This window comes from Littorina saxatilis, linkage group LG5, assembly GCF_037325665.1.
Source record: "Littorina saxatilis isolate snail1 linkage group LG5, US_GU_Lsax_2.0, whole genome shotgun sequence".
NCBI lineage: Eukaryota > Metazoa > Mollusca > Gastropoda > Littorinimorpha > Littorinidae > Littorina > Littorina saxatilis.
The window spans coordinates 18,059,701-18,119,063 of record NC_090249.1 but is presented as its reverse complement, the minus strand read 5'-3'; the positions used below and the strand labels follow the sequence as shown (position 1 = coordinate 18,119,063).

General features: G+C 42.0%; 4 protein-coding genes and 1 long non-coding RNA gene across 7 annotated transcripts in view; 2 read left to right on the top strand and 3 right to left on the bottom strand.

Annotated features, from left to right (window-relative positions):
- The window catches only part of LOC138966457 (protein FAM135A-like), a gene marked incomplete in the record, with an annotated part of 27,362 nt that extends 14,542 nt beyond the window's left edge, over positions 1-12,820 (bottom strand). The window contains 5 exon segments of the mRNA XM_070338707.1: positions 40-110; positions 666-808; positions 1,187-1,281; positions 4,266-4,347; positions 12,655-12,820. Of these exon segments, the coding sequence (XP_070194808.1) occupies positions 40-110; positions 666-808; positions 1,187-1,281; positions 4,266-4,342 (386 nt within the window).
- Positions 12,821-17,062: 4,242 nt separating this feature from the next.
- LOC138965832 (acireductone dioxygenase-like) lies at positions 17,063-21,729 on the top strand. Its single transcript, XM_070337927.1, has 5 exons — positions 17,063-17,481; positions 17,940-18,098; positions 19,387-19,497; positions 20,549-20,728; positions 21,132-21,729. The coding sequence occupies exons 2-5, from the start codon at positions 17,967-17,969 to the stop codon at positions 21,267-21,269; spliced, it is 561 nt and encodes a 186-aa protein (XP_070194028.1). The 5' UTR covers positions 17,063-17,481; positions 17,940-17,966; the 3' UTR covers positions 21,270-21,729.
- A 6,902-nt stretch (positions 21,730-28,631) lies between these two features.
- LOC138966456 (acireductone dioxygenase-like) lies at positions 28,632-38,798 on the top strand. 3 transcript variants are annotated; one of them, XM_070338704.1, is made up of 5 exons: positions 28,632-28,783; positions 32,685-32,861; positions 34,805-34,915; positions 35,738-35,917; positions 36,472-38,798. In XM_070338704.1, the coding sequence occupies exons 2-5, from the start codon at positions 32,730-32,732 to the stop codon at positions 36,604-36,606; spliced, it is 558 nt and encodes a 185-aa protein (XP_070194805.1). In that variant the 5' UTR covers positions 28,632-28,783; positions 32,685-32,729; the 3' UTR covers positions 36,607-38,798. The 3 variants fall into 3 exon arrangements, with proteins under 3 accessions (XP_070194805.1, XP_070194806.1, XP_070194807.1); XM_070338705.1 differs by having other exon boundaries at positions 28,633-28,716; XM_070338706.1 differs by lacking the exon at positions 28,632-28,783 and adding an exon at positions 28,848-28,975.
- An 8,237-nt stretch (positions 38,799-47,035) lies between these two features.
- LOC138966455 (uncharacterized) lies at positions 47,036-49,718 on the bottom strand. Its single transcript, XR_011455694.1, has 2 exons — positions 48,490-49,718; positions 47,036-47,642 (listed from the first exon to the last, which is right to left on the bottom strand). It is a non-coding gene; the product is annotated as an uncharacterized lncRNA (long non-coding RNA).
- Positions 49,719-51,513: 1,795 nt separating this feature from the next.
- Positions 51,514-55,374, bottom strand: LOC138965929 (cilia- and flagella-associated protein 45-like). The gene is made up of 2 exons (XM_070338009.1): positions 55,158-55,374; positions 51,514-54,310 (listed from the first exon to the last, which is right to left on the bottom strand). The coding sequence occupies exon 2, from the start codon at positions 53,005-53,007 to the stop codon at positions 51,514-51,516; it is 1,494 nt and encodes a 497-aa protein (XP_070194110.1). The 5' UTR covers positions 53,008-54,310; positions 55,158-55,374.
- Positions 55,375-59,363: the final 3,989 nt, after the last annotated feature.

The following is a 59,363-nucleotide window of genomic DNA, read 5'->3' as shown; positions in this document are numbered from 1 at the left end:
GGGGGTTCCACTGTATTGCTGTATACTGAGGACACTTACCCTTCATCCTCTTCGCTGAACCAGAGTTCTATCCCCAGCTGAAAATCCAGGCTCTCCAAACTCTCTTCAAGCTGAAACAAAAAACAAACATTGTGGACACAACCTCTTTTACACTCCGGGGTCATGCTCATTACAAAATACTGCAATATTTGGGTACCCGGTGCATTTTAGCCATATCGCCATGCAAAAAAGGCCTTGTTTAGTGTCAACCTACACAAATCTCACTGACAGCCCGCATGACTCCCGACACTAAATCTTTAGTTCAAACAAAACGTGAACATTGCTCAAGATGTTGGCACTGGTCATTGATGCTAGACTAAGAATTTAGGGCAGCATTTTATGAGAGTGAGTAGAGTGGCTTGATTCATGCAAATGAACATAATTAAAATGCAAACTAAACATAATCAACATGCCGAAAATTCCTGCAGCAGTCAGTGTGAATAGCTGTAGAGATCATTTTGAATAAAGTGGACTACCTATATTTTAATATAAAATTGTACACTTTGCTCAGTAGCTGATCACTTTGTGATGTCCCAACAAGCAATCGAGTTCACACTAAAGGTCTAAATTTAGCCGAATATTTCCACACTTGAGTGAGTCAGAACAACAAAGCCATCACCACTTACTCGACTACTATCCACCAGAGTGTGAATACGGTAGAGAATGGAATCGTTGATGTTGAGGTCTTCGTTGCGATAGAGTATCTGGAAGTTTCGGCTGAAGGCTACGTTGTTCACGATAGTGGCTGATGCTACAGCTTGGGTTTTTCCTGTTGATACAATAATTATTCAGAGGGTTAGACATATTCACGTTGACTTCATGCTAAATCTAGGAAAGAATAATATTGACATTGTTGAAAGCAAACACAGGCACAAACGCAAGGACGCACACATGAGCAGACACACACACACACACAGAGCGTGCACACACATGCACACATGCAGTCACATGCACGCACACATGCAGACGCACACAAACACATACCATATTTTGGTTTTGTTGGACAAGGCCGTGAATTTGTTTTCTATACATGTATTTTGTAAAGATTTTAATTCTGAGAGGATTTTATAGATTTTGAAATCCTGTAAATATATATATATGCCAAACGTCTACTGACAATGTAGTATATAATAGAGATTCTACTTACGAGTTTGCCCTGGTCGTGACGGTTTGTTGAGGCTGGTTTCGATCCTGACAGGCCATTTTGGTGGTGTTTTGAGGGAGGTTCTGATCTGATAATACCTGAAATCAAACATTATAGCACATAAACGTCATGTTCAATGAAGGTTTATAACTCACGCATGAACAGCCACGATGTGCAAATTCCCATGATATAACTGGCATCCATAAATGTGACACACAGACTGCAATGAACACACAGCACAGACATATACGACATGTCAGACAGGCAGAGAGACCTGTAGACACACACATAATTATATACACACACACACACACACTTACACAAGCACTCAAGTTGAACAATGACTGTGGTCACACACACACACACACACACACACACACACACACACACACACACACACACACACACACACACACACTGTATACACGTGGTCAACAAGAGGCGAAGCCTTCAAGGCTCACGTAAGAAATCGACAAACAGTAACACAAACTCAATCACTCCGTCACACATACACACACACACACACACACACACACACACACACACACACACACACACACACACACACACACACACACACACACACAGTAAGCATAGGTGAAACTGTGCAAGAAAGCGAGACCCTGGATCTGCCAAGTAGTCTCGGCCCGCTCACAATAACAATGACCGAGACTTTCAGTAATTCCTTTGCGTGACGTCTAACCCTCTTACGTCATAATGTGACGTCTTCAAATAGTTTCTATCACACACGTCAAACACTTTTGACCGAGACTGACGTAATCCATAGACTCGGAAATGTTAAAGTTTCTATCACACACACACACACACACACACACACACACGCACGCACAGACAGACAAAGTTTATCATCGCATAGGCTACACTTACGTGAGCCAAAAATTAGTCCAGTATTAGAATCACTTCAACAAAGAACATTCATGCTTATAAAAGATCCCCCCTTGAGAGTGAGGGGCGAAAGCATGAGGCAGATAAGGTCCTAATTATGAACCATTAAGATCAAGCTGCCCAATCAATAAATCTCCTTCGTAACATAGTTGTGCTGTACTATTTGCCGACTGGGTAAACAATCGTGGCGCAGTCCCAGCAGGCAAACATTTTGTCGTGATCAGCAAAAAAAGCGTCGGCAACATCAGTAATCATGGTGATGATCACACTGGCTGCAGCTTCCCACTTCATCATCTTAATCAATGTAATGGTCTGCTGATCGAGCTTGCTGTACGTGCCAGATTCACACAGCCAGTAGCGCCTTAATGTTGTGCACTTATAATAGGACAGTGCAGGGAGGTTACACGTACCCCCATCCCCTGGATGAAAACTTCGCCCTTCTATACGACTGGTTACTTTGATTTTATGTTCATGTTGCCATTGTATTCACCTCTATTCTAAGACTCCCTCTCTGTAATGATCTGTCCCCCCCCCCCCCCCCCCCCCTCTGATTTTTGTGGTTTTGAAAAAAGTGTCAGGGTGTACCCACAGTATCTAATTTCTACACGTTAACTTTAGAACAGCTACATGTAGTACCCTTGCCCAATTTGAGACTTTCCTGCCTTATGAATATATCCACAGCTGCCTCAGAAATTTCTGTTCATGATGTCTGTAAAATTATCTCCATCTTAAATTTTGAGGCTTGACTTAAAAAACACATTTATAACAAATGACAAATATAATTATATAAATATAAATTTGTGTGTGTGTGACACATATTTATTGACCTTCTCAGACTTTTTAAGGTCTCAAAAGGCGGTATGAATATAGAAGATGCTAAGGTTGCTGAACAGGGAAGCAAACCCCTATGTGTAGACTGTACAGATTTTTCCTCAGTTTACGTCGTTGCCTGTGCAAATAAATTAGGTCACTGAGTTGGTCATACTCATAGGAGTGGATCAGGGAGTGGAGCTAAATTCATTACTTTCAGGAACCTGTAAAGGCTTGGTCTGATTACTATTCTTTGATCTATTTGTTGTCTGATTTCAACATCTGCCTCAGGCATTGAGCATGATACTGAGTGACGCAACTTTTAAACATGTTTGTGTAAAATATGTGACCAGTTGACTTCATTATAAAGACAGAAAGCAATCACTAAATAGACACTGATTTCATTAAAAAAAATCCACACAAAAAAAACATAAGAAGGATTTAAAAGAACACTCCTGGTCTCCAGAAATCACAATCTAATCAACAAAATTGTTTCCCAGTTCAAGAAATGCTTTTGCCCAGACTCAGCTACAAAATTATAAAATAAAATTATAAAACACACTCAGCCATTCTGGACCAAAAACAAGTTAGTATTTCACATGCATGCATGTGTCAAACTGCACATTGTTTAAAGTTTCCATCATTATCAACGTTAAAGTGTCAATCATTTTTAGCTGGAACACTGAACATTTTTCTTTCTATCTCGTTTCTTAAGGTTGAAAGTGGATTCACTGAGACACTCAGGCAAATTAATTGCTGATGGTTTTATTCTTTATCTCTAAAAGTAAAACAAGGCTTTTACGCAACAGCAGGCTTTCACAACATTCAAAATGTCAATAATTTCTTTAAAATTCTGGAAAACAAAATAAAATGTCAGAGGGTATCAAACAAAACTGCACAGAAAACAGCTCATAACCAGTATATTACACTCATTGACCTATCCACATAAGCAAGATTGAAAGGGTTTATTTTACAACTTCTTAAATTTGAGCTGAAAATGATGCCATCCTCCCCCAGCCCTCCCCCCCCCCTCCCCCCCCCCCCCCCCCCTCTACCAAAACCAGTGACACACCCAGTGGGCCATGCAAAAATTAAATGTTGCTCTAAAAGAACAGAAAAGCTATTTCATCTAGTATCAAAGAATATTCTGTAATTGCAATAAGTTGTTGAATAAAACTACAATATGCTTCCTCTTTCAAAAGGAGCAAAGAGTGTTTTGCGTAAAAGAAACCCCCACCCCAAAAAATTAACAAAATCAATCAATCAATCAATCAAAATAAACACATAAATAAATAGATCAATAGAAATAACAAAATAAGCAAAACATTAACGAATAAATAAATGAATTATTAGAAATTTCACCGACCCACGCTGAAAGAGGTCGACGTTGTAGAACTTGTTGAGTTCCACTGCCAGCTCTATGGTTGCCTGCAGCTCCGACATGGCATCTGCAAAGAAAACTTCCAGTCAGCTGCATTCACCATATACAGTGCAACCTGTTTCATTCACATCTTAGCACCTTATTTATCCCTCCCCCAATAGATGAATTCCAAAAATAAACTCTGTCAAGTTCGTATGGGTATAAAAGAGTGATCGAGTACCCTTGCATTTGCACAGACAAACATTGCAATGTGCTTAAATCTGCACATGTGTTTGAGACATGTACGCCATCTCCTTAGTGACTGCAGCCGGTAATGTCACATGGGAAAGTTTCCCCATGTGACATGTTATTTCCCACATGACATAAAAGACCAGTCACTTGTAAGAGGGTGTGTCTCAAACACGCGAACATGCAGGAAGCACATGGCAATGTTTGTCTGCCCATATGCAAGGGTTATATTCATCACTCTTTCACAACCCGTGCAAACCTTCCGAGTTATTTCCGAAAATCGTCTATTCTACACTAACACTGTGGGACCGGCACGGTTGGCCTGGTGGTAAGGCATCCGCCCCGTGATCGGGAGGTCGTGGGTTCGAACCCCGGCCGGGTCATACCTAAGACTTTAAAATTGGCAATCTAGTGGCTGCTCCGCCTGGCGTCTGGCACTATGGGGTTAGTGCTAGGACTGGTTGGTCCGGTGTCAGAATAATGTGACTGGGTGAGACATGAAGCCTGTGCTGCGACTTCTGTCTTGTGTGTGGCGCACGTTTTTTGTCAAAGCAGCTCCGCCCTGATATGGCCCTTCGTGGTCGGCTGGAAGTTAAGCAAACAAACAAACAAACAAACAAACTAACACCGTGACACACACACCAACTAAAACAAATATAAAACAACAACAATAACAACTCCCTAAAGTAAACCAGAACAGAAGAAAACTAAACAGAAAACAAACTTCTATATGTATACGACTTGTGTGTGTCTGTGTGTGTGTGTGTGTGTTCGCGATGCACGGCCAAAGTTCTCGATGGATCTGCTTCAAATTTGGTGGGCATATTCAGGTAGACCCCGGACACAACCTGGTCGATAAGAGCACGTGTTGAAAATGTTCATCGACCAGATTGTGTCCGGGGTCTACCTGAATATGCCCACCAAATTTGAAGCAGATCCATCGAGAACTTAGGCCGTGCATAGCGAACACACAGACAGACAGACACACACAAGCCGTATATAGATATAGAAGACAGAGACAGACAGCGTGGCGGTTCGCCGTCTTAGAGCACGTGTGAACATTTTCATCCACCAGTTTGTGCCCACTCAAAGGAAGGCAAGAACATACAGAGAGACAAAAGCCGCCAGACCCCATCACAAAAAGAACTCTACAATCCACAGGTGTTGCCTGGCGAGCTAGCTATAAATAGCTCACAACTTCTAAGGCGAACAACTCTGCAGAGTCTGCTGTGAAGGGCGACGGTAGTCTCCCTGTCACACTCGACCCCCTTTGAATGAACTTTGTCCCCAAAGTTCCGAACCATGGACCCGCCAAGCTTAGGTCCCTCCCAGGTTGGTGGAATGGGAACAGCACGAAAATGATTCAGTGGCGCGGCCTGAACATTTCATGTCGAGTCCCATCCCTGTCGACGACGCCAAATGTAACCGAGTGCCGAAACACCACAATCACCTTTGAAGGCGAAGTCCACTCAAACGGGATTGAGAATTTTAGAGCTTATTTCTAAGCCCTATAATAACTGTTATGGCTTCTCAAAGGAAGGCCCGAACATACAGACACACCAAAGCCGCCAGACCACATCACAAACAGAACTCTACAATCCACAGGTGTTGCCCACACACACACACACACACACACAGAGAAGCCGTATATATATATATATATATATGTATATCTATATCTATAAATATATAGAGATAGATGACAGTGTATTTTTCGCGTGGCTATAAATTGATTCGACCTTTGCACTTTTACAGTGAGGACAACTTACGGGTGCAAGGAAAGCGTTCTGGACAGTGCAGTGACATTCTAAAAATAGTAACGTAGTAACGGGAATATGGATTGACGCCACACGAAGGAAGGGAGATAAACGCAAAACACTGGAGAAGATAAGGAAGAGTTACTGGGAATGGATCTGGGAAGATGAACAGAACAAGAAGAGCAAACGCTCGATCGAGTCACTTTCGCAGTTCTGAATATTATATGAGGCATCAGATGGACAGGAAGAAATTGCTATTCACAACACAATGAGTCACGTTCACATAAAATTTGAGCCCGGTCACTTTTATAGTTTCCGAGAAAAGCCCAACGTTAAGTTGTGTGTTGCCGAACAGAAAAGGCTAGTTATCTCCCTTGTTTTTCTGATAACGTTCGTAAAAGGCTACAGATGTAAATACTTTGATGTAAAGAATAATCCTACAAAGTTTCAATCACATCCAATGAACTTTGTCAAAGATATAAAATGTCTAATTTTTCCTTTGACGCTGACCTGTGACCTTGAAAAAGGTCAAAGGTCAACGAAACCATCGTTAAAGTGTAGAGGTCATTGGAGGTCACGACTAAACAAAATATGAGCCCGATCGCTTTGATAGTTTCCGAGAAAAGTCCAACGTTAAGGTGGTGTCTACGGACGGCCGGCCGGACAGACTAACACTGACCGATTACATAGAGTCACTTTTTCTCAAGTGACTCAAAAACCAAAATCGGTTCAGCGCTGCACGCTGAGAGAACGTGTTGAAATATCTCATCGACCAGGTTGTGTCCGGGGTGTACCTGAATATGGCAACCAAATTTGAAACAGATCCATCGAGAACCTTGGCCGTGCATCGCGAACACACAGACACACACACACACAGACACAAGTCGTATATATATAGAAGATGATCAATTCATGAAGGTCGCCCAGTTATAAATACCTGTACGCAACCTTCCTGTAATGAGGAGGTTGATTGATCTTTAATCCTGTTCCCAGCTGTCTAGTTAATAGCTGAAATGGATTTCCTTTTTCCCATCATATTACCTCTATCCATCATTCATTTTCTGATGTCCTTTATGGGCCAGCCACAAACTAACATTTCAAACTCTCTCTCGATCTGATCTCTCTCCTCTCTCTCTCTCTCTCTCTCTCTCTCTCACACACACACACACACACACACACACACACACACACTGACACACTCACACCATACACAGTGAGATACAAATCACACCTGTCTAGCAATGAGATTAATTACACTACCCATTTAAAAACAACGCTTTTCTGAATGATTTAATGATTCCAGTCCTTCAAGTCTTTTATCCCCTCACAATTGTTAAGTATTTCCCTTTCAGCTTTCACTTGTGCTGACGGGATTCACACCATCAAGCTAAAGCCCTGACAAGGCCTGTCAACAGAAAGAAAGAGGCAAAGACCCAGACGCCTGATGCTGAAGTGGTTAAAACAAACATGCCATGTATTTCTACAAACAGCATTCTGACCTTAGAGAACAAGAAAAGCGAAGCTTTAATAGGCATGCAAAGGGAGGAAAAGGAGAGTCACCCTCAGTCACATAGGGCTGCAATTTTGCACTGCTGCTTTCGTACAGATATGGTCTCTCTACTACAATTAAGACATTAGTCTGCAGTCACACACCCCCCCCCCCCCCCCCCCCTTCCAATTCAAGACTGTGCTCTTTTAAAGACCAGATTTTCTCAGATTTTTTGTATAAAAAGTTCAGGAATGACCTCCTGAATTAGTGACATCACATTCTGAAAGAAAAGTGTACGTTTTAGGACTCGCCCAGTACTGTTAATAGGACAAACCTCATACAGGGCTTTAAAATTCACCAGAAGACTGCCTGGTCTACATTCACCTCTATTTTTAGACTCTTCCCTTGACCAATGATTTTCTCAGTATGTGGCAGTCTCAAGAAAGGGGTATAAAGAGGTGGGACAGAGGGGTGGTCGGCGGTCCACTGTACTACAGACAATAAGGCAAGAAGTCTGAGCCTGTCGATCTTCAAGGAGACAGAACAAGTTACGTGAAGCGAAACTAATACCGTAAAGTACCGAGTATAAGCCCATGACATTGCAAACGCCCATCCCCCACTTTGGAGCAAAATCCGTGCAAAAGGTGAAGTACCGAGTAAACGCCCACACGTACCCCTCACTTTTGCATGGCTAAAAAAAAATATTAAAGAAACAAGAAGAGCAAACGCTCGATCGAGTCACTTTCGCAGTTCTGAATATTATATGAGGCATCAGATGGACAGGAAGAAATTGCTATTCACAACACAATGAGTCACGTTCACATAAAATTTGAGCCCGGTCACTTTTATAGTTTCCGAGAAAAGCTCAACGTTAAGTTGTGTGTTGCCGAACAGAAAAGGCTAGTTATCTCCCTTGTTTTTCTGATAACGTTCGTAAAAGGCTACAGATGTAAATACTTTGATGTAAAGAATAATCCTACAAAGTTTCAATCACATCCGATGAACTTTGTCAAAGATATAAAATGTCTAATTTTTCCTTTGACGCTGACCTGTGACCTTGAAAAAGGTCAAAGGTCAACGAAACCATCGTTAAAGTGTAGAGGTCATTGGAGGTCACGACTAAACAAAATATGAGCCCGATCGCTTTGATAGTTTCCGAGAAAAGTCCAACGTTAAGGTGGTGTCTACGGACGGCCGGCCGGACGGCCGGCCGGCCGGACAGACTAACACTGACCGATTACATAGAGTCACTTTTTCTCAAGTGACTCAAAAATCGAGAACAGGGAGAGAAAAAAGGAATGCCGAAGAATGTCGTGTCAGAGTTGCTTCCCCTTGCTTTTGGCGCTTGTTTCTCTGTTGACGGCAGCAAACTCCCAGCGTTTCTGATCTTCAAAGAACGCACTGGAGAGATTCCTCGCCGTGTCCGCCAGATTCCAGCCAACGTCTGCGTCACAGCGACACGTCGGAATGGCTGGATGACACGGGACCAAGTTTTGTCCTGGACAGAGTGTGTGATTGGCCCCTCAGAGACTCGGCGCGCCTGCTTCTGCTGGACCACTACGCCGCTCACAGAGTAGCTGATGTTCGAGCAGCTCTCGACGAGCAGGACGTGGACCTTGTGCTCGTGCCTGCTGGTTGCACAGCCCTCGCCCAACCCATCGACATCGTCAAGCCTTTCAAGGTAAATGAGACTTTAAGTTTAATATGTGTGTGTGTGTGTGTGTGTGTGTGTGTGCGTGTGTGGTCATCTTTTTTGGAGTTGTGCAGTTGAATGACAACTCCGTTGCTCCATAATTTCTCTTTGACATTCAACGGAAGATCTGACGGCGGTTCCTGATTCTGATTGTGAAGGATCGGGTGCGCGACAGCTGGGTAACGTGGTTTATTTCCCTACTGAGATTTAATTATACAGTGAAACCCCCTTTCTAAGACCTTTAAAAATCTGAGAAAATCAGGTCTTAAAAAGGAGACGAACTTAAAATGGGGGTAAATTTACAGAGGTTCTGAACAGTAAGTCTTAAAAGGGGGGTTCCACTGTAGACAAATTGAACAAAATCATTTGTACATTGACCTAATGGTCTTTGTACTTGTAGTGTATGGAATACTATATCCAAGGAGACATTCTTATAAGGCCAAAAAAAAAAAAAGGTCTGTTTTCAGTAACATAGGCCAAAAAAATAGGGTCGGTAGGTCGGGATTTTTTTTCTTTTTTTTCTCTCCAAAAAACCATATTTTTACGTCATTTTTTTTTCTCCCCCAAATGCCCAAAAAAATTCTAGGGTCGCGCGAAAAAAATAGGGTCGGTCGGGTTACCGTAAACAGACTATTTTTTTTTTGGCCTAACATTAACAAGAACTTAGCTGAGAAACAAGTGAAAAGAGAAGAGGGGGTAGGAAGCTAATAGTAAAACACTACATGCGTTTGCTACATCACTGTGGTTATGATAAATAAATCCCTGCGCCTTGAATCTGTATGTTGAAATATGCGCGTGATAACAAGCTGCATAAAATAAAATAAATAAATAAATAAATAAATTCTTAGGAATGTCTTCTGCCTATTGTCACCGTGCTGACAGTGTAACCCTTTATCTTGACACAACACAGGTGGGTGGGGAAGTCTGCCTGGGTGATTCAGATCACAAGCAAGTCTGCAAAAAGGATAAAGAGACAGCAGCACACTCACTGACATCACATGGGTAATCAATGAACTGCGGCTTCATCCCATCACATCACACGGCATCTCATCTCGCCCAGACACTATTCCTGTCCAAGCATGCATGCATGCAGACCCCTCCCAAAGTGGCGGGATGCACGTCAGGCCATGTTACACTCAACTTCCCTCCCTGCCTGTTGTTTGCTTTGTTCTTTAACCACATCCATCCATCCATCCCTCCCCCCCCCCCCCCCCCCCCCATCACATTAGCAGCAGGGTTTCATCTACTTGTGCGCTCTGAGCCATTGGCGCATTAAATCTGAAAATGTCCCATCACAATTTCCTTCAGTGCGTCAAAGAGCGCATTGAGATTACCTACCACTGCGCCACCAAATGTACACTTTACATCGGAATACACACACACTCAAACAAACACACACTCATACAACACGATAATTTTATAGCGGCTAATTCTCAGATGGCACCATATTGCACCATTTTGCATCTTTGTTCAAAAACGCGTACATGCATCTTTGACGCTTTTTGCCTTTGACTATGTCCCATCGGAATTTAGCTGAGGGAGACAAATGTCCCATTGTCTTTTTCTCCCAGGCTTAAACCCTGTAGCAGTATCACAACTAGAACTGCATTCTAACATTGACAGCTCTGCCGCCCTCTATAGTCGGATGTGCATGCAAGTATTGTTCTGTTAGCTTTTTGTAAATATCTACCTGCTAAACAGAGTTACAACTTACAATTGGACAATTGTACAGATGAGGAGAATTTCTGTGAATCGCAATTAAGACCTGTCAAAATGAAGACCCGTACAAAGAGACAAAAGTAGCTTAAATCACAAAAACAGGGAGATTCAAACTCTCAGTCAACTATTAAAATTCCTTGAAAACATAAATGATCTCAAGTGGTTATCCAATAAGTTTTAAAAGTGCATGTTAAGTGATCCTGCCAAAGCAACACTTTTAAAGAATGTTGTAAATGTAAGGCTGATTCAAATTGAACCTGTAGCTATTTTAAACTAGTTAAAGCCCCATTCCACCTGTCAGGAAGTTTACAGGACGATGACATTTATTGACATCTTTTCACAAAAACACTCGCAATAGCATTTAACAACATTCAATGATTCAGTTTACAGATCACATGAATGGCGCTGTTTTTGGGCGCGTAAACCACACACCAGTTCTTTTATTTCAGTTGACTAGCATCTTAAAAAGGAGAAAGTTGCATGGTTTTCGCAAGCTTACTTTGATCTCATCATCAAATGAAAAGTCTCAACTGCATCTTACACGCTCCAGTCAACTAGTGAACTACTTCACCCACCTCGCTTGACTCATATAGCCGGGCCCCCTATGTACATTCAAACTTTTGAATTATACTGACTTTAGATGGTAAAAGAACTATTTCATGTTTTAACAATCATTGTTTGTCTCACATTCACAAGCTGTCAATTGACTCTTTCGATTTTTAAATAAAAGTTATGTCTGGCGCCATAACAATTAACAAAGCTTTCTATCGATACCGATACGTGCATGCAAAATAACTTCTTTTAAAAATGCTCAATTGATCTGGCGAGCACCTAGCTATAGGGTACGTGTTCCCTGGTACTGGTAGTATTGTAAATGTACTGTAAGTCCATAATTATAGCCTCTAAGTCTTAATTACCATTGAGACACTGATTAAAATAGAACAATTAAACTGACCCAGAGAACAACAAATAATAAAATGTAAATTAATATATATGTAGGACTGCGGCTGCTAATTGCTTAAAACATAAATGTAAATAAAAAAAATAAACACAGTTTGAGGAACATAACATTTCTACACTTCGGACTGTAAGACTACATTAGTCTGCCCTTTTGGTATGTGTGGCTTTTGTTTCTTACCACATTTCCCCTACCTAGTACCTTAGTCCTTACGCTCCACTAGTCCGAGGACGAAGGTGTTTTTATTTCTCCTCAGGATGAGGACCACGCCTCAAAAACAACAGCAAGCACGAAGACTAATCTAAGCCCACAGCGGAAAGAACAGCACAGTTCAAACGTTGATTACCTTGCCCTGTGTCGGCTGCCATGCTGTGACTGTACGATTTTAACGGAAAGATATCTCGGGTAGGAAGACGATACCAGGTAATCCTCGAGAACGCACCAAGTTGTGTGATCGAGATGCTTTTTGTTTGACGTCACACTCTTGTCAATCGCAGAATGGCTAGGAATCGTACACTGCCAGCACTCACCGATATCTCCTGCTGACGAGGCTTGTATCAGATCATAGGCGGTGGCATCCGCTGTTCCATTCTGCCATTCTCCGAGGCAGGGGACAAAAGACAAAATCGATGAGAGAGACGGCAGCACGAAAAGAGATTGGTTTTACTGTCACCCCAACATCGGTGTCAAGCTCCACCGAGTTCACGCATGCGTCTCCGCATTTACCTCCCTTGCCTGCTTCCGGGTGACTAAGTGTGACCCCGTAGGTTGCTAAGCAGCATCGAGGATGCATGTCAAGAACTGATGAGCAGAAGTTTACAAGTCCATGGTTCTTGGTGAATTTCTAAGGGGTTGTGAAATAGTGAAAGTAGACCGGGGACATGGAGTTAGGCGCATCCGACACTCCCTGTCAGTGTTCATTCATAAATAAATCGGAAAATGAAGAACTGAAGCATTCAGAATAAAATGACTTCTTTTTACATAAATCTAGTCGAGTTTTGACTAAATGTTTTAACGTAGAGGGGGGAATCGAGACGAGGGTCGTGGTGTATGTGCGTGCGTGTGTGTGTGCGTGCGTGTGTGTGTGTGTGTGTGTGTGTGTGTCTGTCTCTGTGTGTGTGTGTAGAGTGATTCAGACTCTACTGGACCGATCTTTATGAAATTTGACATGAGAGTTCCTGGGTATGAAATCCCCATACGTTTTTTTTCATGTTTTTGATAAATGTCTTTGATGACGTCATATCCGGCTTTTCGTGAAACTTGAGGCGGAACTGTCACGCCCTCATTTTTCAACCAAATTGGTTGAAATTTTCGTCAAGTAATCTTCGACGAAGCCCGGACTTCGGTATTGCATTTCAGCTGGGTGGCTTAAAAATTACTTAATGACTTTGGTCATTAAAAAACTGAAAATTGTAAAAAAAAACATAAAATTATAAAACGATCCAAATTTACATTCATCTTATGCTCCATCATTTGCTGATTCCAAAAACATATAAATATGTTATATTTGGATTAAAAACAAGCTCTGAAAATTAAATATATAAAAATTAATATGAAAATTAAATTTTCGAAATCAATTTAAAAACACTTTCATCTTATTACTTGTCGGTTCCTGATTCCAAAAACATATAGATATGATATGTTTGGATTAAAAACACGCCCAGAAAGTTAAAACGAAGAGAGGTACAGAAAAGCGTGCTATCCTTCTCAGCGCAACTACTACCCCGCTCTTCTTGTCAATTTCACTGCCTTTGCCGTGAGCGGTGGACTGACGATGATACGAGTATACGGTCTTGCTGCGTTGCATTGCGTTCAGTTTCATTCTGTGAGTTCGACAGCTACTTGACTAAATGTTGTATTTTCGCCTTACGCGACTTGTTTTAAAACATGCTTTGATCACGTGGGAATTTTGAATACAACTAAACAGCATACAGATATCAAAGGGTCTTATGTAACTGACTAATCATCAACATAAAAAAATCAATAATAATATATAAATAACAACTTCAAGATAGTGACTAAAAAGACTATAAACAGTCGTCTATTCAGTCTACAACTGAGCACCATATAGGCCCTACTACATTATATACATTATGAAAAACGCAAAACAAGAAACAAAAAACTTTGTCTTCAAAGTTTGTTCTTTGCTTTACAGTTTGAAATTATGCAATGCAATCGCAGATCTCCGTTTCGGAGCAACTTCAAACACCCCCATCCGTGGTATTTTTGTGTGCATTTTACAACGATAAATATACAGTTTATAGCGTTATATAACAACAATTATAAACCTTTGAACACATTATTTCCCCCAATTCCTATTTCCCCAAGTGAAAACTGGAATTCCCATCTCCACTGAAACTGGATTCCCGTTTGCACTAAGGCAAACTGGAATTCCAATCTTCACTAACAAATACTGATCTAGTGGAGATGAGAATTCTAGTTTGCCCTAGTGCAAACTGGAATTCCAATCTCCACTAGTGCGATTCGGAATCTCACTGGATTCTCATTTCCACTGTGACATATACATAGGGGAAGGGCTCCTAATATGGACCACTTTTTGTTTCATGCTGATAACTAGCTTGTTTTCTTGCGAAGAAGTTTCATTTTGTGTTTGGTAGTCCTTCTCTCTTAGGTTAACCGTTAGGCCTAATTAGAGTGAAATAGCTTTGATAGACATTCAGCAAAAATTAAATACAGAAAAAATCACAAATGGTCCATATTAGGAGCCTGGGCGCCTAATATCGACCAGTGAAGCGACCTTCACGAATCACTGTAAAAAGCCCCCTATACTTCAAAATAACATGATGCAACTTAGTGTACAAGTCAGACTAATTAAAATATGCTTTAGATTTATCTGTTTCGGGTTGATCAGAGCATTATTTGAAGCACGCCAGAAAACTAAAGAAGCTTATCAAAAACAGAGTGAAAATAAGTGAAATTATCAACTTCCACGAACAGAAGACTTTTTGTTATATTTTTTTAAATCTCGAGGGCTAGTTATAGGTTATTTCCAGCAAGCTTCTTAATGAATTAATGAAAATAGCCTTTAGCTTTTATTTTCTTCGATTTGTTGAAGGTGGTCCATATTAGGGGACTCGCACATACTTTGAAATTTTGCTATTATTTTTTTGTTTGCAGTAGAAACTCGGGGTCAACACTGCTAAAATGTAACAAATACGGACTTAGCTGTCATATATAACAATTTTTGTGTGATAAAAGCTTTGGCTGTGGACAGAAACGAGTCCGTTTTAGGCGGCAAATTTAGAGTGAACGCTGCCAAAAGTGAAAAAAAGAGAAAAAGCCTAACGGTTTTGAGGTTTGTGTTTCTCCTAATATGGACCATTTTGTGTTTTTTTCTGTATTTAATTTTTGCTGAATATATATCAAAGCTATTTCACTCTAATTAGGCCTAACGGTTAACCTAAGAGAGAAGGACTACCAAACACAAAATGAAACTTCTTCGCAAGAAAACAAGCTAGTTATCAGCATGAAACAAAAAGTGGTCCATATTAGGAGCCCTTCCAATTCCCCTACTGTCTTTAATTTCTGCACAAAATGAACAACTTTCAGATGCCACAAATATTCATAGCCTTCGATATAAGTCTGGATTATGTATGTGCGTGTGTGTGTGCGTGCGTGTGTGTGGATGTGTGTGTGTGTGTGTGTGTGTGTGTGTGTGTGTGTGTGTGTGTGTGTGTGTGTGTGTGTGTGTGTGAGAGTGTTCGTGCGTGTGTGTTTACTACTATAATTCACCAGATGGTGGGGGGAGGGAGGGGGTCATTTACAGACGTTTTGAACAGAACTTTTTTAAAAGTAAGCAAGGCTTTCGATTCGGAGAGGTCTAGAACACTGGGTCATAAAAAAAGCTTTTTCATTGGAGATAATGCGGTGTAGACGGTCAAGACAGTGTAGCAAAGCCGGCTGAAGGGTGTAACTGGCCCCTAAACTGTTTAGAGTCTCAAGGCCCAGTTCTTCCCGTCAAAACAGTTAAACTGACAGTTCTGCTCACTAATCAAACATTGGCCTGGAGTTTACATGGGATAAGACAATCCCTACATCTGGACACATACCCCACAAATATAAAAAAAAAAGCCTGGGTGCTTTTGGTATTCTTAGTGTAACCGAGTGCCGAAACACTACGATCACCTCGGGAAGCGAAGTGCAATCAAACAGGATTGAAAATGTTAGGGCTAATTTCTTAGCCCTATAAAAACCCGAAGGTTTCCATGAACATACAGACAATCGGAAACCACCAGACCCCATCACAAACAGAATTCTACAATCCACTGGTGTTGACTTTTAAAGGCCAACAACTCGGGTGCAGAGTCTGCTGTGAAAGGAGCAGTAGCCTCCCCTGTCACATTAGTGAGATGTTTTGGGCGAATAAATGACTTACCGGCCACTATAGTGTCAGTCTGAAAAACAAATGCATCAGAAAGTGCCAACTCTGCACAGAAAGCATCCAGGCTGGGTTTTTTTTTTTAATTTTTTTTTTTACATAAGTTAAGTATGGTTCGCTTTTCACGTGGTAAATGTGTCGGCGCTTTCACGACAGCGGGGTTCTCGGCAAAGCTATTGTCTTGGTTAAAAAATGCAGTTTGTTCAGTTTCATTCTATTAGGCCAAAAAAAAATTTAGGTCTGTTTACGGTAACATAGGCCAAAAAAATAGGGTCGGTAGGTCGGGATTTTTTTTTTTTTCCCAAAAAACCATATTTTTACGTTATTTTGCCAAAAAACCAAGATTTTTTTTTCTTTCCCCAAATGCCAAAAAAAAGTCTAGGGTCGCGCGAAAAAACCAGGGTCGGTCGGGTTACCGTAAACAGACCTATTTTTTTTGTTTGGCCTTAGTTCGACAGATTGATAAAATGTATTACTTTCGCTTCATTTTTGTTTTCTTTTGGTGTGTTTCCAACTGGAAGGATCGCCATCCTACGTAAGCCTACATCCTGGACAGATCTGAGATGCTGAGTTTTTATGGGAAGGAGAGTGCCTTTATGTAATTGTGTTGGTCGTGAATCTGCAAGCGATAACGCACGGTAACGCACATTCGTTATCTGGGTCTTGCGCCATCAATTTTTTCTGTTTTGTTTGTTTTTTGTTTTGTTTTGAAAGTTCTAACACTTAATATGGTATATATCGCGACTCTGCAAGCGATAACGCAAAGTGCAGCTCATGATTAGCTGGGTCTTTTGCCCTTAGTATTTGTTTTGGTTTAATTTTTTTTTTTTTAAGAACTATAAATATCGAAAATATTAGAGCTCGGCGACCACTCGTTTTTTCTGATACCGCAAAGAACGTTTCTTGGCAAGTGTTTTGTGGTAGCCGTGAGGGCGAAGAGAAGATTACACATTCCTTGGTAGGTATTTGTCGGCTTGTTTAATTATTTTGTCTTGATGCATGATGCATGCTATGTAAATAAAGTGCGATGCTTTGACATTAAAAATATTTTGTTTTCTATAATCTTTCGTGATTTTTTGGGATTATTTACTTTCTCACTTTCTTGTAAAATTCTGCGTAATCAATGCGAAAGCAAGTAAATGTGTCAGTCCTGACGCGTCCTTGTGTGTGTGTGTGTGTGTGTGTGTGTGTGTGTGTGTGTGTGTGTGTGTGTGTGTGTGTGTGTGTGTGTGTGTGTGTGTGTGTGTGTGTCAGTGTCAGTGTCGTCGTCGCATCAATCCGTCATCACTAACATCATCATCATCACATCCACCACAACGTCATCGTTGTCATCGTTGTTGTAATTTTAATTTATTTATAATTATGTCTGTCTGTAAACGCATTACACTATGACCATTCGCAGAACTTTATCAACAGAAATAATCCACCGAACACAAATTCAACATGGCCGACACTCTGCGTGCTTGGTACCGCGATGACTCAGAGGATAACCTGGAGGAGCTTCACCAGGCAGACCCGCCCCAGATGCTGACTGCTGAAGAAGTGTTACGCGTGACCGGCGTCAAGTATAGGAAGGTGTGTTTCTCGGGAATTAGGTGTGTCTTTTCCGAATTGAGTGTATGCTTTGATTGGTTGAATATTATGCAAACCGAGTCATCTGATTGGCTGGTCAGAACATGCATCTTGATAATTAAGGTTAACCTTGAATAAGTAAGGTTAGCCTTAAATAATTAAGGATAACCGTACATAATTATGGTGAACTTTAAATACCTGACCCGAACGGCTTGCTGTAGATCTAGAGTTGTTGGTTCGTGAACTGACGTAGCATGCATGACAGGCACACACGAACAAAGAGAGAGGGAAAGAGAATTTGAGGCACCGTCGAAGGAGGACGCAGACGCGGGAGGCAACGGAAGAGCTGGTCCAACAACGTTAAAGAATTGACGCAGATTAGCTTCCCATACCTCCAACAACGTTAAAGAATTGACGCAGATTAGCTTCCCATACCTCCTGACGACGGCCCCCAACAGAACAGCCTGGAGAAAGGTCTCTGCTTCATCAGCACTCACGTCCCCCCGACGACTGTCCCAGTCAGGGGGATGATGATGATGATGATGATGATGATGATGATGATGATGATGATGATGATGATGATGATGATGATGATGATGAGACAGACAGACAGACAGACAGACAGACAGACAGACAGACAGACAGACAGACAGACAGACAGGCAGACAGACAGGCAGGCACACAGACAGACAAGACAGACAGATAAACAGACACACAGACAGATAATGATGATGATGATGATGATGATGATGATGATGATGATGATGATGATGATGATGATGATGATGATGATCCTGTGATCTGGACGAACAAATGTTTTAAGAGATAATCTTGAAAAATACACTTTTCATAATCATGATGTACCAATCGTCATAAGATAGTGGTTGGGTACCGATTGATTTAGACCTTTCATAAGGTTATCTATGTGAAAACCAACAGTGAAAAAGTCAAGGTCTTGCGTGATAGCAAAGGAAGATCGGCTCAATGTTGACAAATGTTTGCGCAATCAGTAAGCCTGTACTCGCGGTATCACAAACGCGTAGCCTATATAGCTCTACAGAATTAAGAAGTTCCTGCTGCTTGGTCTAAGACGAATTTTGTTCAGCTCGAAAACGAGTATTTAACTTTACGCCGAGAAATTCAATCAACGGCCTAGTGTTTTACACAAAGGCTATGTATTGCATAGAAAATCTTTTGTAAAGAATGCAGACCTACTTATCGTATTACGACATGACCTTAATCTTTGTGCAGATAAAACTCATCGATTAAAATGATCAGTGTCCTTGAACAGGTCGAGAACTGTAACGATGAAGCTGAGCAGAAGAGACTGAGCGAGGGGTTCGTCTTGGCTGACTTTCTGGACATCTCACGCGAGGCTATGGGAGATAAATATGAGGATTTCGTACGTTTGCTTGTTCTGTAATGTACCTGGTAACAGCCCCCGTTTTGAAACTGATTTTATCCCAATGAGAAGGGGATGTGCGTTTAGTAGGTAATACCATCTTTTCATGAGCAGTTCCTCGTTAGAAAGACCATGTTTGTTCACTTGGTGCACAAAATGTTAATGGGGTGTGTATCTGTACAACAATATAATTTGTCTGTCTGTTTGTCTGTCTGTCTGTGTGTCTGTCAGTGTGTCTGTTTATTTGTCTGTCTGTCTGTGTGTCTGCCTGTCTGTGTGTCTGTGTGTCTGTCTGTCTTTCTGTCTTTCTGTCTTTTTATCAGTCTGTCTGTCTATCTGTCTGCCTGTCTGTCTGTCTGTCTGTCTGTCCTTTTTTTGTCTGTGTGTCTGTTTGTGTGTGTATGTCTCTCTCTCTCGCTCTCTGTCGCTCTCACTATCTTGCTCTCTCTCTCTATCTCTCTCTCTCTCTTTCTCTCTCACACACACACACACACACACACACACACACACACACACGCCGGGCTTGTGTTTGTGCAGGTGATGAAACACATCTCACCTCAAGGAACGATTCAGGGTCTGCTTTGTATGTGGAAAAAATGCGTTAGCAGGATTCGTTTTCTGTCGATTTTATACCTGTGTGGTTGTTCTAGTTTCTGAAATAAAAAGTGTTGGGCTTCTGTTTTATCCATTAAAGCTAACTGCGCTCGAATATAGATTCCAAGAATCAGTTAAGAGAGTTTTGGGGGAGAGTTATTCAGATAATCAAATATAATATGGACTGAGCAGGTGTGTCAGTGAACTTTTTTTTCTCACAAATATGTATGTGGCCATTTATGTCAGACCAAGTCGACGTTTATCCCATGGCCCAGCACTAGTCATGTAGTTTGGATCAATCCTTGTAAGTCAATTCCAGTGAATGGTGCGATGAAGTAACAGTGATACGGACCATTGTTACAGAAATCCACCTCGCACGGGCTTTTTTTTTGTTTTTTTTTTGACCTCAGTTGCATGCAGGACCTCGCACGGGCTTGTTTTCGATTGTCCAACACAGGTAAAGTTTTCACACGTAGAACACATCCACGAAGATTCCGAGGTCCGCCTGGTTTTGAAAGGTGGCGGCTACTTTGAGGTCCGTGACTATGACGACCGCTGGATCCGTCTTCACCTGAGAGAGGGCGACCTCATTCATCTCCCAGCTGGCATCTTCCACAGGCTGGCTCTCGACTCCAAGGTTAGTATGTGTCTGAGCATATGTGTAGGTGTGTCGGGCTCCAAGCAAGGTTAATATAGACGTCGTCATGTAATTTTGGCGTAACTGATTTTAGACAGCTTTTCAGCATAATGCTAAAACTGATTATTTTTATTTTGACATTGTGTTTATATTTGTGCCTGGCATGGATGGAAAGATACAAAAATGTTATTTAATGTATTGTCCATCGTATTTTAGAGAATAATTCGCACTAACATTCTTCGGTTCGAACATTTCAAAACAAATCATGTACTTCGGCCACTGACTACCCCCCCGACATCCTTGCTAAATGCCTAACTAGCCGGTGGCCTACAGCAAATAAACCTTTCGTATTCGTATTCGTATGTCTCATCTTGAATTGGTGTTTCTTGTCTGATCTGTGCAGAAGCACATCAAGTTCTACCGCCTGTACTCGGAGGTGGCCGAGTGGAGAGCTTTCTATCGACCTGAGGCAGAATCACACCCTGCTCGAGACAAGTTTCTTAGCACCCGCCCCAACACCACCATCGTCGCTTCGCCATAGGCGTTCTTCTGCAGACCCTCAAAACATACCCTAAAGAAATATCAAGGCATTTCTGTCGAACCCTAAGACGTCCCGAGGAAAAAATAAATAAAAAAATGTGTAGGTTATTGGAACGTTTGATTTTTGACTAACAAAACGTCATTTACAGAACGTCGACCCAGTGATCTTTTAAGTACAGACAGACAAACACCTATGATACAAATAATGAACTTATCTCAAAATCAAAAACAAAACCTAGGGTACGCAAGATAACGGATATTTAGTGCGTCCCGGGACCCGCACTTTAACGCTAGAGTTATCATTTGCCTCATGCATATGAGTGAATCTTAACCTAATTATATATTTAAGTTATTGTATGTGGTATTCACAGCTGATTGGCATCTGATCCAGTTTTGTCAGTTTTAGGACACTCACCTATAAGCCATTATAATTCATAACATAACTGTTTTATTGTGTTGAATAAAGGACAAAAGAACAGTCTTGGTATGTTATCTCTCTATGTAATCTGATGAAAGAATTTCTGAGCGATTGCCAAATGTCGGAGCGCGGATAGACACAGAGATATACAGACGGACACACATATCTATATGTATATACGGCTTGTGTGTGTGTGTGTATGTGTGTGTGTGTGTGTGTGTGTGTGTGTGTGTGTGTGTGTGTGTGTGTGTGTGTGTGTGTGTTCGCGACCGTTGTTGAGGTAATCTTCCCGGTGTCAAAGGAACATCAGTCTTAAACGTAAGAAAAAGCGAAGGATACTCAGTTGCTTGTGATCATTTGTGATGCGACGTCATGGCATGTGACGTGTCGTAATGTAACGGTGACGTCATGTCACTGGTCCTGTACGATTGAATCCTACATGAGCACATCACGTTATTCTATGAAGAAGCGAAGGATTCTAAGTTGCTTATGCTCATTTTGTAATATTGTCGTGTTATGTAATGTGATACGATGTCATGTCATGTGACGTCATATGACGTGTTGTAATGTAACGATGATGTCATGTCACTAGTCCTGTCCCATTGAATCCTACAGGAGTACATCAAGTTCTTCCGCCTGTTCTCCGAGGTGCCCAAGTGGAAGGCGTTCTTCAGGCCCGACGCTGATTCCCACCCTGCCAGGGATAAGTTCATGAATACCAGGCCCACAGCCGTCGCCGCCACCTCCCAGTGTTGTATTGTATGACGGCTTACTAGCGCCAAAACTAAAACTTAGTAATTAACACGTGAAAGTTACTAATTTTCACGAGAAAATTACAATTATGACGTGAACATTACTAATTTTCAAGTGTTAATTACTAATTTTCACATGTTAATTGCTAATTTGTAAGTGTTAATGACTAATTTTCAGTTTTGGCTCGCCTCCTGACGGCTTACTAGCGCCAAAACTAAAAATTAGTAATTTTCTCGTGTTAATTACTAATTTTCATGTGCCTGGTGATTGTGGATGTTCAATGCGCATGCGCGACTGTTACACCGGCCAGAGCGAAACATCATGTTCTTCGATTCGATACTTTTCTGGTCCATAGTTCTTTAATCCGATGCAAATTAACAATAAGAGCTGAGCGCATGTGTAGATAATCGTGACATACAGCTGTCTGTCCGATAACTTGTTGAATAACGAATTCTATCGAAAGATATTTGTGAAAGTGTGTGAGTCTAGACCGAACAAGCCGTCTGCTAGCGGTCGGACCTTTAGCACACGTCCTGCCAGACGCCATTTTTCCTCTCTCGATTCGAACATTTACGGATCGATTCTCCTTCACTAACACACTTATACTTGAAATTAATATTAAAAGTCCTACGGTTTTAAGCCATTAAGGACTTCAGTGTTTGTCCGCTTTCAAACAAAAAATTCAAAAAAAAATAAGGAGAGGAGGGCAGGGGGTGGGGTTGACTGAGACAGGGACCTATAGGTCTATGACTGAGATGATAATGCTCTGTGGAATTCGTTAAAATGAAAAGTAGTTCAGATGTTTCTTGGTAAGAATTATAAGTCTGTATTCTATATCTTGAATAACGGGTTTGTAAAATGATTTGTTATTCAAAACGAGTTAAAAGGTGGAACCTTTCAGGATCACCAATAAAAGCAAATAGATGAACAAGTAAGAGGAACACGAACAATAAATCTCAAAACTTTTTAAAAATAAAAGGATTAAGATGTAAGCCACGAAGGCCGTGGTAATAAAAAAAAAATATGTACAAAGCAGATGTATGAGTGTAATAGTGGAAACAAATATGAGGTACAGCTGTCTGCCCGACAACTTGTCGAATAAGGAATTATATTGAAAGATATCTGTGAAAGTGTGAGACCACAGCCTATCAAAAATCCGTCTGCTAAAAAAAGCTTCGATTCGAAAGTTTTTGGGGTCGATTATTCTTTTCTAAGATACTCAAAACAACGTTAAGGAATGCGCTATTGCAGAAAACAGTGACATGCATCTTCATGTCGGATAACGTGCTCGATAAAGCCTTCTATTAAAATATATTTCAGAAATAGTATGAGAGTGATGTTTGCCGGACGGTGTAGCCTCTCAGTGCGGGCTCTTAAAGTCCGACTACTGTGACCGAAAACGAGGCAAAAATTAAAATTAGTATTTAACCCTGTTAATTACCAATTTTCACGTGAAAATGGTAACCCTAGGTTTTGGCACTATAGTAAGCCGTCATAGTATTGGGCTCTAGATGATGTTTGACTGTTGACCTGATGAGAACAAAAAACAAGAATTGTAGCTTATTGGAATGTTTAATTATTGACAAAACAAAACGTTACAATACATGTATTATTATATTGAATTGTTTTGTCAACAATCTAACGTTCCATAAACCTACAATTCTTCGTTTTTGATTCTGAATTTTGGAACGTTAGCAGTCTATCTGTTTTATTTCTGATGAGAACACCCAGAACTGCTCGGAGATGATAAATAACTGGCAGTTGATTCATTGATCCTTTAGCAATGATTAAAAAAAGATGCATAAATCGCACGAGACAATCAATAATGACCATAAGCATAGTATGAAGCAGCACAGAGAGTTTCAATCATTAAAACTGAGAACTGACACTAAATACTGACAAACAAAGGGACGTAAGCGCTCTAAATATATACGACATAGGCCACAAGAGTAAGCGAGAGCTATGTGAAGAGTTAGCTGCAACTTGAGAGGATAACAAGCATTGAAATGAAAATGAACCGACTTTCATCCTTAAAACAAAATTGTTTGTGGTAATCAATACTGCAGAATCTTTTAACACCCCGTGTTTCTTTTTTCTTTCTTTTTTATATTTAGTCAAGTTTTGACTAAATGTTTTAACATAGAGGGGGGAATCGAGACGAGGGTCGTGGTGTATGTGTGTGTGTGTGTGTGTGTGTGTGTGTGTGTGTGTGTGTCTGTCTGTCTGTCTGTCTGTGTGTGTGTGTAGAGCGATTCAGACTAAACTACTGGACCGATCTTTATGAAATTTGACATGAGAGTTCCTGGGTATGATATCCTCAGATGTTTTTTCATTTTTTTGATAAATGTCTTTGATGACGTCATATCCGGCTTTTCGTGAAAGTTGAGGCGGCACTGTCACGCTCTCATTTTTCAACCAAATTGGTTGAAATTTTGGTCAAGTAATCTCCGACAAAGCCCGGACTTCGGTATTGCATTTCAGCTTGGTGGCTTAAAAATTAATTTATGACTTTGGTCATTAAAAATCTGAAGAATTTTTTTTTATATAAAACGATCCAAATTTACGTTCATCTTATTTTCCATCATTTTCTGATTCCAAAAACATATAAATATGTTATATTTGGATTAAAAACAAGCTCTGAAAATTAAAAATATAAAAATTATGATCAAAATTAAATTTTCGAAATCAATTTAAAAACACTTTCATCTTATTCCTTGTCGGTTCCTGATTCCAAAAACATATAGATATGATATGTTTGGATTGAAAACACGCTCAGAAAGTTAAAACGAAGAGAGGTACAGAAAAGCGTGCTATCCTTCTCAGCGCAACTACTACCCCGCTCTTTTTGTCAATTTCACTGCCTTTGCCATGAGCGGTGGACTGACGATGCTACGAGTATACGGTCTTGCTGCGTTGCATTGCGTTCAGTTTCATTCTGTGAGTTCGACAGCTACTTGAATAAATGTTGTATTTTCGCCTTACGTGACTTGTTATTGTTTTCTTTTTATCAAGAAAGAATTGCTCGAGACATCGATAGAAAATTGCACACATCCGTTCTCAATACAAAATTACACCGTCGTGGCAAAATGGCCGACATCCTGTCTGCCTAACCATCAGCAAGACGAAAAAGTCACGTACGTACTAGAATTATGATGACGTCAGTACAAGGTCGACTTCGAGAAGCTCTGACGTCAGGAAAGATTTTTTTTACAATTAATAATAATAATGGTGATTAATTAATTTAAAAAGCATAGTAGTGGAAACAAATATGAGGTACCGCTGTCTGCCAGACAACTTGTCGAATAAGGAATTATATTGAAAGATATCTGTTAAAGTGTGAGACCACAGCCCCGCTAAAAACAGATGTGAAACCGACGCAGTCCACGAGCATCAGTTTGTCAGGCGAATCGCATCTTATACAATTATGCTCTTAATCAAATTGAGAAGAATCAGGTTGAATATTGATGTAGATATTTGGGACACATGTGTCACACTTGTTTCGCGTGAATATATACCGGCTATGAATGAGTTCTTGAGTGTGAGTCTGGCGAATACTGAGACTGATGCATCATATACATGAAACCGACAGACAGACAGACAGACATTCCCCCCCACACACACACACACACACACACACACACACGCACACACACACACACGTGACACACACACACACACACGTGACACACACACACACACACACACACGCACGCACACACACACACACGTGACACACACACACCGTCACAGCCAGCCACATAGACAGACACAGACCCCCACTGGTACACACACACACACACACACACACACGCACACACACACGCGCGCGCGCGCGCGTACGTACATACTCACACACAAACACACATACATACACACACACTCACTATCCTATCATTAGACAAGAGTGCATGTGGTATGTTCAAGAGAAAGAAAAGGCGTTTAAGGGAAGCAATTCGGTTTACGATAACAATCATTGGGTTGTGTCCCTTGTGCCATACCTTTAATCACCTCTCTTCTCTGTCTGTCTGTCTGTCTGTCTGTCTCTGTCTCTGTCTCTCTCTCTCTCTCTCTCTCTCTCTCTCTCTCTCTCTCGGCCTAGCAATTACACTTTCGCATTCGCATTCTCTCTCTCTCTCTCTCTCTCTCTCTCTCTCTCACACACACACACACACACACACACACACACACACACACACACACGCACACGCGCACGCGCACTCACACACACACACATACACACACGCACACACCCCCCCCCCACACACACACACGCACACACAGTCACACAGACACAGACACAGACACAGATACACACACACACACACACACACACACACACACACACACACACACACACACACACACACACACACACACACACACACACACACTGTCGAGATCTCGCATACGAGAGATTGGACACTGTTTTGATATAATTTATCTGAATTGGTTTTTGTCTTTTTTCTTTTGAAGCAAGATATTCGTTTTTGATATGTTATCTGCTCAAGACACAGTTTTCGACATGATATAATGTGAACTAGATGGGTTTTTTTTAAACCCGATAGCCCATCCACTTTGACATGTATATTTTTTTAAATATTAGCCCGACACAGATACGAAGTTTGCATGTGTTGCTGTGTGGAATGGTGTATCAGTGTTCTGCATTGAAAACTAAGTTACTTGCACTCTAATATAAAAAGGGGTCGTTTCACAGGTCGTCATAAGTGCAAGCTCCTGGAGAGGAAATGTGATATTTTGAGGAATAACGATACCCACATGCCCGAAAATAACAACAACAGTATTATCACCTACTTTGCAAAGGTTTGGATTTTCATATTTCCACAGTATTGTCCATTATGCACACAAATTTAACCCCTTAAACTGAAAGAATATCAATCAATCAATAGAAAGCTTATATAGCGCGTATTCCGTGGGTAAGGTTCTAAGGCTTTTCGAAGAGTTGTCAACACAGGACTAACAAAGAAACTAACATCTACAGACGGACACGAACCCTATCACACACTAGCAAACCCTGATAAACATCAGTACAACAAACAACTGTTTAACAACAATGTACACATCAATAGCTAGGTCCAAACAAAATAATATTAAGCACAAAGAAAACACCTCTCACAGAGCACAGCACAAGAATGAATACTCCTCTGCAACCTCAGTCTGACCACATTTTTCAATTTACAAGGAGCTACACATTAGATATGATCAAGGGGCTACACATTTGATTTGACCAAGGGACTACATATTTGATTTGATCAAGGACATTTGATTTAATCAAGGAGCTACACATTTGGTTTAATCAAGGAGATTCACATTTGATTTGATCAAGGCGCTACACATTTGGTTTAATCAAGGAGATTCACATTTGATTTGATCAAGGCACTACACATTTGATGTGATCAAAGAGCTACATATTTGACTTGATCAAGGAGCTACACATTTGATCTGTCAAAACTGCTCCGGGCGCAACGAAAAATTCAAATTGTATACATGTAGGTTGTTTATTCAGAAGTGCAGCAACGTAGATAGTACACATAGGCCAATGGATCGGCGCAATAGTGCCAAGTAGTAGTATGTGTTAAAAGATTCTCGTACTCGCAATGCATAAAATACTAGTCCTACTCACAAATACAAGTACATGTGTCACAAATAAGATTACTCGGCATTATTCTCAAATTCGTAACACATGACAAATTTGGCAAACTGTAATCAAACCAAACCTAAAATATTTGTCAGCCAACATTGTATGTGACTGCGCAAACGATAGCTACCAGCAAGGACAACTACCCAGGTGCAAAATCTGCCGTCCGTTTCTTTCACGTAAGAAAAGCTAGAAAGCTGGACGCTTTCTTAGTGAGGAGACGATTTTGTGCGAATAAAAGAACATTAAATACGAATTGCTGACATCGAAAGAAGCGTCGGTGAACATCCAACGGAATTGCCAGCTTTGCAGCCGCTATCATTTCTCGCGCGTGAGCACCTCACACAAATGCTAGCATTTTCTTACTAAATCCGACCCTACCTCATCGCGATTTTCCCTCAAGAAACGCTCTTTCCTAGCTTTACTCGTCGAACCTATTAATCTCACCACTATGAAACGATGGTCGGTGCCCGATATAACCTGTGTAACGTGACTTGGACTATATAGGTTATGCTTTGCAATTGATAACCGCGCAGGGCCACACAACCGTTGCTAATTCTTACTTTATGAGCGTTCGCTGTTTACAACACCAAGTACGGATATATTCGAAGTTCACACCAGGTTAGTCGGATATTGCAGAGAACGTTTTCTCACTGTTAACTGTTTGGTACATGACATACACACTCAGGTAAGTGGTTATCGGCTTGGTATTTTCGTTTTTTCCCACCTGTTGTTTATTCTATCTGGTCTGAATTTATAAAAAGAAAGAAGGTACAATGCATGTACATAAGCTTATATAAGTCGAATATATCCAAACATTTCTTCAGTGACTGGCAAATCTTTGGTACGCGCGCACCCAGGGCTCAGAGAGGCTTGTTAGGTAGGTACAACTTTTCGGCGTCTTGTTTTGTGTTTCTGTTTTTACATTTAGTCAAGTTTTGACTAAATGTTTTAACATAGAGGGGGGAATCGAGACGAGGGTCGTGGTGTATGTGTGTGTGTGTGTGTGTGTGTGTGTGTGTGTGTGTGTGTGTGTGTGTGTGTGTGTGTGTGTGTGTGTGTGTGTGTGTGTGTGTGTGTCTGTCTGTCTGTCTGTGTGTGTGTGTAGAGCGATTCAGACTAAACTACTGGGCCGATCTTTATGAAATTTGACATGAGAGTTCCTGGGTATGATATCCCCGGACGTTTTTTTCATTTTTTCGATAAATACCTTTGATGACGTCATATCCGGCTTTTTGTAAAAGTTGAGGCGGCACTGTCACACCCTCATTTTTCCATTAAATTGTTGTTATTATCATTGCCTTTGTTTGTTCTGAAATTTTGATTGGTGAAAGGAAAAAATAAAAACAAGTCGCGTAAGGCAAAATTACTACATTTAGTCAAGCTGTGGAACTCACAGAATGAAACTGAACGTAGTCCGCCGCTAGTGCAAAAGGCAGTGAAAGTGACGAGCCTGTTTGGCGCGGTAGCGGTTGCGCTGTGCTTCATAGCACGCTTTACTGTACCTCTCTTCGTTTTAACTTTCTGTCACACACACATGCATCACACACGCGCGCAGCCAGTCAACCACCGACTCAATAAGAATCTTGCATAATAAAGTTCCACAAACACAAATTGTAGTATAAGAGGAAATATTATTGTTCACTTATAAACATATTTATAACACATACACACACGCACACTTTAAAGTTAATGACCTGCTGGAGTAAATGGCTTATTTATCGAGCTAGGTAATAAGGGTAATACTCAAGTAACCAACTGAGTCCAGCAGTAGATAGAAATCCCGACGATGTAGATGTAGACAATACAATGACGATTGAATGACGGTAGTAGGACGACAGTTAAAGGTGAAGCAGAAGACTGCGCAGACGTAGATGTAGATGTAGATGTGAGTGAAATGTCATCTTCCGGTTAAAGTTGACACCAGAACTTGATTGTTTCAGCCTTCAGGTTAACAACAGGACGACCTGAAATATGCGTAGAGTTAGTTTCATAGTCAATATCACGCTACCCTTTACCCGGCCCGTCTTATGCCAATAACTCCAAAGCAGGATTATATGGACAATGGCAATACTGATTCACACACTCATATACCCAAATCACGCATGCTGGCAACCATTTCAACATATTCAAATTAGTGTTCAAACTAGCTACTAGCATCAATATATTAACAACACGATTTAACAATATTTCTTAGATATAATCACAACTATCATAGGCAAAGTACAACAAGTATACAATAGTAGAAACCCATTATACTGCACTTGCAGACAAGCAAACCAACAACAAACAAACAAACAACAAACAAACAAACGGCCGGTCGACTCGGACTCGACTCGGACGTATGCATATATTATGTATATCAAAGTAACAAACTACATGTCCCTAAAGTTATTTCCTATAACTCCGATACATATATTACAAATAAAGACTCACCGCATCTCGGCCGCATGTACAAGACAAATCATTATGCCCTTCCCCAGTCCGATCTCTGAAACCGAACCTACAGCTGCTGTAGCTGGATTCGCTGCTTGGAACGCAAGCCTTCTCCGAATGAAGTATTATTCCCCAGTTTCTAAATTCATACATCAAATAAACACAGTTCACAAACATCATAACGTAAATTACGAAAAGCACGAGAAAAACCATATAGCGCACACACAGGCAGTAAAGCCCAAACACCAACACAGGCGCTTGCAATGGGTCTTTTCTACATACAACAGGCGCTTGTGACACTTTATGAGCGTGTTTTTAATCCAAACATATCATATCTATATGTTTTTGGGATCAGGAACCGACAAGGAATAAGATGAAATAGTTTTTAAAACGATTTCGGAAATTTAATTTTGATCATAATTTTTATATTTTTAATTTTCAGAGCTTGTTTTTAATCCAAATATAACATATGTATATGTTTTTGGAATCAGAAAATGACGAAGAATAAGATGAAATTGTTTTTGGATCGTTTAATAAAAAAAATTATTTTTAATTACAAGTTTCCGATTTTTAATGACCAAACGCACTCATTAGTTTTAAGCCACCAAGCTGAAATGCAATACCAAACCCCGGCTTTCGTCGAAGATTGCTTTGCCAAAATTTCAATCAATTTAATGGAAAAATGAGGGTGTGACAGTGCCGCCTCAACTTTTACAAAAAGCCGGATATGACGTTATCAAAGGTATTTATCGAAAAAATGAAAAAAAACTTCCGGGGATATCATACCCAGGAACTCTCATGTCAAATTTCATAAAGATCGGCCCACACACAATCATATAAAATAAAAGCTGTTTGTGAAATATGCTCTCGTCAGAATTTGCAGGAGTATGGCTGAAATTAGATATAGCTACTTGTTTGTTTTGTTGTAACAGCTGGGTCATTCTTTCCTTTAATCTCGTTCTCCTTCTGAGTTGCACACAGTTTCTATTTCAACAGATGTAAACAGATCATAGATCATACATCTTATTCCTCCTTCTCCTCCTCTTCTACTTCTTTTCGGCTCTTTTTGTAAGCAAGAAACGAGTTTAACTTTACAAGGTCGCGGTTTACGCTTTAATGTTTCTGGTCCTTCTCAAAACAGCTTTCATCCGGCTCAACAGCTCTCACATCCTTCTATCGTTCCTGCTTCTGCTTCCGGTAATGTTGAACTTTAGCGTTGTAAATCCATAGTTCACAATCCACTGCAATTTAAGCCTCCAATTTTGCAGAACATGCTCTTGTAATTAAGCATAACAAGTCAATTTAGATACCTTTGAAGTTATGGAATGAACTGTACAACCGGGTTTCCAGAACATGCTCTTGTCAGCATAACAAGTCATGTTAGATACCTTTGAAGTTATGGAATGAACTGTACAACCGGGTTTCCAGAAGATGCTCTTGTCAGCATAACAAGTCATGTTAGATACCTTTGAAGTTATGGAATGAACTGTACAACCGGGTTTCCAGAAGATGCTCTTGTCAGCATAACAAGTCATGTTAGATACCTTTGAAGTTATGGAATGAACTGTACAACCGGGTTTCCAGAACATGCTCTTGTCAGCATAACAAGTCATGTTAGATACCTTTGAAGTTATGGAATGAACTGTACAACCGGGTTTCCAGAAGATGCTCTTGTCAGCATAACAAGTCATGTTAGATACCTTTGAAGTTATGGAATGAACTGTACAACCGCGTTTTATTTACATGGCTTTTAGAAGGAAAACATGGGTACAGCCAGTTTTTCCAAGGATTGTGAGCTATGAATTTACAACGCTAAAGTTCAACTGCTTCCCTCACTCTGCTGCTTCGTTTTCCTCAAGGAAACGTTTTCACATTGTCAAGTCAAAGACCCTTCTCGTCCTTGTCTATCTTCTTATTTTTGTGTTTTTGTTGTTGTACCGCGCGTTGTTTTCTTTGATTTTTTTTTATATAATTCTTTGGGTTCATCTAGTTTCTTTTCTTAATGTGATCAGCCGACCTTAGCTGCTATATATATACCAAGTAGTTGAACAGGCGTCAGGCAATGACAAAAGGACTTCTCCAGTAAGGGTTTTAAAAGAAAGACAGTTTTCATGTTAGCTTCATCTTACTGTCTGCTTACTTTTGATTTATAGGACGTCTGTGGCTTTGTAAAAGTCAACTGCATTCGATAACTCAAGATGGCCGCTACTCTGCGTGCGTGGTACCGTGATGGCTCAGATGGTAACCCACAGGAACTTCACAAGACAGACCCGCCTCAGATGCTGACTGCCGAACAAGTGCTGCGCGAAGCAGGGGTCAAGTACTGGAGAGTGAGTGTTTTGTGTGACTTGGGACAGACACACACACACACACACACACACACACACATACACACACACACACAGAGGAACGGACAGAAACACTGACACGTGCAAAGTAAAATAGAAACAGCTACACAGAAAGACAGACCGGGAGGTTGCGATGAAATGCGGTGGAACGAGTGGAAGGACATCAAAAGTGAAGCACTCTTACTTCTCGTCTTCTTTTTCTGCCTGACAGACTAATCGCAAGACACACAGGCAAACAGGCACACACACTGACTCAACTTCTGCTGAAGAAAGCAAAATAATTACTTAAACATAATTCAACGATTTCCCCCCAAAAATATAGAATAAACAAGTCGCGTAAGGCGAAAATACAACATTTAGTCAAGTAGCTGTCGAACTCACAGAATGAAACTGAACGCAATGCAACGCAGCAAGACCGTATACTCGTAGCATCGTCAGTCCACCGCTCATGGCAAAGGCAGTGAAATTGACAAGAAGAGCGGGGTAGTAGTTGCGCTGAGAAGGATAGCACGCTTTTCTGTACCTCTCTTCGTTTTAACTTTCTGAGCGTGTTTTCAATCCAAACATATCATATCTATATGTTTTTGGAATCAGGAACCGACAAGGAATAAGATGAAAGTGTTTTTAAATTGATTTCGAAAATTTAATTTTGATCATAATTGTTATATTTTTAATTTTCAGAGCTTGTTTTTAATGCAAATATAACATATTTATATGTTTTTGGAATCAGAAAAATGATGGAGAATAAGATGAACGTAAATTTGGATCGTTTTATAAAAAAAATAATATTTTTACAATTTTCAGATTTATAATGACCAAAGTCATTAATTAATTTTTAAGCCACCAAGCTGAAATGCAATACCGAAGTCCGAGCTTCGTCGGAGATTACTTGACCAAAATTTCAACCAATTTGGTTGAAAAATGAGAGCGTGACAGTGCCGCCTCAACTTTCACGAAAAGCCGGATATGACGTCATCAAAGACATTTATCAAAAAAATGAAAAAAACGTCTAAGGATATCATACCCAGGAACTCTCATGTCAAATTTCATAAAGATCGGTCCAGTAGTTTAGTCTGAATCGCTCTACACACACACACTGACAGACAGACACACATACACCACGACCCTCGTCTCGATTCCCCCCTCTATGTTAAAACATTTAGTCAAAACTTGACTAAATGTAAAAACAGAGATAACAGGTAGTTATAATTTATTCAGACAGGCGAAATACCGTACATACTATATTCATGCGTATTGGCTACCAGTGGAAAGCGAGCAGCAGCAAGAGTCGCACTACCCAGATGCGTGCCGTGTTTAGGTCAAATCAGCCACCTGCACTCCTGGCAGAGTGACCGAGATCTTTTACGCGCTAAGGAGATGAGACGGGGGTGTGACAGGGATACCTTGTTCGTCCAGGTCGGGATTCGAACCCTTTACCCGAGCATCTGTCCGTGCTGATGAGGAAGCAAATTCGGACATGACCTGCGGGATGAACATGGCCTCATTGAGTGGCGGGGAGATAGCTCAGCCGGGAGCGGCGCTGGCTTCAAATCCAGTTGTTGCTATTGGCGTGGGTTCGATCCCCACGTTCGGCAAGGGATTTCTTTCCCAGAGTCAACTTTGGGAAAAATCTGCTCGGTGTCAGAACGCCCCCGTGTGCACGCATGTGCACGATAAAGATCCCAAGCTCACAGCGAAAGTCTCAGGGCTTGGAAACATGAATACACGCATGCTGGAAATAGAACAACAAATATTGGGTAGCGTCGTACTGCATGGCAGCTCGCTTTCCCAAGGTAGAAAGCAGCCCGAATTTCCATGGGGGTATCCTCGCAGGACTTCATGAAATCTTATCTTATCTTATCTCTTATCTTATCTTATCTTATCTTATTCTCATCATAACTGAGTGATCCTCACTTTGCCCACAGGTGGAAAACTGCAACGATGAAGCGGAGCAGTATCAACTGAGTCAGGGATACATCATGACAGACTTCATGGACATCTCCCGTCAGGCCATGGGAGATGACTTTGAGAAAAAGGTGCCATTCTTTGTTCTTTGTTGGCTGGTTTGTTTGTTTGTTTGTTGTTTGTTTGTTTAGTTTTGTTTGTTTTTGTGTTTGTTTGTTTGTATTTGTTTGTTTGTTTGTTTGTTTTGTTAATTTGTTTGTTTGTTTGTGTGTTTGTTTGTTTGTTTATTAGTTTGTTAGTTTGGTAGTTAGTTAGTTTGTTTTTGTTTGTTTGTTTGTTTGATTGTTTGCGTGTTTGTTTGCTTATTTGTTTGCTTGTTTGTTTGATCTTGTGTTTGTTTGTTTGTTTGTTTGTTTGCAGGGATGTCGTTTGGTGTCGGCAGAAGACTGCCGAAAAACTTTTGCCGACACTTCGGCAAAGATTATAAACTATTTTCCAGCGTGAGATAGGGGGAGCGGGGGTGGGGGTGGGGGTGGGGGTGGGGGTGGGGAGGTGACGTTAACGACTGCAATATACTTGAGCAAAATGTATTGCCATTAACTTCAGTACATGTGTTGTACAAAATCCTAGCGGCATCTCTGTTCAGCAGAATGTGAAGTTGAACACACTGTCATGCATGCATGCATGGCCAGATCCTTTACTGAACAATTCACCACACTGTCAGAACACACTGTTAGGTATGCCTCACACACATCACTCATAATCTCGGCAAAATTTGTCCAAAACTTTTAAGACAAATACAAGGGTATGTACGATACACCTACGAACAAGTGTTTTGATTTTTTTGCGTGCGTGTGTTTGTGTGCTTGTGTGTGCTTGCCTGTGCGTGTGTTTGTGCGTGTGTCCGTCCGTCCGTCTGTCTGTCTGTCTGTCTGTGTGTCTGTTCGACACAGACCGGGATCTTCTACTCGGAACACCTGCATGAGGACGCCGAGATCCGTCTGGTCGTGGCGGGCAGTGGTTACTTTGAGATCCGGTCTTACGACGACCGCTGGATCCGTCTGCACCTGAGAGAAGGAGACCTCATTCATCTTCCCCCTGGCATCTACCACAGACTGGCTCTGGACTCCAACGTTAGTATGCTTGATATTTCTTTGAGAGAAGAGAGAGAGAGAGAGAGAGAGAGAGAGAGAGAGAGAGAGAGAGAGAGAGAGAGAGAGAGAGTGTGTGTGTGTGTGCGTGTGCGTGTGTGTGTGTGTGTGTGTGCGTATGTGTGTGTGTGTGTGTGTGTGTTTGTATGTTTGTGTGTGTTGTGTGTGTGTGTGTGTGTGTTTGTGTGTGTTGTGTGTGTGTGTGTTTGGGGATGGGAGATCTAAATTATGACCGTTGTTGAGATAATCTTCCCGGTATCAATGTAATGTGATGCGATGACATAATCATGTAACATCATGTTGTAATGTGACATGACGTCATGTCACTTGTCCAGTCCCTTTGAATCCCACAGGAGCACATCAAGTTCTTCCGCCTGTTCTCTGAAGAAGCGAAGGATTCTAAGCTGCTTATGCTCATTTTGTAATATTGTCGTTTTATGTAATGTGACACGATGTCATGTCATGTGACGTCTTATGGCGTGTTTTAATGTAACGATGACGTCATGTCACTAGTCCTGTCCCATTGAATCCTACAGGAGCACATCAAGTTCTTCCGCCTGTTCTCCGAGGTGCCCAAGTGGGAGGCGTTCTTCAGGCCCGACGCTGATGCCCACCCTGCCAGGGAGAAGTTCATGAACACCAGACCCACAGCCATTGCCGCCACCTCCTAGTGCCGTTGTATTGGGCTCCAGATGATGTTGACTGTTGACCTGATGAAAACGAAAAACAAGAATTGTAGCTGATTGGAATGTTTAAATATTGATAAAACAAAACGTTACAATACATGTAGGGGAAGGGCTCCTAATATGGACCACTTTTTGTTTCATGCTGATAACTAGCTTGTTTTCTTGCGAAGACGTTTCATTTTGTGTTTGGTAGTCCTTCTCTTTTATGTTAACCGTTGGGCCGAATCAGAGGGAAATAGCTTTGATAGACATTCAGCAAAAATTAAATACAGAAAAATTCACAAATGGTCCATATTAGGAGCCTGGGCGCCTAATATGGACCAGTGAAGCGGCCTTCACGAATCACTGTAAAAAGCCCCCAATACTTCAACATAACACGATAAAACTTAGTGTGCAAGTCAGACTAATTAAAATATGCTTTAGATTTATCTGTTTCAGGTTGATGAGAGCATTATTTGAAGCACACCAGGAAAGTAAAGAAGCTTATCAAAAACAGAGTGGAAAAAAAGTGAAATTATCAACTTCCACGAAAAGAAGACTATTTGTTATATATTTTGGAAATCTCGAGGGCTAGTTAGAGGTTAGTTTCAGCAAGCTTCTGAATGAATGAATGAAAATAGCATTTAGCTTTTATTTTCTTCGATTTGTTGAATGTTGTCCATATTAGGGGACTCACACATACTTTGCGAGTTTGCTATTATTTTTTGTTTGCAGTAGAAACTCGGGGTCATCACTGCTAAAATGTAACAAATACGGTCTTAACTGTCATATATAGCAATTTTTGTGTGATAAAAGCTTTGGCTGTTGACAGAAACGAGTTCGTTTTAGGCGGCAAATTTAGAGTGAACGCTGCCAAAACTGAAAAAAAGAGAAAAAGCCTAACGGTTTTGAGGTTTGTGTTTCTGCAACTGTTTTGACATGTGCAAGTTATCCAGAGAAGGGTGAATACAGCGAATGAAATTGTTTTGAGCGCTCTAGCGCCGTTAGTTTGTCAGAACAGGAGGTAGTCCATATTAGGAGCCGGTCCATATTAGGAGCCTTTCCCCTATTATTATATTGAACTGTTTTGTCAATTATTGAACGTTCAAAAAACCTAAAATTCTTCTTTTTTTTTATTCTGAATGTTGGAACGAATTAGCAGTCTATCTGGGTTTTTTTCTGATGAGAACACCCAGAACTGCTCGGAGATGATGAATAACTGGCAGTTGATTCATTGATCCTTTAGCAATGATTAAAGAAAGATGCCTAAATTGCACGAGACAATCAATAATGACCATAAGCATAGTATGAAGCAGCACAGAGAGTTTCAATCATCAAAATTAAGAACTCAGGGCCGGACTAGGTAAGTTCGCCCCCTTGAAGCTGAACGTTTTTTGATGTTTCTGGAGGGAAAGGAAGCCTCTCCTTGAACGAAAAAGGTAAATTCGACAGCAAGCAAGGGTGAGAGGTGCGATTTCTCCTCGGATTTCATGATGATCCATATGCAACCCCCCATCACACACACACAAAAAATAATAAAATAAGTAAAAAGCGTTTGGGAGGTACATGCTTAAGCCAAGGGTGGGGGGGGGGGGGGGGTTGCGCAACCCCTGTAACCCCCCCCCCCCTAGTCCGGCCCTGGAACTGACACTAAATACTGACAACCTAAGTCTTAAACTTAAGTTAGCGCTCTAAATATATACGACATAGGCCACAAGAGTAAGCGAGAGCAATATGTGAAGAGTTAGCTGCAACTTGAGAGGATAACAAGCATTGAAATGGAAAACCCGACTTTTATCCTTAAAACTAAAAAGTTTGTGGTTATCAATAGTTAAAAAAAATTAATATTTAATTTTTTTCCAGAAAGAATTGCTCGAGACTGGGTCATCGATAGAAAATCGCACACATCCGTTCTCAATACAAAATTACACCGTCGTGGCAAAATGGCCGACATCCTGTCTGCCTAACCATCAGCAAAAAGCGTACTATAATTATGATGACGTCAGTACAGGGTCGACTTCGAGAAGCTCTGACGCCAGGAATGATTATTTACAATTAGTAATAATAATAGTAATTAATTAATTTAAAAAGCATATATAAGGCGCAGAGATGTGAAACCGACGCAGTCCACGAGCATCAGTTTGTCAGGCGAATCGCATCTAAAATAATTATGCTCTCAATAAAATTGAGAAGAATCAGGTTGAATATTGATGTGGATGTTTGGGACACATGTGTCACATTTGTTTCGCGTGAATATGTCGGCTATGAATGTGTTCACGAGTGTGAGTCTGTCGAATACTGAGACTGATGCATCACATACATGAAACCGACAGACAGACAGACAGACAGAGAGACAGACAGACAGATAGACAGACACACAGACACACACACACACACACACACACACACACACACACAGCCAGCCACATAGACACAGACCCCCACTGGCACACACACACACAGACACACACACAGAGGCACACACACACACACACTGGCTCACACACACAAACTTGAACACACACACACACGCACACTGTCACAAATAACCCCTCCCCCCCCCTCAAGTCTCTCATTAAACGTCAATTAAAACGTTTTACAACTGGTGAGAAAGACACTCACCACTTTCTTCTTTTCCACAGCGAAATCGAAGACGCTCCGCGCGCAACTTTTTCTCAATGGCATTTCAAGTTCTGTCAGCCTCGTAGCGGGTCATATGTTAATACAGGAGGTCAATGCGTGACCCGTCACGTGACTGTGTTCCCCGCCAGCCTCAGATGCCATCACAGCGCGAGGATCTCGGGGGCCGGAAGTCGATGTTGACTGCGACGTGACATCCGGTGGAAGACGCGTCAACGGACTTCAGAAAGCAAACATGTCCCCCGCTTGTCTGCGCGAGTGCAAACTCCTCCCTCTGATGTTAGTTCGACTTTTTCTTTTTTCTTGTTTTATGTTTCTGCCTTTCTGGCTGTGTCTCTGTCTCTCTCTCTCTCTCGTTCTGTCTCTGTCTCTCTCTCGTTCTGTCTCTGTCTCTCTCTCTCTGTCCCAATATAGGCCAACTGGTCTAAGAGGACGCTAAGAGGTCTCTCTCTCTTTCTCTCTCTCTCTCACACTCTCCCCCTCTCTTTCTCACTATATCTCTCCCCCCCTCTCTCTCTCGCTCTCTCTTTCTCACTCTCTCTCTCTGTCTCTCTCTCTCTCTGTCTCTCTCTCTCTCTCTCTCTCTCTCTCTCTCTCTCTTATTTTCTGTCTTTCTCTTATTTTTTATGGTGGTAACCGGTGACATTTTGGTAATTTACTTTTTTTTACCCGGAAATCTTACCCTTGAGATTCTGAAAGTAAAAGATTTGGAAGCATGGATGGGGGAGGGGTGGGGTGGGGGTGGGGGGGGGGGGGGTTAGTGCACCTACACTCGTCTGACATTTAAATGAAGATGTTGTGTATGTTGAGCACATTTTGAGTAGTGTGTGTGTGTGTGTGTGTGTGTGTGCGTGTGTATGTGTGTGTGTGTGTGCGTGTGTATGTGTGTGTTAAATGGGCGGCCTTAGAACTTACTCTGGGTTGCAAACGTTCATTGGCCACTGAAGATTTGTCGCCATATCTTGTTCTTTATATCCCGCCATGAAATAACAGGTATGATTATGTTTTAAACGTGTTGTGCTCCTTTGTAAACATTTTGTTGTAATAGCATGTGTGTGTTTATGAATAAAATACTGTTTAAACCAACTACCAAGTGACAGTTCATGTACCGTCCAATCGCTCCATATCCATATCAATAATCTAAGACGTCATAGTTTGGTTCACAAAGCATACCCCATTGTATGGTTCATTGACCAGTTCAACCTCCACTGCAACTCTTTACATGGAGGGATGCGCCCGTTGGAGGCTTGAGATGGACAGAAAGGAGGAGTGTGTGGGGGGGGGGGGGGTGGGGGGTGGGGGGAGAGAGAGAGGCGATCGTCCCTGGATCAGCTAGCATATCAACATAACGTATCCATCGCTTAACCGTTAAAAAAAAGAGAGAAAAGGCTGACATATAATGGCTTCTGCACGGCTGTTTTGTGCTTCTTTTATTGAGATAAGGTCACATTTTTCCGAGTTGCAATGCCCAAAGTCTGCTTTAACTTTTGCCCTGAAAAAAGGAAGGAGGAAGAGAAGGAGGAGGAGGAGGAGGAGGAGATGATGATATTGATTACTGAAGGTACTCAGATGTAATTATTTATATATGGGAAAGTTTCGTTGGGAGGGATCCTTAACTCTTGACAACTGCACCAACGACAAGGTGAACTATTTTCAAAACGGTTGTCGCCCTTCCAACGACCGCGAGTCCAACGGCTTACATTTTCACCCTTAATCCCCCCTGAATCAGTCTTCATCAAAATAATCTGTTTGCGTTTGTGTTGAGCTTTTCTACACTTCAAGCATCCATCCTCTTCCATTTTTGCGGTTTACTGCACGGACAGACTGCGGTCTGTTTAGTGCACGTAATTCGTTTGAAGGGAAGCAACGTTAATCCCATAAAAAGAAAACGAAGGATAACACAAATCCGCATCTCGAGGATCTTAAAACAATGGACACTGGGAAACGAGTTTTTCATGTTAGCCGGACAAACAGCAGGGGAAGGGGATTGGATGGAGGAGAGGGACTTTGGACACTTGGGGGAGGTGGGGGTGGGATACAAAATCGGGGGTTTGGAGGCAGAGGGTCAGTTGGGCGGGGGTGGAGGACACAGAAGGGGGGGGGGGAGTGCTGACGAGGGATGAGGGTGGTGGGTGGATGCATGATGTCCGAGAGATTCTGGACACTACGTTTAACTTTGGAAGTGGGAGAGAGAGAGATGCTAGGGACACTTGTGGATGGGGGTGGGGGGGGGGCGTCCTGAGGATAGAGGTAAGGGGTCAGCTTGGCGGGGTTATATGTTAAGATGCTTGGGGGGGGGGGGTTGACCCTGGAGGGAGGGAGAGGAGCGGGTTATGGGTGTCGAGGGGGGGGGAGAGTGGGAGCGGGAGGGGGGGGGGGGGGGCTTTGAATAGTGTGTATAACCCTGGGCACCGGACCAACAGGGCACAAAGGAAACAGTGGCCAGAAACCTTGAGACTGAGGACTCCTGTGTTTGAAGAATTTGCAAAGTTTGTAGGCAGGATACAACAGGCCGAGTAGAATGTCCAGTCGCGGCTCAAAGACTGGGCGTTGTCCAGCGGTGTTGGGATAAACTGCGCCACTGGTTTTCTCAGACCGCCCTTTTGTTTTATCACTGGGGAGGGCGATAGATATGTGGGGGGTCGGGCGGGGGTAGGAGGGGTTGGAGGGGGGGGGGGAGGGTTGAGTTCAAGAGCGGACATTTCTTCCATTTTGGGGTTATGTGTGTGTGTGTGTGTGTATGTGTCAGTGTGTGTGTGTGTGTGTGTGTGTGTGTGTGTGTGTGTGTGTGTGTGTGTTCGTGGTTGTGTGTGATACGAGAGGGTGTGTGTGTGTGTGTGTGTGTGTGTGTGTGTGTGTGTGTGTGTGTGTGTGTGTGTGTGTGTTCGAAAAAAGTTCATTCTCTATCAAAGGCTGAACTTGGACATGGTCAATCCTGTCAATTCGATCGATTGTGTTGTTACTGAGTGTTGGTAGTGGAAAACTTCATCATATAAATCATCCTTTCCCCTATCTTCATCATTGAATCCTTCTCCTCCTCCTCCTTCTCATCATCATTATCATCATCCATCATACTACCTGTCTGCCTGCCTGTCTGTCTACATCATGTGTGTGTGTGTGTGTGTGTGTGTGTGTGTGTGTGTGTGTGTGTGTGTGTGTGTGTGTGTGTGTGTGTGTGTGTGTGTGTGAGTGTCTCTCTCTCTCTCTCTCTCTCTCTTTCTTCTTTGTCTTCCTTCAAGTGTATGCAGCATCTTTTCCTAAGAACGTGGTTGTCGACTCTAGTTGTGCACAACATTTCTTTTCACCCCCCTCCTCCCCCTTTAATTGTCATCTTATGTCCATTGCTTTCGTTTTTAAAACTGCACTGGAAGCTGCGGATGTGCACCGACAACTGACTCCGTTGGTTCGTTTGTATATTCGTTTGTTCGGGGCGTAGTAAAAGACGCTGAATTGAGACTCCTTTTGTCTGTTGAATTTTTACTCTACACTGCAACAAAGGATATCGATGTCCTTCACAGAACTAATGGTATAGTTAACGTAATAAGACCTATCCATGGTGTTGTACGGGAGAATCTTGCCACCTATGTTCAACTCTTCTCTTGCTGACTGTACAAGTATGCATGAGTCTACTGCATTATCTTCAAAATAAACCCCTTTCTCTGCCTGCAGGATGTCAGATGACGCCCTCGGAAACTTGCGTCACTATAACTGAAAACAAACCGTTCAATAAACAACAAAGAAGAAGAACAACAACAAACAAACAATCAAATCAAATCAAATTTTATTTTACGGGGGTTGTGGCTTAAGCAATACAAACTAGCTTCTTTTCAACAAGCCCTCGTCCAGAGAGGGATTACTCTAATCGTAAATATACATATATACATATACACATGTAAATCATTTGTAAAACAATGTGTGTGTTAGTGGTGTGTTCATTTTCACGAGGAGGGTACATTGTGAGTTGTCAAATCAAGTAAGTACAGGTAATGCTTTGTCTACAAATGTTTACTGGCAGCGAACAGGCTTTAATAGTAGGCCTATAGTTGAAGTATTTAGACCTATTGTGTAGAAGGAGATACTTTTGCCAGTTGGTTTCAACTCTTCCATTGTTGGACCTACAAGTCTGCCGCACCAGTCTTCTCAGTCACCATCGTCAAAATTAATGGTATGATTAAGGTAGTTCGATCTATGGTGTAGACGGGGATAGTGTTGCCACCTATAGTTCCAACTCTTCTTTTGTTGCCCGTACAGATCTGCACCAGTTTACTGCACCATTGTCAGAATAATTATTAATGGTAGGCCTACAATTAACGTATTTTGACCTATAGCCGCGTAGTAGGGGATCATTTTGCCATCTACTTTAAACTGGGCTCTTTTTGACCGTACAAATCTGATACAGTCTACTTCACCATCGTGAGGGTGGATGTCGTTGGTGTTGGTGGATGTCGTTGGTGGATGTTGCTTCCTGCAAGTTCTGCAATGCACGGACTCTTCGCGGTTTAAACGCATACACGTGTGTATCTCATCAAAAGCCGTGAGGGCGTAAAACTCGAATCATATAACCCATATCTGTCTATTTACAGCTCTGTTTCTGGGCATCTGTGTCTCAGATTCAGCGTGCTGATTGGAATATGCATTTAGCACAAGAAGCCCTAGTGTCTGTTCGTCCGCACGTACCCCAGCTACCAGCGAAAGTGTGTTTGAAAAAGTCTGTCCGTCCTTCCGTCCGTTCACTATTTACACGGCACCATAAACTCTTCTCCGTTGTTCTGGAAACTATGACGTAGTAACGGAAGCGTCACACATAAACTTCGCCCACGTCATCGTTTCCTACCCCCCCCCCCCCTTCCGACCCCCCCCCCCCCCCCGACCCCCTCTATAATTCCAGTGCACGTGGACCAATCACGTGTACGAGCAAACACCTACTTCCAGAGTCTTGGCATGCATACAAGCTGTTTGACATCCTGTGCGATGTGTCCGGTCAGTGCTTGGGGACGTTGGGAACTGAGGAACAGAGGCTGGTTGGCTGGCTAGTTGGCAAGCGTCCCTGTCAAATCTGGCCAGGAGCCCGGTGGCGGGAGGAAGGAGTAGAAGGACACAGTGTGTTGTCGTGTTTGCGACAAAGCTTGAGAACAAACGGACTTGTTGTTTTAAGGAATACATGTGCGCTCCATGAACCTCCTGTCGAGTTTAGTCTTCTTCGTCTCCTTCTTCTTCTCTTTCTTTGTTCTGTGCAAGTTCGTTGCGCTCTCTAGCTGTACCACTCAGTGTGTCCGTAAAGACCCCCCATGTCGCCACCCCCGAGTTTAGGGGGGGGGGGGGGGAGAGAGAGAGAGAGAGAGAGAGAGAGAGAGAGAGAGAGAGAGAGAGAGAGAGAGAGAGAGAGAGAGAGAGAGAGACAGAGAGAGAGACAGAGAGAGAGACAGAGAGAGAGTTGTTGAGAATCGGTGAAGTCTTGGTGAAAAAAATGCAGTGCGTTCAGTTGCATTAGTCGACAGATTGACTAACTGTATTCATTTCGCTTTACGCGACTTGCTATATCTTTCTTTGTTTCTCTTCTTTTCCTTCCATGTTTCACAGTTTTGTTCAAAGTCAGCAGTATATGTCGATGATAAACGAGTAAGATTGTTGCACGACTGAGCGACAGTAAGGTATGTATCGTTTCGAGGCATTCTCAGCAAGATTGTAACGCTTTTATCATTCGGAGGTCCCAGCTATTTACTGTGAAAGGTCGCCACATACAAATGCACATAATGACAGTTTAAAAGTATTGAACATTATTCGTGCTTTACAAATAACACAAGGCAGGGGCGGATCAGTTCATTTTATGGGGGGGGGGGGGGGGGTTCCAAAAGTATATTGTGAAGATATGGGTGTGAAGGCGCGGAGCGCCGAGCCGACGGCGCAAAGCGCCAAGCTTGCTAGGGGGGTCCGGGGGCATGCCCCCCCCGGAAAATGTTGAAAAAAAGGATGCAAAATGGTGCAATCTGGTGCATTCTTAGGATGATCATTACCAGTTTCAGGCAGCAGATTTTGTCACTGATTAATACCCAAAAAAACCACTTTTTTAATTTTTTTTTGGCTGGGGGGGGGGGGGGGTTCCGGAAACCCCAGAAACCCCCCCCCCCCCTCGTCCGCCCCTGCAAGGCGACAGCAATTGCGCCTCATTACTGAGAATGGGCGAACAGCGCTGAGAAATTTCAAGGTTTTTCAAGGTTTTATTCCACCTCATCACATGGGGCCCTGTAGGGGCATGCGGATGAGGAATATGATTAACATATAAAGCAATTACAACAACAACAACAACAACAACAACAACAACAACAACAACAACAACAACAACAACAACAAGGGCATAGCAAGTATTTAACCACCAAGTTGAATAACAAGAAATATAAGACCTCTCACATGCACACCAGAATTACATAGAGATAGCCGAGATGCACACACAGACAAACATAGCTGGACAAGCGCCCACAGACGCACACACCATATGGGCGAACTAGCAATAGAGAATAAAACAAGTCGCGTAAGGCGAAAATACAACATTTAGTCAAGCTGTCGAACTCACAGAATGAAACTGAACGCAATGCAATTTTTTCAGCAAGACCGTATACTCGTAGCATCGTCAGTCCACCGCTCGTGGCAAAGGCAGTGAAATTGACAAGAAGAGCGGGGTAGTAGTTGCGCTGAGAAGGATAGCACGCTTTTCTGTACCTCTCTTCGTTTTAACTTTCTGAGCGTGTTTTTAATCCAAACATATCATATCTATATGTTTTTGGAATCAGGAAACGACAAGGAATAAGATGAAATTTTTAAATTGATTTCGAAAATTAATTTTGATCATAATTTTTATATTTTTAATTTTCAGAGCTTGTTTTTAATCCAAATATAACATATTTATATGTTTTTGGAATTAGAAAATGATGAAGAATAAGATGAACGTAAATTTGGATCGTTTTATAAATTTTTTTTTTTTTTACAATTTTCAGATTTTTAATGACCAAAGTCATTAATTAATTTTTAAGCCACCAAGCTGAAATGCAATACCGAAGTCCGGCCTTTGTCGAAGATTGCTTGGCCAAAATTTCAATCAATTTTACAAAAAGCAGAATATGACGTCATCAAAGGTATTTATCGAAAAAAAGAAAAAAACGTCCGGGGATATCATTCCCAGGAACTCTCATGTCAAATTTCATAAAGATCGGTCCAGTAGTTTGGTCTGAATCGCTCTACACACACACACGCACAGACAGACACACACACAGACAGACAGACACAGACACAGACACACACACACACACACACACACACACACACACACACACACACACACACACACACTACGAACCTCGTCTCGATTCCCCCTCTATGTCAAAACATTTAGTAACAAGAAGAGCAAACGCTCGATCGAGTCACTTTCGCAGTTCTGAATATTATATGAGGCATCAGATGGACAGGAAGAAATTGCTATTCACAACACAATACAGATGTAAATAATTTGATGTAAAGAATAATCCTATAAAGTTTGAATCAAATCCGATGGATAGTTTCAGAGATATGATATTTCAATTTTTTTCCTTCAAGACATACCTGTGACCTTGAAAAAGGTCAAAGGTCACCAAAGCAGACGTCAAAGTGTAGAGGTCACTGACACGTGACGACTTAACTCCACAAGATTGAGCAATCTTGGGATCACACGCAAACATACACCTCACTCACTAACGCACACCCAAGAAAGTTTACAAGTGGAGACAGACATCACTATGTATAAAAAGACTAAAGGAACCACATGTAACTTATAAGCTTTATATAATAAACACAAATTTATGCACGAAACATCCACACATTTAACGTGTACACTCTACAAATACTACGAAAATTGACAACACATGAATTCACATGAAATTATCCTGGAACTCCAGTCCTAAGCACCCCCCCTATGGTTAAATAGCCTGTTAGTATACGGCGCTCAATAAGGTCGCATCACCAAATTACACGAACACAGACACATGATTTAACCACGACAGAGTACTTAGCTTTTTCGGGATACACAACGCCCACCAAGGCCTCACATGTCCTTCCCTCCTCAGAAGGCCGCAGCTTCCTGATTCTGACCCCCTAGAAAGGTCCCCGACTGCCTAAGCACGTCGAACCCAGCTCCAGTCCTTCGGAGCTGTTCCCCAGATTCCTAGGCATGTAGAGTTGACCAGACTCCTTCCTCATGCTGTCTTCTGGTGGTCCTGCGTACACTTTGGGTGGAATCTACTGGTCGGAGTAACCCACGCCGCTCTTCTTGCGTTGCTGTGAGCCGTAGTCGCCTCCTGACAGCGTCCCATCTGTCCAGATCTCAACGCCTTCACGTGAACAACACGTCCCTCCTCCGTTCTCTCTCCGGCCAACTGCATGTAAATAAAATCAGCACGTTAATACTGAACAATAACATCCCTAGCTACCTGGCGTGTATCGATGGTTGTGTTAGTGTTCATCGGTGATGCAAACCTTTAGCGCATCATACCGATGGACATCAAGATCGAAACTTTACACCAAGTAACCATGTATGGAAAAGGATAATTATTTAATACATTAGCTATACAACGGGGCTTTACAATATAGATTTATAGTTTGCTTAAACCTATAAACTTATTGTATTTATCATGACCATATACGCCATGTGATATGTTACAAATAACTGGACAAACGTTCACTAAATGTTAGATTGTGGTATCCAACTTTAACATTACATTACGCAACCACAATTGCATGACACAACACCCATATCCCCACATGTATGATAACTCCCCGCGTAATATTACACACTATAATATGAAGGTATAAAACAACATGCTCAATAACATAAGGATACAAAAGTTGTCGGAAAGTAGACCGCCATCTTGTATAAAATGTGATATTCCGTGTAAACGAATATTTAACAGTTATGTGCAAATAATTACACACATATAATTCCACTGTATGTTCACTGCATATCACTTCCAAACATGCATTAATATACATGTAAATCCCGAGGCTCCCTATACGAATAGGTAGTAATGGGCCGGTCGATGTAATTCTCATATTTCCCGTGCACATTCCCACGGACATAAACACGCTTCAAAATCACCGTGTCCCACAATATTACAACACTACTGAAACGTAAACACAAACAAAACAAACATTAGACAACGACATCTACTCAGCCACAGCAATTCGAAACAATAGTCCACCCGCCAAGTCAATGACAACGCTCACCGTAAAAAACCGCCGGGTGATGGAGTACTCGCGCCCGCCAGTACGTCTGCAACCGTACCGTTGACTCTCTCGGGTAGCACTGAACCAAAACCGTGCTAGTTCGCTGACGGGGTGCCAAAGTGTATTCGTACACCGCTGACCCGGACTATGTTAATTCTTCTCTTACTAAATAGCCTATAGATACGCTATAATATAATTTATGCATTACACTATATTATCTTACCAGGTGAAATGAACATTATTTAATTTGCACGACTGTGCCCAACAAATATTTACAAACTTTCGTTTTCTGCAGCTTGACCTGGTTTGTTCACCGCGCGTTACCGGGTGACTATAGCCCGTTCCACGATTCGGACACAAACTTGCAAATACGCGAAGTTACAGGCGTAAAGCATCTCACATCCCACACGCATACATTCTACAATAGTGTTTGGACTCCAATGCTTATGTTGTAAATAACACAATTATTATATACACTCAAACATATAACAATTACATCATCTCGTGTATCTACAAAAAGCCTGTTTAAGCTTCTTCTGCATCTCTAAACCTCGGGTTGTGACACACCTCCACCACCAGCTCGAACTAACGGTAACCACCAACAGTGAGCACCCTATATATCAAGAGCAACCCGACTCATGAAGTCAGCGTCCACGTTGTTCACTCCTTTGATGGTCTGCACTCGGAAAGAATAAGCTTGCAACTGCAGAGCCCATCTCGTCAACCTCCCGTTGTGTGGTCTTACCTGCTGCAGGTACTGCAATGGTTGGTGATCTGTCATCAAAGTGAAATGTTGCCCAAAAAGGTAGGGCTCGAATTTCCTTATCCCCCACACCATTGCAAGGCATTCCTTCTCGATTGTGGAGTAGTTGATTTCCGCAGGAATCAGTTTTTTGCTGGCATAGCTCACTGGTTGCAGGTCACCCTTTTCATCTGCTTGCAACAGCACCGCGCCTAGTCCCACATCTGACGCATCAGTCCGTAGCACAAATGCTTTCTCGGGGTCAGGCAATCGTACCACAGGTTGGCTGACCAGAGTTTCCTTCAAGCGCTCGAATGCTTCCTGACAAGCCGGTGTCCACTCGATTGCCTCGAACTTCTTTCCCTTGGTCAAGTTCGTCAGTGGTAGGGCAATTTCCGAGAAATGTGGCACGTACCTTCTATAGAAACCGAGCATTCCCAAAAACCTGCGTACTTCCTTCTTTGTTTTGGGTTCCCCCTCCCGCTTCTAATGGCACTAATGGAATGGTGTTCTGTCCTGCTGAGACTTCAGGCACTTCTTCCTGTTCCTCTTCTTCCAGCACCACTCCTACAACCGCTGGGATCTCTCTCCTCCTGACGTATCTCTTCAAGAGGTTGACGTGGAATAATTTCTTTTTACTCCCCACTTGAATCCGGTAGTCGTTCATGCCGCATCGCTCCTTGATGACGTAAGGTCCACGCCAAGCGATTTCCAGCTTGTTCTTTTTCATTGGAAGAAGCAGCAACACCTCATCTCCTTCCTTGAATTGTCTGTCTTCTGCCTTCCTGTCCGCTGCCCTTGCGTATCGCTCTGTCGCCTTCCCGAGGTTTTCTCTGGCAATCCTGCATGTCTCCTCAACTCGATTCCGCAGGTCCACAACGTACTCGGCAGTGGTTCTCACTTCTTGGTCTGTCTCTTCCTTGGTCCACAGCTTCCGTAATACCTGCATAGGTCCCCTCACAGTTCGCCCATAGAGTAGTTCAAACGGTGAGAATTTTAACGACTCCTGAGGAACTTCCCTATATGCAAACAAACACGCCGGAATGAACCTGTCCCATTCCTTGGGTTGCTCCTGGCAGAGTCGTTTCAGCATCTGTTTCAGCGTACCATTGAAACGTTCAACTAGACCATTGCATTGTGCGTGGTATGGAGTTGTGTACATTCCATGTACTGACATCAGGTTGTACACCTCCTGCATCATTTCGCTCTTGAACTGGGTACCGTTATCTGACAACACTTTTTCAGGTATGCCCACTCTGGTCCAGTTCTCCCACAATGCTTCCGCCACATGTGGTGTATCGATTTTCTTGAGAGGGGTTGCTTCAGGATACCGGGTGGCATAGTCTACTGTTACCAGTATGAAACGGTGTCCTCGGTCTGACGGCGGATGAATCGGCCCTATGATGTCCACCGCTACCTGCTTGAACGGGACATCGATCAACGGCATTCTTTCCAATGGTACTGGCTTCACTTTCCCTTTTGCCGTAGTTCTCTGGCAAGCGTCACATGATGCCACGTATCGTCTGATGTCGGGGCACATACCAGGCCAATAGAATTCTGTCCATATCCTATTCCTGGTTCTCGTTCCCCCTAGGTGTCCTGCCATGGGTGCATCGTGAGCTAATCTCATCACCTCATTCTGGAACTCACTGGGCACCACTAACTGTCGGTGATCCACTCCATCTGCACCTGAGTATTCTCTGTACAACAAAGCTTTACGTATCACGAATCGAACATTCCCGGTTCCTTGTTGACGCCATGGCTTCTTTTCCACCGCCAACTCGCGCACACGTTTTAGGTGTGGATCCTCTTCTTGTGCTTGAGCCATTTCAGCACAGGTCCTTTGTGCCAAGGGGACTCCATTAATCTTCAATGTTAGATTCCCTCTCTCGTCTCTCCTTGCTTGTCCTCGTGTCTGAACTGCTGCGCACAAAGATGGAATTACATGTTTCTTTCCGTACACCGGAACTCTCACTTCCTTTCCATTTGGCAGGACCATGTAGTTTCCTATCAATACAGGAATTGCCATATTCTGAATAGCGACAGCTTCCACGTTCCCTACAAACACCGAAGATTCTAACTTCACGATGGCTATGGGAGCCTGTACTGTTCCCTGCTCTTCAAACACTCCTGACACTTCTCTTGTCCTGTTTGTGTACGTAGCCGGGTCGATGAGGTCAGCGCTAACACACAGCATTGGGCTTCCCGTGTCACGTATGGCTACCACTGCCTTCCCGTTCACCCTAACTGTCATGTCGAAAGTTTCTCCCTGAGTACGACGATCACACTTCCCACATAACCCTGAATGGATCTTGTAATTCGCTTCTACCTCCCGCATCAAGAAAACTTCTCTCACTGCAGTCTCCTCCGGTTCTGGACTGATGATAAGAGGTTATTCCTGGACAGTTCCTCTTGACATGTCCGAACTTATGACATTTGTGACATTGTATGCCTGCCCCATACATTTCTCCGCCACCCCTCGGCTTCCCCGCTTCCGGGCAATTCCTTATGAAATGATCCCCTCCACATCCGAAACATTTGACAGTACTATCTTTTACCCTTTGTCCCTGGGTAAGTTGCACCTTACTGTCTGTCTTCCCATTGTTTCCTTTATCTTGGTTTTTCCCCCCTTTCTGTGATGAGTCGAAACCAGGACGTGCATCCACGAAACATTGAGCTTGCTCAACTGAATCAGCTACATTGGTGGCTTTGGACTGTCGAATGAACGTAGCGACAGACTGCGGGATGCCAGTAAGCAACTGTTCCAAAAGAACCAGGTCGAAGAGGTCCTTGTAAGTTCGTTGTTTTTCCGCTAGGTCCATCCAACTGTGCAGGTACCGCGTTATCCGGCTCACGTAGGTTGAAAACGTTTCTTCGCTCTTCCTTCTTGCTGCCCTGAACTTCTCTCGGTACGATTCTGCTGTACACCGGAATCCTCTCAGTAACTCTTTCTTCACTAACTGGTAATCTCGAGCGTCCTCCTTCGACATATCCCCAATCAAGGTCGTCGCTTTCACGTTGAGTTTGGTACTCACGCGTCTCGCCCATGTTGTCTGGTCCCAGTCTAACTCCTCTGCGAATCTCTCGAATTTGGTAAGATAAGCTTCTATATCCTCCTTGTTCTCGTCGAATGCAGGAAGTGTTACTTTGGTAGATTCTACCATTCCATCCCTCGCCTTCTGATGAGCTCGTTGATTATTTGCCCTTTGTTCCTCTAATCGTTCTGCGTGCCTCTGTGCTTCATCTTGAAGTTTCTTCATCTCATCGATTCTTTCAGACTCCATTCTTTCCATACGTTGAACTTTGGCCTCCTCAAAGTCACGCTGCTTTTGGGCCTCTTCACGTGCTTCTCCCAGTTTCTTTTCCTCCATCTCACGCTGCTTCTGGGCTATACTCTCCTCGAACTCGCGTTGCTTCTGAGCTTCCACCCGTGCTTCTTCCAGCTTCCTTTCCTCCATCGCCAATTTCTTCTTCTCTAAGCTCAACCTCTCCTTGTTGGCCCGTACGTCCTCTATCTCCTTTATCTTAGCGTCGGCGAATGCTCGAAGACTATCTCCCTTCAACTCCATCTGCGTTCCTAAAGTCATGAACTTCTGGTAGTACGTAATGGACTCCCCTTCTTCACGTCCTGGACTATGTAGAAGCTTCTCTCGAGTTGATTTTGCCTTCCTCATGAGTTCAGATGTAACTAATCCGGTTAAACTATCAGTCGGCACATCCTGTGACCTAAGTCGCCCTGACACCGGAGAATCCACACTATCACCTCCCGTCGCCATTTCAGATGAAAACGCGCTACTTGAAAAAATATTTGCATGCACGCGAAAGGAAAACGCATCAAACTGCGTACCGAAGCCCACCGAGAAATCGGACGAAATCCGCGTAAGTTATTGACATTTGGTTATACTTTACCACAATCAATAGCCACATAGCCTTAGCGTAATACCGGAATGAAACTTTACTTTAACCGAATCCGAATATAGAATACATGCGTATTTGCTAGTTCGATCTGCTTCAGTGGCGCCGTCTGACTTTAACGGATGGACTAAAGATGAATCCTTTGTGGCTAAGTAACCCAACACCTCTCAACCGCTGAGAGATGTCCAGTCCCCTCCAACCACCCACGGGATGTCTAAACAGTCACCACATTTCAAATCAAACGGTCACCACTACCTCACACAAACCAACAAACACCACACACAAACTATGCCAACAACACAAACAAACACAACAACAAACAAATTTGGTTCCAAAAAAAAAAAAAAAATCTAAAGGGTCCTAGAGCTTCGCCTCGAAAGCATATCACTCATGGGTCCCCGGCATCTCCACCATTGACACGTGACGACTTAACTCCACAAGATTGAGCAATCTTGGGATCACACGCAAACATACACCTCACTCACTAACGCACACCCAAGAAAGTTTACAAGTGGAGACAGACATCACTATGTATAAAAAGACTAAAGGAACCACATGTAACTTATAAGCTTTATATAATAAACACAAATTTATGCACGAAACATCCACACATTTAACGTGTACACTCTACAAATACTACGAAAATTGACAACACATGAATTCACATGAAATTATCCTGGAACTCCAGTCCTAAGCACCCCCCCTATGGTTAAATAGCCTGTTAGTATACGGCGCTCAATAAGGTCGCATCACCAAATTACACGAACACAGACACATGCTTTAACCACGACAGAGTACTTAGCTTTTTCGGGATACACAACGCCCACCAAGGCCTCACATGTCCTTCCCTCCTCAGAAGGCCGCAGCTTCCTGATTCTGACCCCCTAGAAAGGTCCCCGACTGCCTAAGCACGTCGAACCCAGCTCCAGTCCTTCGGAGCTGTTCCCCAGATTCCTAGGCATGTAGAGTTGACCAGACTCCTTCCTCATGCTGTCTTCTGGTGGTCCTGCGTACACTCTGGGTGGAATCTACTGGTCGGAGTAACCCACGCCGCTCTTCTTGCGTTGCTGTGAGCCGTAGTCGCCTCCTGACAGCGTCCCATCTGTCCAGATCTCAACGCCTTCACGTGAACATACGTCCCTCCTCCGTTCTCTCTCCGGCCAACTGCATGTAAATAAAATCAGCACGTTAATACTGAACAATAACATCCCTAGCTACCTGGCGTGTATCGATGGTTGTGTTAGTGTTCATCGGTGATGCAAACCTTTAGCGCATCATACCGATGGACATCAAGATCGAAACTTTACACCAAGTAACCATGTATGGAAAAGGATAATTATTTAATACATTAGCTATACAACGGGGCTTTACAATATAGATTTATAGTTTGCTTAAACCTATAAACTTATTGTATTTATCATGACCATATACGCCATGTGATATGTTACAAATAACTGGACAAACGTTCACTAAATGTTAGATTGTGGTATCCAACTTTAACATTACATTACGCAACCACAATTGCATGACACAACACCCATATCCCCACATGTATGATAACTCCCCGCGTAATATTACACACTATAATATGAAGGTATAAAACAACATGCTCAATAACATAAGGATACAAAAGTTGTCGGAAAGTAGACCGCCATCTTGTATAAAATGTGATATTCCGTGTAAACGAATATTTAACAGTTATGTGCAAATAATTACACACATATAATTCCACTGTATGTTCACTGCATATCACTTCCAAACATGCATTAATATACATGTAAATCCCGAGGCTCCCTATACGAATAGGTAGTAATGGGCCGGTCGATGTAATTCTCATATTTCCCGTGCACATTCCCACGGACATAAACACGCTTCAAAATCACCGTGTCCCACAATATTACAACACTACTGAAACGTAAACACAAACAAAACAAACATTAGACAACGACATCTACTCAGCCACAGCAATTCGAAACAATAGTCCACCCGCCAAGTCAATGACAACGCTCACCGTAAAAAACCGCCGGGTGATGGAGTACTCGCGCCCGCCAGTACGTCTGCAACCGTACCGTTGACTCTCTCGGGTAGCACTGAACCAAAACCGTGCTAGTTCGCTGACGGGGTGCCAAAGTGTATTCGTACACCGCTGACCCGGACTATGTTAATTCTTCTCTTACTAAATAGCCTATAGATACGCTATAATATAATTTATGCATTACACTATATTATCTTACCAGGTAAAATGAACATTATTTAATTTGCACGACTGTGCCCAACAAATATTTACAAACTTTCGTTTTCTGCAGCTTGACCTGGTTTGTTCACCGCGCGTTACCGGGTGACTATAGCCCGTTCCACGATTCGGACACAAACTTGCAAATACGCGAAGTTACAGGCGTAAAGCATCTCACATCCCACACGCATACATTCTACAATAGTGTTTGGACTCCAATGCTTATGTTGTAAATAACACAATTATTATATACACTCAAACATATAACAATTACATCATCTCGTGTATCTACAAAAAGCCTGTTTAAGCTTCTTCTGCATCTCTAACACCTCGGGTTGTGACAGTCACTGGGAGTCACGTTCACATAAAATTTGAGCCCGGTCACTTTTATAGTTTCCGAGAAAAGCCCAACGTTAAGTTGTGTGTTGCCGAACAGAAAAGGCTAGTTATCTCCCTTGTTTTTCTGATAACGTTCGTAAAAGGCTACAGATGTAAATACTTTGATGTAAAGAATAATCCTACAAAGTTTCAATCACATCCGATGAACTTTGTCAAAGATATAAAATGTCTAATTTTTCCTTTGACGCTGACCTGTGACCTTGAAAAAGGTCAAAGGTCAACGAAACCATCGTTAAAGTGTAGAGGTCATTGGAGGTCACGACTAAACAAAATATGAGCCCGATCGCTTTGATAGTTTCCGAGAAAAGTCCAACGTTAAGGTGGTGTCTACGGACGGCCGGCCGGACGGCCGGCCGGACGGCCGGCCGGACAGACTAACACTGACCGATTACATAGAGTCACTTTTTCTCAAGTGACTCAAAAACTTGACTAAATGTAAAAAGAAAAGAAAAAGAAAGAAAGAAAAGAAAAAAATTGAAATTCTTATGAAGAAAACATTAACTAATTAAATGAATTAACCATACATTTGTCTAATTTTAAAAATATATTGAAATGTGTGGCGGTGTACGTAGTTGCTGACCAAGAAGGAGAGAACTTGTACCTTTAAGGGACAGATTATACCTGCGCAGAGTCAGCGGCACAGACGACGCACTGCAGATTATCCCAGCCCGCTACACGTTGCGTGAAAAAAACCCAGGCCAAGTACTCGTCATAATCCCTATCGCGGCAAAAATAATAGGCAGTGTGTCGTCTGTGCCGCTGAAACTGCGCAAGCATAATCTGCACTTAAGCATTACACACTTCTTGTTCCCATCACGGCAACAAATTCCTCTTTTTTGTGTTTATTTATGTGAGAAGCAAACAATTTGTTAGCGTTTGATGTTTACTTGGGAATGTTTAAAACTCAAAATTGTAACAAGGCGACCTGAGAGGTCAAGACAAAGAGCTCCTGAGTAAGGCATCGTCGGTGAAGTGCGGATATATATATATAAAAAAAGCTTCGACTTCTCTTGAGTTTGAAGGATAAAAATGGAAACAAACGCAACCGTGCGCACATACTTTTGGCTATCAATTAACGCCATTTAAAGAATCAATGTTTTAATTGGGGTGCGAAAATGGGTGCAAGATTTATTTTGCCGAGTTTATATTGTAAAATGCGTTCGCACCATAAAGGGATTTATCCTACATACGTGAGAGAGATACTCATGAGATAATAATCGTTCAAATCACACGTGTATATATCATGTAAATGAGGTCATGTCAAGCAAGTCTGGCAGGGACCTGTTTTTTGCCACTACTAAGGATGCCAAAGTCACCGAGACAAACGCTATTGTAGAAAAAAATGCCCTCGATCGTTAATTCTCCTTGATGAATTTTTAGAACAAACACGTCACGCCACACTTTCCAGAGTGACGTTTCTTTGCTTTGACGTAATAGATTGCACGAGGCTTTGGAAGAGAGTCGAGGTTCGAAATCAAGTGTCTTCAGTGTGGCTGCCTCGACTGCGGGACGTTTTGAGTAAAATACACGTAAGTACAGTATGCAGGATAAACAGAATACTACATGGCTTGCTGTGTCGTACCAGATTTACACTCGTTGCTTTTTCAAATAGTGAACAGCTCGCTTTCGCTCGCAGTTCAATATTTAAAAAAACAACTCGTGTATATCTGGTACGACACAGCAAGCCATGTAGTATTCTCTATGTAACAACGTATGATTCTACGCATGACTTCTGTTTTCAGGTGAGAAAATGTCTCAGTGAGTGGGCAAAACAACAAAGTCAAAGTATTGTATTCGCTTCCGTGAACTTTTCACTCCCGAGTATGAGTTACGAAAGTGTACTTCGTTCAGATATTTTTATTTAAATTTAAATGTTTACGGTCTTTGATCTGTGTGCATAGTTTTCGTCTGATTAAATAGAAAGCTCAGTAGCAGTCATGTGTCTGATGCTCATAAAGAGGTCAATGTCAGTTGGGTTTTTTGTCGGTAAATTGTAATTTTTTTGTATAGTTGATATACTCCAGCTGTTTGTTTCTTTGTTTTGCAAATCCTTTTTCCTTCCCTATATCTATTTCTTGTTATTGTGCGTTGTCAACTCTCATGATTGTACGAATATTCTTCGTTCACATGCAGGGACTTCGTAGTATAGCCGTCTCCTTTGCATCATAAATGATGTTTTATCATTTTGTGTCTTTTTTACTTTGAACGACTGGTTACCAAAAAAGACGATTTAGCATCTGAAAAAAGCCTAAAGTCTAAATAAATATGAACAGAACAACGAGAAACGACAATTAATTGAAATCGCACAAAACGTTGACATATGCATGCACCTTTTCTGTCATGTGGCACATCTTTCGGGTGTTTTCGTTTGAAAAGTACCCTCAGTGTTGAACAACTTAACAGAAAAAAAGTCTTTTTTCTTCAAAATATGAACCTTAAAAGAACAGTTCTTCGTATGCCACAATCTCAGGCTTGGCCAGGCGTTTGCTTTAAAGAGAGAGATTTTCATAAATTAATTATTTTATACAAAAAAATCCCGTTACGTAAAAAAGTCAGGGCGTTGATTTGTGGTATGTGACCAAGTGTAGGGATGGGGTTATTCGAGAACTGTTTTCACAAGGACTGATTTTCATAAATTAATTCTTTTAAAAATAAAACCCCGTTACGTGAACAAATCAGGGCGTTGATTTGTGGTATGTGACCAAGTGTAGGGATAGCGTTATTCCAAAACTGTTTTCCACAAGAAGAGCTGTGCCTTTGAATCTACAAAACAAATTTAAAATGTTGAACATGAGATGAAAAGCATGCGACCTTGATGAGTGCTGACCTAATGAAAATTATGCCGAAATCGTGACTTTTGGAGAAGGAACGAGGAAACGGGCCATAAGGAAACATCACTAAACAGTGTAAATTGCACTGCTCAAAGGTTTCTCGATTAAAACATATGTGATGAACTCGTATGTCAGTGTGTGTGTGTGTGTGTGTGTGTGTGTGTGTGTGTGTGTGTGTGTGTGTGTGTGTGTGTGTGTGTGTGTGTGTGAATGTGAGTGTGTGTGTGTGTGTGTGAGTGTGTGTGTGTGTGTGTGTTTTGTTTGTTTGCTTATGTGTGCGCGTGTGTGTGTGTGTGTGTGTGTGTTTGTTTGTTTGTGTGCAGTGTGTGTGTGTGTGTGTGTGTGTGTGTGTGTGTGTGTGTGTGTGTGTGTGTGTGTGTGTGTGTTCCACAAACAAGAAAAACAACCACTTTAACTGTTCGTTGTTGGACATATTTTGTTGGAATATTTTTGATTGAAGAACGATATGAGGGGAAGGGGCTGCGTCCAGAATTTCTGTGGAAGACAAACTGGATGCTCACACTATGATACCTTTTATGTAAGTTCTCTTTTATTGTCAGACTTTTTATGTGTAACTATGTGTCTACTACTTATCTTATGTATTTTCATCTTTTAAATTTTTTTTTTTCTAGATTATAATATATAACTATAAGTGGTCGTTGTCTATGAATTTAATATATTTTTTTTAATGCTTGTATGTTATTTCTTACGAGGAAATTTTTTATATGTAAAATGTTGAATTCTAATGTCTAAT

Coding starts and splice junctions, on each gene's coding strand:
- LOC138965832 (XM_070337927.1), top strand. CDS start 17,967: ATGGCCGACACTCTGCGTGCTTGGTACCGCGATGACTCAGAGGATAAC. Junction 19,498..20,548: donor GAGATAAATATGAGGATTTC/GTACGTTTGCTT, acceptor TGTCCAACACAG/GTAAAGTTTTCACACGTAGA. Junction 20,729..21,131: donor GGCTGGCTCTCGACTCCAAG/GTTAGTATGTGT, acceptor TGATCTGTGCAG/AAGCACATCAAGTTCTACCG.
- LOC138966456 (XM_070338704.1), top strand. CDS start 32,730: ATGGCCGCTACTCTGCGTGCGTGGTACCGTGATGGCTCAGATGGTAAC. Junction 32,862..34,804: donor CAGGGGTCAAGTACTGGAGA/GTGAGTGTTTTG, acceptor CTTTGCCCACAG/GTGGAAAACTGCAACGATGA. Junction 35,918..36,471: donor GACTGGCTCTGGACTCCAAC/GTTAGTATGCTT, acceptor TGAATCCTACAG/GAGCACATCAAGTTCTTCCG.
- LOC138965929 (XM_070338009.1), bottom strand. CDS start 53,007: ATGGCGACGGGAGGTGATAGTGTGGATTCTCCGGTGTCAGGGCGACTT.